This window comes from Oryza sativa, chromosome 12, assembly GCF_034140825.1.
Source record: "Oryza sativa Japonica Group chromosome 12, ASM3414082v1".
Taxonomy (NCBI): Eukaryota; Viridiplantae; Streptophyta; class Magnoliopsida; order Poales; family Poaceae; genus Oryza; species Oryza sativa.
The window spans coordinates 20,350,530-20,420,749 of NC_089046.1; the positions used below are offsets into that span (position 1 = coordinate 20,350,530).

The following is a 70,220-nucleotide window of genomic DNA, read 5'->3' on the forward strand; positions in this document are numbered from 1 at the left end:
CTCGGAGTCTGCACGACGTGACCAGGAGATCATGTAAATTGTGTATTTGTTTTGCAGTGAGTCTGAACATTTCCCGACATTGGCTTTGATTCACCAACGTTTCCACTGTCCAACTGATTCCGGTTTACACCAGTATTCTCCTTGGTGCTCTCTCATTAATATCAAAACTAGTAGCTACTATCTCAATGATGGCATCGTCCTCGTCGCTGCTTGTGTGACCTCCCGTCCAGCTCGATCCACCAGCACAACCCGAAAAGATGACAAGACATTGTCATTATCGAATGCATCAAAAAAAATTAATTGCAATGAAAAATGTAACCATACTACTATATGTCGGCAAACAACATAGCAATGTAATGAAATATAAATTTGCACAAATGGAGTAATAAAGCCTGCTATGCAATGATATATAAATTTGCACAAATGGAGTAATAAAGCCAAAGCCGCAACTGTTGCATAAACTCAGCACATCGTACCAAATGTTAGCACACATGAGGTTATAAACATCAAAATAGGTTTATTTGTAAAAACAACACACAACAGGACTCAAATTGAAGTGTAGTGTACAAACTACTGTGTGCCACCAGAAGAGGAATCAGCTCCATTTCCACGAGTGGTGATACTATATTCCAGGCGAGCGGCGGCGTCCTTGAGGTGAACGAAACAACGGTAGTGGAATGGGTCACGGAAAAGACGACACCGGGCCTCCAGTAGGGTGCCCATCATTTTCCACCAACTCCAAGCAAGCCTCAAGCCCTGTAGCCTTAGCTGCCTCTGCCTCCATTGCACGGCTCTGCATGGACAGCTCTCGGAGGTCCGCAAGCCTCTCCAGTGCCCGCCTAGCGGAGTCGCTTCAGGACTTCTTGGAAGAACTCCCTGAGACAACACTGTCTGTTTCTTTCTCCCCTCTTTCCCTTACCCTTATCTGCAGCCAGTGGTGGTGGAGATGGCATTGGTGGTCTATAAGGGCATTCACAGTGCACACACGTGGCGTGTGGCAATGTTTGACCAGCTAGACAAATCGCTTACGTGGAGGAGAGAGGGCAGTGGGGACCGTTCTTTCCATTGCTTCGCGTGACCAAGTTTGGCCACGAGAACCTCCTCGCACTCGGTCAGAAAAAGGTCAGAAAAGCTGGTCATCCATGCCAGAAGAGAGAGAGAGCGTTGAGATGAAAAGGTGAAAAGGTAAAGAGAGAGAGAAGAGAGAGTGGAGTAAAGGAGACATGGTAGGCCCCGTTGGATGCAACTTGAGCTGTGGCTTGCACTGTGAAGCATGTAGCTTATACAGTTCTTGGTCTATGTGGCATGCGAAGAACGCTAAAACTTGGTGGCGCACTGTGAATGGCCTAAGCTGCTGCGAGCTGCGTCACGTCAATGGTCTACCACTGAACTGCTCCTTGCGGTGTGGCTGGTGCAGCCGCCACGATGGCCGAGTGGTTTCCGACAACGGTGCGCCTGCTGAATACCACGTGGTGAAGGTCAATGTGCTTGAGAGGATCATTTTTGAAGCTGATCACACCTTTCTTGACCGGTGACAGAAGTGGACACCAAGAAGTTACATAATGCACAGATGATATGTACTGATGCAAGCAAAGCCTTGTTACAAACAAAATGAATTATTTTCTGGATGATGACAGCAAATATATAGTGCAGCTGTGAAATACAACACCTGCTGCTGCAATTTCAGACACAATACATATTTATCTCAACACAATATGCATAGTTTCAGAGTGAAGTTACCCAGATTTTGAGTAGCAAATTTCAGCAAGGAAGCAGTCACACAAATGCACTACTTGTACTAGTGAACATAGGCAGATTATGCATGACAAAACAGGGCCAATTTGCAGAGTACAGATTGGTCAGTGGAACAAAAAATGGCACTGGACAGGGCATAACGTTCTGTTTACAGGAAGGTATAAAGGAAGAACAGAGTATGCAATCAACTCTGTTTGTTCAGAAACAACACACCCATAATCCCATGCATGAATACTTCAACAGTGTGTTTTTACTGGGAACCAGAAGAGTCCAAGTGCATTACTACTTTCTGTTTTACAATGCTAGCAGTCCAGGTGCATTACTACCATATGGACTATTAAGGCAACTTGTACTGAAGGGGAAAAATCATGCAAACATGAGTGAACCAAAACCACTTATTGTACAAGTTCAAGTCAAATCAATTTTCAATTCCAACACTCTACACCCAAAACAAAAAGGTAAGTTGTTTAAAACAGATAAAGGGGATATGAAGTGACAAGCTATGCTGAAATAGTCATCTGGACATAAACCTTGTCAACATTATCAATTAATGGTGATCAGTGAAATCGTACCAACATAATTTATCTAGATTCTGAAGAAGAAAAAGGGATCAGGTAGTAAGTCACATTTGACAAAAATCTCCATGAATATCTTACAGCCATATGTTCTAAAAAAAAGTCATGGTCCCTTTTGAAATTAAACTGTCATGATTTATGTGATTTGATGCCATACATGAAACTGCACTTGTTTGTTGATTGAAAACATTTCACATGAACAGCATGAGATTGCTGGAGACAGGTCACAACATTAAGTTTCCGATCCATATAAACATAACTAGCGTGTGCAGGTGTATTAATCTAGGGCAAACATTCATCGATGAATGTTTAAACCATAGCAGCTATGAAGTCCAAGTGCATTACTACCAAAATGCTAGCAGTCCAAGTGTATATTGCTACAAATTTTTATAATAAAGAGTACATTTTACAATGGGCCACAGATTTTGACAAAGGTACGTTGTACAATGAACTAGGGTTAAGTCAATGTAGTAACTACAAACTATAAATCTTACATAAGTTTTTACTTTCTAAACATCTACTTGTTAGAAACAAAACTTCTACTTGTTTCTAAACTATACATCTCTTTAGAAACATAACATCTACTTGTTTCTAAATATATTGTTCTTATTACTATGGCAGTAGAATTGATGATGTCAACTATGTTATCTCTGACAACTTCATTTCATGTGATCAACCCTAGTCCAAAGTGCCAACTAGTGCAAACATCTATGTTGTAAGTTAAAAGATTGCTGTGGACCTTTTAAATTGAACATCTAATACATAATGCATGGTTCAAACTACTGCCAACTAGTGCAAACACATAATACATGGTGCAATGTGAAATGCACTCAATTATAAATTGAACATGTTCCTCAACTGTCACATGTACAATATCAATTACTGATAACTTTTTGCAATCAGTGCCCATCAACTGAATTCATAGTTATGCTCGACCATTGATGAATTAAACATTTTTTAACTTACCAACTGCTCTAAATAAAAGGGAATGGCACAACTGGCTACAACATGTATGCACAGTTCTAACTATAAAGCATATATGAGCACAATGCTTCCATTACTACAGCTGGTCATTTGTTTCGACAAACACAAGGAGAGAAACTGATTTTTGTCCTGACAAACTGAAAATATAACTATATGCATATAATAAATTGCAGTTCATACCATTTTTTTTAGATAATGGATTTTCATTAATCCGGCCTCTATATCCACAAGGGATATACACAGCCAAAAGGATACAAGAGTACTTAAACTCACACCTCAACAAAGAGGAGATAACAAACCAAAAAAACAAGAAAACCTACAACCTCGGTACATCCCTGCATCCTGACATCCTCAACTGAAACGGCCAAAAACAACAAGTGGAAATCATCTAGACGCCACCACCCCTAGTGTGTTGTCTCTGCGAATCTCCATAGATGTCATCTTCATCCGCTTCAAGTGAACCGATGCCACGGCCGCCAGGAAGCCCACCCTCATCCATCGTCCTCCGGTCAAAACTAGCCGACCAGACGCTAGTTGAAAGCAATTGTGTTTGCTTCGCCGGATTCCTAAGCCTCCGCCGCCCATAGGGCTGCCGTTGACTTCAGAATCCTCCTCCGTTCTTGGACTCCCAACCCGCTGCCACCTTTGCGCCGCTGTCGCCCACCAAGTCTGCCGCTGTCGCCCACCGAGTCTGCCAGTGACGAAGGAGGGGATAGAGGATTAGCTCCATCTCCATCCAGCACAGCTACCCACCAAGTCCGCGACGCCGTCGATGACAAAGGAAGGAACGGTGTGCTAGCCCCTATCACCGCCGCCCATTGAGACCACCGGTGATGGAGAACTTGCCGCCACACAGCAACCATGCCCATCACCGGAGCGCCCCACTAACCGGCAACCTCCACCGCTGCCACCACCCCCCGGCCAACCGACGCCATAGGCGCCTGCCTTGCCGACTGCCACCGGGCGCGACCGCTACCGCCGTCGGCATCACCTCCACTGCGTCGCTCGCCGGAGCCAGGCGAGACCCACCGTGCCGCCCCCTCTCTAGGAAGGGGACTGAGGAGGAAGCCTTGCCGCCAACCCAGCGGACCTGCACCCTCCGGCGACCTGCTCCAGCGGTCATGTAGTGTACATACCGCATTCTTGCTTTCCCACCATGAATCATTAGCGACAATGGCTGAAGTAAGGGGATCACGACCCAGCCCGGTAGCCTGCGATTCTAACCACACCCACATGTGGAACCGCTTCTTACACTGCCCCCAAATGTACTCCAATTGAGCCTTGTTCACCCTCTTCCTACACTTGCTGTACATTTTTTTCGCCAGATTCTCCCATGCCTAGGGCTTGGGGGAGTTGGAGGTGATGTTGTAAGCTGCCATCTCCTCCAAGCAACTCTCAAGAAACACACGAACCTCCATATCGGTCCAGCGGTGACGCCTATCGGACATCTACTACATGCAAGTCAACCCAAATTGAATCGGAAAGAAAAAATGTAGACAAGCCACAATACCTTCGATGAGTCGTTGTCGCGGACGAGGTCCCAATCAATTGAACGGCCGACGGTGGCAGGGCTCACTCTTCGAACAAACTCGTTGACGGCTTTAGGAGACTTGGCGCAAACCTTACAAAGGGCATGCGCGATATGAACCACGTCGTCAGCTGCAGCCTTAGCGCTGCCAGCGTCGGAGGTGACAGAGTCGGAGGAACCCTCGCCGGACTCCAGATCGGCGCCACGGACAGAGATCGGCACGGCTTGAGGGGATTCAACAATCGCCCCCTCCAATGCGATCCGCAAGAGCTCCCGCTCTCGCTTCCGCTTCTTCGCTCTCATCTCTATCCGACCATGCACACACTCGGCCTCAAATAGAGGTGGCTCCTCAACTCCGCCAGCTTGGACGCCTTGATGCGACTCTTCACGCCAGCGCTGTGTCACCCGAGAGGCCGAGAGTATGAGCACAAACATGGCCAGTCTGCCAAAGCTGGGCGGCCTGACGAGCGCCGATGCGTGATGCACACATCGAGCACGCCGGCCGGCTTTTACCGCCCTCGAGGATGACGTAGACAACTCGAGAGCAGTGTGGCTTCTCCACTTCCGCCCGTTTCCGGCACATTTACCTGACCGTTGCCGCAAGATGACACGCGAGCGAGAATCGATGGGGGAGCATGGGGGCTGCAGGCGAGGGGAATCGATTCTCCGCCACAGGCCTGGGTCGCATCGACGACCGCCGAAGCACTGGGAGAGCAGCAGCGAGAGGAGGAAGAAAGGGAAAGCGCATTGGATGCGCTGCCTCCAGACGGAAAAGGTGTCTCGCAACGGCCACTTCTCACGTCAGTTAACGCAATGAGGTCCGCCTCACACCACGTCGTTAGATTACTGTGTGTGGGACCATGCTTCCAGTGCACGGAACACTGCCCGGTTCCCAATTTTTTTCCCAAAAACATCACATCGAATCTTTGACACATGCATTAAGCATTAAATATAGATCAAAAGAAAAAACTAATTGCATAGTTTGCATGGAAATCTCGAGACAAATTTTTTGAGCCTAATTAGTCCATGATTAGCCATAAGTAATATAGTATCCCATATATGTTAATGACAGATTAATTAGCCTTAATTAGTTTTTTCATTCGTGTCCGAAAACTCCTTCCGACATCCGGTGAAACGTCACCCAAAAATTTTCTTTTCGCGAAATAAACAGGGCCTGAGTATGTGATGAGTCAGGTACGTAGTACCTTGATGGCGACATGTTCTTGGCCCAAGACTTGTGGCTATTTTAAATCACAGGAATGAAAAAAAAAGAATAGAAAAAATATGGGATTCCGATAGAAATACAAGTATAAAACAAATGATTAGAACACATAGAAAAAACATATGAATGATTGTTTGATCGGGCCGCAAGAAAAACACAGAAATTTGAAAAGAGATAAAGACTCAAAGGATTCTTTCCATGAGGTTCTACCTCTTGTTAAATTTTCTCCAAAACTTACGTGGAAAGAGGCATTCCATTGGAATTTCATAGGATTCCATGAGGTTCATTCCTTTCATTCAAAGGGCTATGTAGAAAAAAAATCATATAAAAGTGAAATCCTCTAAAATTACTATGAATTTTCTTTTGAATCAAAGGGGCATCAACCATGCTGGAGCGGATGTAGAACATAGAGTTGAACAAGAATATATGTCACATGTGTCGTTGATGAGCTTATTAGGTGCTATTTCTGATCTCTTCGGATGAAGGTGAGGTGCATGTTGTTTTACTGTTACAGTAATTGAGTGACATGGCTGTACTTGTCTCCATGGGTTACATTGGGTGTGTTCGGCTGTCCAATTGCAGTGGTTGTGCGGCGCTGCTGCTGCGACTATGGTAAAAATTATATGGTGCTACTGTAGCTGCTGGCTGTTATCTAGTCACACCTAACAGGCCCATTGTTATATTATTGGTCACAAGTACACATATATCCTTGTACTAGCCAGCAGTGCACTTTGTGGAAGTCTATGTGATTTTCCAACAAGTTCATATTTGTTTCAAAAAATCCAATAAATTTATATAGCAAATAAAGGACGGTAAAGTGCATGTCCAGATCCACTAGCCTCTCGCCTCTAGGCTTGTCAAGGTATATAAAGGAGAGCCAACGCGGGGAGAGAGCAACATCAAATGAGGGGGCGCGCGATACTGGGTCTGCACCATAGTACTTCTCCATTTTTCAATATGATGTTATTGATTTTTTAAGATACGTTTAACCATTTGTCTTATTTAAAAATATGTAATTATTATTTATTTTATTGTGACTTAATTTATTATCAAATGTTCTTTAAGCACAGCTTAAATTTTTTTATGTTTGAAAAAAAATTGAATAAGATAAATGGTTAAACTTTTTTTTATCGGGAGCCAAATGATTACACGTTTATAAAAAATCAATGGTATTATATATTAGAAAATAGAGGTAATATAAAATGCAGGACCGATTGATGACTTGGTCGACCACTCAGCTGCTGCGTAATTGGGCGCCCCCAATGGGCGGGTGATCGCTCCCTACGATCAACCCGCCCCTCTCCACTATACTCCAGTCCCTTCTCTCTTTTCATCATAAATTTAAAAAAAAAACAAAGTTAGTAAAAAAAATTTTAAAAAATCTAATACTCTCATTCATGTGCATAGACTTTATACTGTAAACTTTGCACGCATAAACTTTATGTATAGAAATATTTTATGTATAGAAATATTCTATATATAAAATATTTGAATCCGAATTTGAATTTGAATCGGGTATATAAACTTTTGACTTATAAACATTCGCTCTACAAACTTTACGTGGATAAACTTTATATGTGTAACTTTAGGTGTATAAACTTACTAAAAGAGGAAAATAATGCACGTATAAACTTTATGTATAGAAATATTCTATATATAAAATATTTGAATCCGAATTCGAATTTGAATCGGGTATATAAACTTTTGACCTATAATTTTTAGGTGTGTAAACTTTAGATATATAAACTTACTCGAAAAGAAAAAAACTATATGGCGAAAAAAAAATTGATCGTCTCAGGCTATCGATCGCTAATTAGCGATCTCGTGCGTAATTACATTAATATTTCTTAGTTCTGATTCAGGAATCTAGCCCCTCAACGTAGTCAAGAAAGAAATATACAAAGGAGAGAGAGGTTGCATCGAAGATTCATGTAACAGGTTTGTATAATCGTAGGTAGGATCGATAGTCGTCCAAACCCCTCTAATACGTCTGCTTGACCATTTGAATTGTTATGCCGATTCTCCCACGAGAGGCTTGAAAACAAGTGAAGAAAATGTTTCAGCAGTCGTCAAGGTTGTTTATGGTCTTAATGTAAAACAACTGGTCTTGGTGAGCATGCTGTAGTGGAGTATGAAGGAAATCGTTTTCTTGGAGTCAGCTGCAGGAAGATGCATGAATAGTTTTTTTTCACCAACCACCTTTTTTTCTATCATTCATGCGCAGCAGTGTGCCGAGCACGGCGTCTGCACAGCCCAAAAATATACTCCCTCCGTTCAAAACTACACCCTTTTTTATATACTATATACTTTTGTTCATTTGAATATGTGATGAATAAATTCACCCTGAAATTTTTCGTAAGTTCAGCCTAATGGTAAGAGCAAATTCGGCCTGTACGTAAGCAATGTACGACGCTTCAATCCGGTCCACAAGTCTGCTTTATTTCGGCCCAACAATTTGGGTAAATTGGGTCGAACGTGCGGCTCAATTGAGACCAACAGTTTGCGTAAAGTACTCCCTCCGTTCACTCGACGCGCACGTATTTTAATATTTAACTCTTTAAATATTTGATCCATAAACAGTTTATTATAAATTAATTTATTATTATATGATTATAATTTTGTTGCTACAAATATCATAGTATATGATATATTTAAATCTTAGCGAGTAGAACGGGACGAAGGGAGCGCTTAACTTGTTCAATAGATTGAAGAGAAGCAAATGTCTATCTTTATTTAATCAGAGGTTCAGCCGTTAAGTGGGCAATTTTGTTTTGGTTTCTGTTAAAGTGAGCCCTAAAATGTTTAATTAGGGAGCTAATAAGTGCCCTTGCAAAATAGTCTATGAGAGTGAAACAGAGAACTCTTACAAAAGCATAAGTTCACATAAAAACTTTTAATAGTTTATTTATGTTTTGTGTTTCAGAACAAAGTGTTCCGATGCATGATTTAACCGTGTTTCATTATTTTAATAGTCTGAAACATGTGTTAAGTTAGTGGTGAAATATTTTTCTACAAATACCGAAACAACGTACAATTTTTAAAATCGAGTGCCTGATTTGCAGTAGCCTCCCAATAGTGCTTGTTAACTTGGCTTAGGAGGCCACATCCATTCGGTCCCAAATAAGCCTATTTTGGTCTGAAAATGTAGATCGGATAGGGGAATACTTTAAAATTCAAAATAATTAAACAAGAAATAAAAAGATTTTGTTGGAATTGTTCATTGAGAAATGTTAAGTGAGCAATTTTGTTTTATTAGTTCTGGTAAAGTGAGTCGTAAAAAGTTTAATTAGCGCGAGCTAAGTGCCCTTGCAAAATACTACCATAGTTCACAAAAGCACAAATTCATACATATATAGTAACAACTTTTACAGAAGCAGTTCGTACATAACAATGCTTGCACATTCATGCGCGCATGACATGAAACTCAGAAATAAAAATATACTCGCAAACAAGGATTACAAATTAAAAACAGGAACATGACCAGGAAATATGTGAAATAAAACAAACTTTACATGCACATAGAGAATATGCTGAACCAAGTAGCAATATCTTGATCGGATTCTTTAATTTGTTCATGGATAGGATTACGGCAACTGATTTTTGAATGCTATTATTGTGGCCGGGTAACATTATCTAACAGTAATTACACTACACAATACGTACGCTAGCACTGGCACTCCCATGCATCTGATTCAGGAGGAATGAAATTAATGGTCTGAGGTGGTAATGCATATGCTAGCCACGTGTATAGTACTTGAGAATGGCGAAGACCATGGAGGTACAAGAAAAGCTCAAGAGTAGGAATGCAGCCAGTAACGAGAGGCAAGTCAACGGGTTTTTGCAATGCCTCATGCAGCAGATCGCGAAGTACTTGCAGCAAAACCCATTCCTCCAGTACCTGTTGACATCTTCGAACATGCTAGTGTACCGGTGATTGCTCACATCCACCAACGCACACCTGCCGAGCTCGTTGAAGAAGGAGGCCACCTCGTCCTCGTTCGACAGCAGGTTGTCCAGGATGCCCTTCCTCTGGAGAACCGCGACGTCTTCTCTGGTGTTGATGAGCGCGTTCATGAGCACCACGTAGCTTGTCACAGGTCCGACAGCAGCACCGTTGTCAGCTGGTTCTCCCTTGATTTGATCGTAAGCGAAGAGGTTTGCCAGTAGGATCTTGGAGCCGAAATTTATCTGAAAACGAGGGATCCTAATGATCTTACCCTGAAATGTCGCGTCAAACATTTTGACCTGCTCACTCAATCCCCTCACTCGGAATCTCACACCGTTGTCTTGTAGCTCGCTTGCCGCTGGGATTCCTCGTGGCACAATCGTATTGGGACAGATGTTGATGCACAGGCTAAATGGACAATTACGATTATTTGGTTCAATCCCCATGTTGTTGTTGATGACAAGCTTGTACTGAAGATCAAGCAAATGACGAATCTGCTGATTCGTCGCATCTGGCAGCCTCAACTGGTCCAAATTAGCCCAGGAAAACTGACCCTGCCTGTTGTTGAAGAATTCGGTTACTAGGTCAACCAACTGGGAGTCATTGTTGAAGACAGGATTTGCACCCATGTGCCTCCTGAATTCATTGAAAAGCCTGTCGAGAACGAAGAACGGTATTTGGTTATCGACCAGGAGGAGGTCGTAGTATATGCTGTTCGACATCAACTGCATGTGATTGTCGACATGGGCATGGTCTCCCTCTCTCCACTGGAGGAGGAGCTCGACGATGAAGCACCCGTCACGCGTGAGCATGTCCGCGGTGTACAAGCCAACATTGCCGCTGTAGCACCGGAAAGCTCCTTCGATACAGTGGTCAATTGCATCTTGATGGCTCACATTGCCCAGCCGCTGCAAGAAGCTACGGCAGAATCGGTTCTTGTGAACTTCCATATTGCTGGTGCTCTTGTTGCCATGGTGATAGGGGCCGATGGAGACCACTCTAGGCTCGAACAAACCCCTATTGGCCTCCCGCATGTATGTCGGGAGCTGCACCAAGTTGTTGATCTCCATAGCAATAGCGGCAGACAAGACAATCGTAGAACTTGTGTATTTCTTGTATTTTTTTATAAACGACTGTGTATTTCTTGTATAACTTGATGGATTAATACTAGTGCATGGTGCCTTATATATATAGTTATCACATATACATGGTGATACGTGATATATGGCTAGCGGCATGTTACTTACGTAGTCATACACATCACAGCAGAAATTAAAATTGATGGCGTGCAAGTGTTGCTAAATTTAGTTTAAGTTTAAATCAGTTAAGGAAATGTTTACCCAGCTGCAGGACCTGTAGTTTTTTGTATTTATTACTACTGTTGAGGAAATACTTGATCTTAAGGTCAACGGATTTCCCTCATAGAGCAACTCCTTGCCTCCCACTTGGTGCAGTCAACTTGCACAACTTTGTATTTTAGGATTTGAATGAGAATTTGCCAGTTTTGCTTTGATTAAAAATGCTTAATGTAACTTGTCTACAGTAAGCATAGAAAGTGATTGAATTGGGCTGTGTTTAGTTCCATTCAAACTTCCAACTTTTCCGTCACATCAAATGTTTAGACACATGCATGGAGCATTAAATGTGGAAAAAAAAAGCCAATTGCACAGTTTACATATAAATTGCGAGACGAATCTTTTGAGCCTAATTACGCCATGATTTGATAATGTGGTACTACAATAAACATTTGCTAATGATGGATTAATTAGGCTTAATAGATTCATCTCGCAGTTTACATGCGGAATCTATAATTTGTTTTGTTATTAGTCTACGTTTAATATTTCAAATGTGTGTCCGTATACGTCAATTTTTTTTTCCAAAACAACTAAACATGGCCTTGAAAATAACGACAGGGCGTCACATACGATGTTACTTTCAATTGAAAAGAAGCAAAACCAGGTGTGTGTGTTTTTTTGTGTGTAAAACAAACTGATTCAAAGAGTGAAAACAGAGTGCGGTCTTTTCCTTTAAAGAAAAAACAGAGTGTGGTCATTGATCCCCTAACATATATTATTTTTATATAGTTATTACAGCGCACTACATTCTAAAACTCAAAATACAAAAATATCACACCATCATATTAAACCTCATTCTTACATGCTATATTATGAATACTTTACTATGTTTCAGAGCTTTAAAATGTAAAAATGTTGAATCATTATCCCCCATAACTTACATAGTATTTTACTATATACATATCCATTATTTTTTTATTATATCATATATCATATATATATATATATGACACTCATATGGGGCACCATGGTATCAAATGCACAAAATCACTTAAATTTTTTAAAATTTTCAAATTGTGAGTATATACCTAGTTATAAGAATTCGATTCATACCTATACCTATCAACAAATAACTCAAATTTAACTTTATTTCACAATCCATGATTACATAACTAACTAATTATATATTTGGATGCTATATACCTAGAATCAAAATCTAACAAAAACAAGTTCAAATTCAGTTCAAACTTGCTTTGAACTAGTTAGTAAAGTAGTTAATGTTAATACCTAAATATTTGAAAAAGTTTCATACTCATTTGAATTGGGTATATACTCAATTTCAACCATGGTGCCCGGGCACCATGGAGCACCAAACAAATTTAATATATATATATATATATATATATATATATATATATATATATATATATATATATATATATATATATATATATATATATATATATATATATATATATATATCCAAATAGTTCTTCCTTACTTACTTAATGTTTCTTCTGTCATTAAACCACACCACATCAATTGTTATTATTAATCCATGGGCCAAATTGTCTTGTTCATTTTTCCTTCTCTCCTAAACTCATACCACCTTATTTTTATATTTGGATCATCAATTTACATATTATTTAAATTATCATAAACCTAATGATTTATAGCATTTGAAATAATTGATTAGATAAGCAAATTATATAAGCTCATATCGTCTAGCTATTTTACACATTATTTTTTCTACTATTATCATATGAAACTCTGACAACAACGCGCGTGATTTGACCTAGTTTACTAAACCTAGAGGCTCAAGAAACATCACCCGACAACCTCTTTCACTATTTTTACTCTCTCCAGTATTTTGTATTTGACGTTGGGTAGTTCACATCACATATTCGCATCGTCTCTTTAGGACTCCTTTGGGAGCTAAGGGGAAATAAAAAAACCGAGGGAAATAGCTCCCCCACAGGGATTTTCCCTGTGACATATGAAGCCCCTCCGCTTCCAGGGAAAATCCACTGCGTCATTTGGATTGCTCGCACGACCTAGCTTCCCAGGAAACCCACTGATTTCTCGCATGATAGAAATGCCTTGTAGTATAGTAAAACAAAAATTAGAATAACTAATTAGCAGGAAAAAATCAGGTGACAAAGAAATCTGAAAGTTCATAGAAAATTCAGAATATCAACATTTTTTTCGGGATATTTAAGTGTGCATATGGAAAATACATACAGAATTCAATAAAAGTTCAGAAAATTCACAAACAATTTGGAACAGAAGAGGACAGTAGTTGAAATCGCGAGGGGGTATCAAGAAGGGAGACTTGGCAGTGGCGTCTCAGGAGAGGGAGAAGCGCGGAGGTAGCATGCATCTCACCAGAGGGGAAGGCATGGCGGCAGTAGTGGCGTCTCGCCAGAGGAGAGGCGGTGATGGCCTTGCGACTTTATGAGAGGGCAGGAGGTGGAGGAACCAACCGAGGAAGCGACGGAGAAAATATTTCCGACCCTGTGAGGCCAGGATTGTTTCCCATGGAAACGACGTTGATTGGCCCAGGTTTTCCCCTCCTCGCGGGCTTCCAAAGGCACAGTTTATCCCGTGGAAGTTTCCCCAGCAGGCTTTCTCCCTAGGGTAGTTGGGCCAGGAACCCCAAGATCCCGAGCTGCCATGCCCCGCGCTTTAGTACGGGCTATATATTAGATATTGGAGAAATGATGAAATGATTTGGATTGAAATATTTGAAAATGATGATTTAGCATGTGTGTACACTACAAAAGATCTTATGATAGCGTTTCATTTATGTCACAAAAACTACAAAATATGTCACATTTCAAATTCTATGACGATCGCGTGATCAAAAGTCAATCGTCACCTATCATGTGTCTCTAATCATGTTCTGTGACAAAATCATATCTTTTCATCATTAAACTAGTGACGATCCTTCTTTCGTCATTGAGTTATGACGCTCATGTTCGTCATTATGAAGCCGGAAAACGTCACAAATCACAAAGCCTGGATGACTATGCAGTTTCCATGTAGGACAAGAAACATCATAAAATTGTAGTACAATGCCACATGGAGCTGACATGGCATGTTAATTGTGACAACCTGAATCATCATGAAATTTCTTATGGGCTGTTAAGGTCCATGTATGGAGCAATATGTTTATGGGCTAAGCATAATTGTAGGTCCGATAAGATAGAGGAATGACCATATAAGCCCATTACAAAAGCCCATATAAGCTCGAGATGTAAAGAACCCATATATCATAATATATATAAGCCCAATTATTATTCAATATAGCACAAGTCCATTTATCATCCCAGCCGCATACAGGTAAAGCCTAGTCTCATACAATCAAAGCTCATTCACATATACAGGTGATCTCTGTATAGACCATAGCAAAATAATAAGTTTAGTACATCTTCACTAAATCCTAGATATCAAAATAAGTTCCTAGGTTAACTTACCAAATACAACCACAAGCAGTGGTGAAGCCAGGATTTGATATTAGGGGGGTGTGGGGTGAGGATAAGCTATAAGAACGAACAACCACTCCATACCCCGCTAATCTCAAAAGATAGCAAAGGAGACCAAATAGTCACCATCAATAAAAATCAATGCGTAAACTAGTCCTTTACATTTTGGAACTAGGCTCTATTGCTAAATCCTTTCAATCTAAACTACTGAATAATCACACAAATAAGTATCTTCTATTTTACTTTGAAAAAAGATGAGAAATCATAAACTAAATTTGTAATCATGTTTCTTGCTAATGTTTTTTTAGAAGTAACATTGTAAGTACAGCCATACAACAACAGGAATGAGAGGAGGGGGTGTGGGGATGGTTCGGATAGGGGGTGTTGGCCCCCTCCGGCACCCCCCACAGCTGCGCCCCTGACCACAAGAGCAAACTAGATTCACTAAGTCCACACTAGTTCCACCCACATGTAACTCAGCAAAAAATCAATGTCCAACTCAGCCAACCATACTCTGCAACAACCTCAAATGTAGTCCTCTTAGGCATCTGTGAGACAACAAAATTTAGGAATTAAGCCCCAGTTTATAGAACATAAATTTAAATTTAAACCGACACCTGTTAATTGCGCAACACACAACTTTCCTGCGTCAACAGCTCTCTTATCCCCTGAGCTTTACTAGTTTTGTACTAACGTTGAACAAAAACCATCCATATACCAATTCTACTTTAATACTATGCATAACAGAGTCGATTTTAGCAAGTAACTGCTAAGTACTCTTCTTCAAACAAAACCACAAAACTGACTTTAAATCGCATGACAAAATGACTGCTAACTACTAGACTTAAATTTCCCCTTTAATGGATAAAAATGCTATATGTTCATGTGACCAGGATTAAGAAAAAACAACACAAGAAGTTTCGGATTATTGAAGAATGAATTGCATAGGTCTCACCTAGGCCAGCTTTACCTTCACCATTCTCATCTGCTCTTACCATCACCTATTGGAGTAGACAACCAACATGGTCGGATCAACACCTACAAAGCATAAGTTGAGAATTGAAGAGAAGAGAAAGAACGTGTAGAACTAAACGAAATCAAATGCAGCATGGATCTTAAACATACATAATATATGGATCTTATAGTAGGCAATACCATGTAAGCACGACTACATATATAATACATGGATCTTAAACATAAAGTAGTAAGATTTTGGAACAGTATCATGATTTCAACAACATTCCAAGTCTATACCTTTGCGCCTTGGATCTGACCACATCTCAATTAGTGCTTGCAATAGCATATTATTCATGAAATTAACTAAGGTATAGGCATAGCAAAATTCATGAGTTAGGCACAATAAAATCATAATGTAACCCATAGCAAAACAGTAAGACTTCTACATAGCAAGATTGTTGGATTAGGCATAGAAAGTTGAGTCAGGCACTCAGGCATAGCAAAATGGATGAGACTGTTGCTCCCCATCCCTCTACAAATCATGCAATTCCAAGATCTGCTCTCAACCCAGCCAAACCAAGTACTGCTGCTGTTCATTCCTCTATGCTCAAGAACTTAGGCTCGCGAAGGATGAGACCCGATCAAAGGGGAGCAGGCTGACCATTACCTCGGTGCTCAAGAACTCAGGCTCACGAATGACGCAGCTGACGCCTCCGCCGTCGTCGCTGCACCGCTGCCACCGAGCCGTACTAGGCCTGCCGCGGCGGAGAAGGCTGGCGCTGCGCAAGCCGTCGACGCTGTGGCACGCCGTCGCCAAGCCACCCCGGGGCCGCCGCTGCAAGCCGTCGACGCAGCCGCACGCCATCGCCGAGCCACCTGGGGACCGCCGCCACGTGATCTGGCCGCCCTAGGCCCGGGAGCGCCGTCGGCGGCATATCCGCTGCTCCCAAGCCTGGCCGCGGCGAGCAGCGATGGAGGAGGAGGCCAGCGGCGCCGCACGCTGTCATAATATATATCCACGCAGCAACATTTTCGGGTGAAATTTGCACATGTTTAGGCCGAATTTAGGAGTTCGTATGGGCCAAATTTCGCAACTGCTATAGCTGGCAGTGAAGTGGCGGTAGCGGAGCTAGTCCCAAGAGGCCGAGTGGATGGAAGGAGCATGTCAAACTGCTAGGTGTGTTCGGACCTCTTGCTTCCCAACCCAACTCCCTCGTTTTCTACACGTACATTTTTCAAACTACTAAACGGTGCGTTTTTTGCAAAAAGTTTCTATATGAAAGTTGCTTAAAAAATTTAAATTAATCTATTTTTTTAAAAAAAATAGCTAATACTTAATTATCACGCGCTAATGGATCGTTTCATTTTCCGTGTGAGATAGGTTCCCAACTTCCTCTTGCAAACACACCCTAACCCTAGAATAGCCTAATATCGTTGTCGGATTAAAGGCCCAAATTACCCTGTTAATGAGTGGTTGGATTTATTAACTATACTGTTGTATGTACTATATATACCACTTGTAAAAGTTACCGTAAAAGACAAAAAAAAAACAGATACATTATATTTCTGGTAATATTTTGTAATGTACTTTACCACGCCATCCACCACCTCACAAAAATTCAATGAAACATGACTTATATATACATGGAGAAAAAATAAGGAGAATGTTAACTGAGCTTGTTTGTATTTGTAACTAGATGAATACCCCACCGCGTTGCTGCGGAAAATTAATTTGCATAATATGTACAAATAAAATGTAATTTGATTATCAAAACTAAAATAATTTGATACAATTTTGGGCCCAAAAATAATTGGGATTACATGTTTTATAAGAGAAGAAAGAAGAGACAATTTAGACCATAAATTTATCATTCAAAGGCTAGAAATAATTGGGATGATGTGGCTTAATGAGATAAGAGAGAAATAACATTAACTACACTTAGTGGGGATGAACTATATAAGTATATAGGATTTGTGTAGTGCAGTGAACCCCTCAAAAAATATTTAGGGAGATAAGTGCTCTTGCAAAACAGTACACGACAGTAACACAGATTTTATTCATGATAAAGATGGGGAACAACTTTTACACAAGTAGAAGTACAAACATGACAGGAATTAAGGCAGGAAATAAAATCCACACACAAGGATTACAAACTAAAAGAAGTAACATGATCAGGGAATGTATGAAATGAAAAAAAAAATTACATGAGAGAACAGATTAACCAAGTAGTCATCTCGATTGGATTCTTCCTATATCCACTCATGTGTACGAGTGGTTGGCCACTGATTTTTTAGATCCTTCTGTCTCCTGATGGAACGATATTTTTTGGTGACATTATACAAAATATTATAGTAATAACATAAATAGATAGCACGGTCACATATTCATTTGGTGCGAGATCATAAAATAACGTGAGAACACTGAACACGTGAGGTGTAACGCTAGTGTCTAGCGATGTTTATACTTGAGGATGGTGAAGAGCATGGAGGTGAATGAAAAGCCTAGGAGCATAAGTGCACCCACCAGAGAGAAGAAAGTCCACGGGTTGCTGAAATGCTTCCTGCGTAAGATCACTAAGTGCCTTCCAAGACTGAATGGGTTCCTACAGTACCTGTTCACATTGTTGAACATGGTAGTGTAGTGATGCTTTGTCACATCCACCAAGGCACACCTGCCGAGATTGTTGAAGAAGGATGCTACCTCTTCCTCACTTGACAGCAGGTTGTCGAGGATGCCCTCACGCTGGAGAACCATGACGTCACGTTTGGTGTTGATGAGAGCGTTCATGAGCACCACATAGCTCGTCACGAGTCCAACTGTGTTGTCCGGTTGGTCCTCAGTTTGGTCCCCTTGATGAGGTCGTACGTTGTCCCTTGATTGGTCATAAGCGAAGAGGTTTGCCAATAGTATCTTGGAGCCAAAGTTGATTTCAAAGCGAGGGATCATCATGTTTGTACCCTCAAATTTCACGTCAAACATTTTGGTGTGTTCATCCTCATCCTGGTAGAATTTAACACCATAGTCTTCGAGCTCATTTGCCCCAGGGATTCCTCGCAGGTAACTATTGTCCGTCTGGTCAATACTAATCGTCGTGTCATTGGTGCTGATGATAAGCTTGTACTGAAGGTCAAGCAAATGACGAACCTCACTTGCATTAGAAAGATCTAACAGGCCTGGAGACTTAGCCCAAGAGAATTGACCCTCGTGGTTGAAGAATTTCTTAGCAAGTGTGAGCAACTCATTCTCAACATCGGCGTTGTCGAGCTCTTCATCCCCCTTCAACTTGTGAAAAAGCCTAGAGAGAATGAAGAAAGGTATCTGGTTATCGACCAGGAGGAGGTCGTAGTATATGCTGTTCCGCATCGACCGCACGTAACTGTCATGGTTGAGTCTTCCCATGTTCCACCGGATGAGGAGCTCAATGATGAAGCACCCGTCCAGGGTGAGCATCTCCGCGGTGTAGTCGCCAACATTGCCACTATAATTCTCGAGAGCTTCTGCAAGAGAATTACGAGCAATGTCTTGAATGCATTGTTCAAGATTCATATGACCTAGAGGCGGGGCAAAACACTGCCGGAGGAAGCGCTCCTTGTAAGCTTCCATGTCGTGGGTGCTCTCGTTGCTGCGGTGATAGGGGCCAATGGAGATCACCCTAGGCTCAAAGAGGCCTTTGTTCGCCTCCCGCATGTACGCGGGCAGCCGCACGATGGTGGTGTTGGTCATCATCTCCATTGCCATAGTCTAGTAACTAGAGCTAGCTAGACGTACAGGCAGACAATTGTGTCTTTTAGGGATAGATAGACAAGCTATAGCTATAACTTTTCGCACTGCTTTAATTTGATGGATTAGTACCACTGTGTTGTGCTTTATATATACAGTGCTGCTAAGTGTTGCTGCATGTTACTTACGCATCACAGTGGAAATTAAAATTGATGGCGTGCAAGTGCATGCTGCTAAAAAAGTAAGGAATGTTTGTTCAACTGCAGCATTGGTAGTTCACGGTGTTAATATTACTACTACCCATTGGGGAAGTACTTAATCTTAGCGTGCGTTTGGCAACTTTTAGTAAGAGGACATCAACCTCAATACCAAATTATTTGATCTCTGGTGGAAAATATCAAATCCAAAAGTACCCATATATAGAAAGCAGAACTTGGAATCCCCAACTCTGGAATTTTCGCCCTCTACTTCTACTAAGGGATATGTTCGCTCCCAATCCTACTGTGTTCCCCTATGGGAGGGGGGAAGAAAAACATGTGGCGTGCGCCCATGAGAGGGGAGATGGATTTTTGTTTTTGTTGGTAGAATGAGCTCACTTTTTGTTATTAAGAGTCAGTTTTGATATATTTGTCGGAGAGAAAAATCAATTTTATCGATCTTAAAATATGATTTGGAATCCCAATATCATAATTTTGGGATGAATTTTTAGACTTCTCTTCGGCATGCTCTTAGACGAGGGAGTTGGTGGAGTGATTGGTCATCGGAGTTTTAGTTTTACTCCCCGTCATCCCTTGTCTGGTAATACAAACGAGAATTATGAAAAATTCGGGTGGGAGTTGAATTATAAGTAATAATGTATGGCTTAGATTAATTCGTCATGGAAATTCCCTGCTAACTACCACCCCTACCTAATTGAAAAGGTAGAATCTGCTCTTAAACTTCACTTCTAAATAGCTCTCAAACTTTTATTCTCTCCTCCTACCTAATTATTAAAAAGTTATACATTTGCTCTTAAACTTCACTTCTAAATACCTTCTAAAACTCCTATGCCTACTAACCAATAGATAGTAAACTTAACAGTTCCCACCTCTCAAACTTTTATTCTCTCCTAACAATTCCCTCCAACCAAACATAGGCTTAACAGATTTTCCTTAGAGTAACTCCCAGTCTCTCACTTTATGTGGCCAACCTATACCTATTTCACATTTTAGGATTTAAATGTTTTCTTTGCTGATTTTACATTTGTAGTTGATCAAAATGTTTGTTGTTAGAGCAAGTATGTAAAAGCGGACTATAAGAATTGCATATCATATTTGTGATAAGTTGAAGAGAAGAGAAACGGGCAACAAATTTGTACCTGGCTACAACACAGGCCTCGGCTGTAACACACACTTTGTGAGACAACAATGAGGTGTGCCATGTACTAATGGCGTAAGTATATATATTTATAACTATTGTATAGATGAGCTACTACATTGGTTGTAGATGATTATATATGTGCATGTCAATTATTGTAGCTAGCATTTAGCTATACTATAATTAAACCATCTAATGTGCCATGCAACTTCAATAAGAACAGTTAACTAGCATTTGATTATTATTTTTTCAAAATAACAACGGCGAAATTCGGTAGGGTATCGAATATGTTTGTTGATTCTCAGAAAAGAAGTGTTGAATAGTCCCATATTAGTTGTGGAAGGGCACAGAGGACCTGGAGTAATACATAAGTGGGGAATCCCTCATCTCATTGTTTTTCTGTAGGGAAAACTACAAGGAAAATGGAATTTCTCCATGGTCATTTTTCTACAGGTTAATAATCTCTGACGGTAAAACGTATTTTCCTGTGGGTTTCGTGCCTACATGGTAGCTGCTAAGTCTGGTAGTTATTGGCTAGCTTTTAAGGTGGGAAATACCATATTCGATCCTATAAGAAGCACAGCTAAGTAGATGCTGACAGACATCTTAGGGCCTCGACAAATATTTGCCAATTGTTTGAACAGGTTTTGTTATTCTGAAATAAGCAACAACAGGGCCTAGTCTCCAATAAAAAGTTAACAAAAACACGTGTGTTTCCCACGGGATGAACTGGACATTACATATGATTTATGAGATGGCAGAATCAAGCAGCTATCATGTAACATCACATACGCTAGTACTTCCTTCGTTTCACAATGTAAGTCATTCTAGCATTTCCCACATTCATATTGATGTTAATGAATCTAGACATATATATATATGTCTAGATTCATTAACATCAATATGAATGTGGGAAATGCTAGAATGACTTACATTGTGAAACGGAAAGAATATAAAATAATCAAATTTGCGGGCATTAGATCGAGGACGGACGAACCAGATTGATGAATCAAATTCACCCACTCTCTCCCTACCTCGCGATCGGTCACATTCCAACCTCTTCATTTCATCGTCTTTTCCGACTCTATTAGTGCCCGTGCTAACGTGACGGGAAACTAGGTTGATAACAGTCAAGTTTGTTTTTGTTGCTTCCCCTTTCATCTTGTTAATTACTAGCTTCTTGTTGATATTAAGTTAGGATCTCAAGTCTCTAAAGCTGAGGTAGCTCTTTCGTCACCTAACCACCCTACCTACCTTATATATATCCATTGTTGTCTCTATCCTCCCTCTAATTAAATTAAAATGGGGGAGATTTGCTCTTGCAGTCAACAGTCAACACACATGCACACCCTAAATCCAACTACCTCTGTTTAATATGTTTATTTTTAGCTGCTTCCATTTGTTTCAAAATAAGTTTATTTTTAGAGTAATCATTACATCAGAGTCTATGAAAGTATAGGTAATTATATTAAAAATAGATAAAGTAAAAAGTAGTTTTATTAGGATTTGGTAAAGTAGGGATTTTTTTTTATTGGCATATGTGAGATAGGTGAAAAATAAATTTATTTTTTGAGACGGATGAAGTAACCTAATATGGAGTAGTTTACTAGAGTTGGAAAGGATACGTTATTTACTAGAGTTGGAAAGGATACGTTATTGTGACCAGTCAACGCATGAACCTTATAAACTACTATTACGTCTGTTTCGAAATATAAGAAACGTGTTAGGTGATGCCAAAATCTAGCTAATTGGGTCGCCAGTCAAACCGTTTGCACTTTGTTTATCACTCTGATGGTTCGATGGCCGGGCACTTCAACAGAAGTTTGATGTTGCATGCAGTATACGGACTAGAAGCTTTTAATTGGTTGAATTTTAGACTTTACTTAAAGTTCAGAGATATAATATGCACTTCTAATTTCCTACGTTACATACTTACATTAGATTTTGGCTATTGTCCTATGTGAAAGGACCTGATTTTGGCTTTTCGCCAACGACGAAAGGGCCAAAAGTTAATTATAAAACAATTATTTCTCGCAAAATATATAAATAACCAATATAAAAAGTGTAAATTAGCATCAAACTTTCAATATTGAGACCCCGTGTCGCCCACACGTATAGATGGTCATAACGCCCGATGGCCCGGCCAAAGGCATGACTATTTGGCCCGGCCCAAGCACGGCACAACCCGATAGTTGGGCCGTGCCTGGGCCGATGCCTTGGCACGGTGGGCTGGCCTGGCACGGCATGGTCGAAGAAAAATAGTAGAGGGATCAAAGATAGACTTAATCAACCATATAAGAAAGGCCATAGACAAGAGAAATACAAAATATGCTTATTTTCAGCCATATAAAACACATCCCAAAGAGTTGAGAGATGATAAATAGACTTAATCCATGGTGGAGTCCAATGGGCTGTCGTGCCTTCGAGGCGGCCCGGCACGGTTCGAGTTTTATTAGGCCGTGCCAGGGTCGTGCCGGGCCGGGCGGCCTGTTTGGCCATTTATATCCACGCATGGGCTAATATAATATGCAGCAATATTTTCAGTGTAGTGAACAAAATTCACATTGCCAAACCGCTGGAAGAAGCCCTGGAGAAAGCGCTCCTTGTAATCTTCGATGCCAAGGGTACCCTCATTACTGCGGTGATAGGGGCCGATGCAGATCACCCTAGACTCAGATCGAAGAGATCTAATTATTGCCTCCGCATGTATTTGGAGGAGAAATTTTATGATCATTGAGAAAGCATATTAAGATATCTTAATTTTATAAAAAAAATTGGCACCTAATACCTGGAGATACCAAATTTTATAATGAAAAAGGTGGTACATCCCAGTACATACTTTTTAAAATTAGCCTTTGAAGAACCTTGACGATGGTATTGATGTGCTCCTTCACTTGGACAGCAATCTCCTCCACAGGATGCGCTTGGATACACTACTACAAAAACAATTTTTTCATACGGTCAAAATCAATTTTCGCACGCGTGCGGGTGGCCTAGGTGTACCCAGGTGTCTGCGAAAATTGGATTTTCGCATGTGGGTGCTTAAGCCAGCCAACTAAAAATATTTTTGGCAAATAAAATCAAAAAACAAAATTCGGCCGAAACTCTAGCTTCCCATCCCCCTTGACTTCGTCGATGCAGTCATCTTCGCCCCTCCCGGGTCCAAGGGCGGTGGATCCGCCCCTCCCGAGGGCGGCGGTTTCGAATCCACCGACTTCGAGGATCACCATCATTGCTCGCCGCTGTCGTCACCTCTCCCAGGGCCGAGGGTGATGGATCCACCCCTCCCGATGGATGTGGTGCTCGATCCACCACCCTCGAGCTTCACTGTCACCGCTCCCCATCATCATCGCCCCTACCGAGGCCGAGGACAATAGATCCGCCCCTCCCGATGGTGGCGGTGTTGGATCCACCACTCTCGAGGCCTGCCATTGTCGTAGTCTTCGTCATTGCCGCCTCCACCTCGGTCACCGGAGAAGATAAGGGAAGGGTGCAGACATGAGGATAGGGAGTGGGAGAGATCGAAGGAGTTATGGCATGACCGCGTGAGAAGAGAGAGAGAAAAAGGGGGAGAGAAAGATGGAGAGAAGAAAAATGGTGCGAGAAAAAGCATGGGGCCCACGTGCCTTCCATGTGCCCGCTTTGTGAAAATATATTTTCACGTACAGCCCCGTTAATTGGTCCCTCTAGCTTGTGATGATGCACTTATTATCGCTTGCCTATTTCGTATGCGTCCTTGAGCCATCTCCCGTGGAACGATTTACATAATTATGGCCTGTCTACAATGTACAGGGGTCATCGCCCGGAAAAATTATTTCTGTTGTAGTGACAGCATCATTCAGATCTTGGTCTCGATTCATCGCAATGGTGGATAACTAAAAACTTACGTACCCAGGTAGCTAGCCAAACAGGCAACATGTGCTTGGTTGATGGATTAATGTTCACTGCATGGTGCTACACGGCTAGAGCTGCATGTTACTTACATAATCGTGTGTGTCATAGAGGAAAATAGAATTTATGGCGTGATAGTGCTACAAAAGTCAGTCAAATTAAATTTGTTAAGGAATATATATTTTCCCAGCTGTAGACCCTGAAGCTCGCCACTGGATGTGTTCGGGTATTGATTAATACTCCCTCCGTATTTTAATGTATGACGCTGTTGACTTTTCGATCAACGTTTGACCATTCTTTTTATTTAAAATTTTTGTGTAAATATAAAAGTACTTATATCATACTTAAAGAATATTTAATGATAAATCAAGTCACATTAAAATAAATAATAATTATATAAATTTTTTGAATAAGACGAATGATTAAACGTTGGATAAAAAATCAACAGCGTCATACATTAAAATATGGAGGTAGTATATACCATTGGAGAAAGTACATACTCAAGCGTATGGTCAACTGATCCTTCCTCTTATCGATAAGCGGCCAAGTTGCCCCAACCGTACATGATAGGACTTGAATTGAATGAGGTTTTTCATTTTGCTAATTGTAAATTTGTATATGATTAAAATGTTTGCTAGTGAAGCATATAAGTTGCATGCATGGGGTCTGCAATTAACCATATGTTATAACTTTACCTACTTTGATTTCAATTCTGATATCCAAAATATTACACACGTGTAGATGGGAAGTGACGATCCCAAAGAAGGAGCAAGGTGGGCTTGAGCCCCTCCTACTGTTGGATAAACCCACTGTATATTCTTTACACACTTCAGTTTTGTAAATAGAATGTTTGCAAGATGGAAGAAAAAGATAAAGAAGTAAAAAAAAACCATTATTTTTCTATTCTTTTTTTCTAAACAGATACTTTCATATATTTATCTTTTTTATATTTTTCTTATATATAGTTTGCCCACCACATATATATTATGTTTGCATTGGCACCTCCTAAAAATTAATCATATTGTGTTCACTACTGCATGTGGATATACTTTTAATAGTTATTTAGTGAGATCAAGGATTTGTTCCTTTGTTGTTGTCTTTTTTCAACGTGTGTTAGGGATCGCTCCATGGATGTGTGCACGCCTTAACAGGGTTTGTATACATGTATATGTCTTACACACTTACGTGTAATTGAAAGAAGAATAAGAAATGTTGTTGTGGTGTGTCCTGTGCAATAATCGAAACAACAAGCGTTGAGTAACAACGACAACACGGCGTCGAGTACATTGTTGCTTTTGATAAAATTAAGAGGCAAAACCAGGTGCTGCAATAGTCAAATTAATACATTCGACAATAATTTGCTGACCGTACGTTCGTACTTGATACGTATAGTAAATTTGTTTGCCAGGAATGGTGCTGCAGAGCACAACATGTCAGCATGTATATATATAACGTTTTTGAATACTAAGTTTTTGTTGTTTTGTCCGAAATAAGCAACCATAGTGAGAAAAATAAAAATAAATAAGAACATGTATCCTCTCACACATTGGTGAACGATTATTAGCTGACAGAATTAAGACGCTATATCTATGTGACGTCACATATTGGTCAATTATTTTGATAAACCAACGTAAGCAAAATTTGCAGGCATTGATCATGGAACATTTGTGCCATATATGTCGAATTTGATACTCCCTTTACAAAATTGGCATGCCGCGAGTAGCTTACTATATCCATCTCAAAATATAAAAATTTAAAATCAGATGGAACATTTCTATTATGAATCTGGACAGACAGTCTGTCTAAATTCATATTACTAGATATATCCCATTTGATCGTAGGTTCTTATATTTTGGACATAGGGAGTAATTAAAATAAGCCTACTGTAATAATTAAGTCACCATTCTTACTTTTCTGATTATTTTCTATTATGAATCTAGCTAGATAGTTTGTCTGATTCATATTACTAGGATATGTCTTATTCGAACAGAAATTTTTTTATTTTTTAGACTTTTCATTTTTTAATTTTATTAACATACATTTTCAAAAATTATTTTCAAAAACTTAACCTTTTGGCCACCCCAGCCGACATGCTAGCTGCGCGTGGCGTGACAAAGCTATTTGACCACGCCAGATAGGCTGGTATGGCCAAAAAGTTCATATTTAAAAATACTTTTGGAAAATGTCTATTAATAAAATTAAAAAATAAAAAAGTCTAAAAACTAAAAAAACTATTCGAACGCAGGTTCCTATATTTTGGACAGAGGGAATAATTAAAATCAGCCTAGCATAATAATTAAGTCACTGTTCTTACTTTTTTATTTATTTATCAGATTATATACCCCCAGACTTTTAAAAATATGATTTTAGATCACTTATTTTTCATAGGGCAGATAGTATTTAATTCTTCCTTACAGTCAATAAATAAATAGATAATCCACCAATTCTCATTAATTCGAGAATGATCTTAAAAGATCGCAGCCGACCAGGCATATATATGCAGATGGGGGTGCCAAATTTTCAGGCGCTTGAAAATTTAAAGAGTTTCATTATTTTTTTCCCTGGATGATAATTTAATTTTTCTCATAACTCCCCTATTATTTATTACTTATCTCTCCCCAATGGCTTAACAATAAATACTTTAACACATAAAAAATTACAACATTACATGAAATAAACTTATAACTCATGAAAATTTACAAAATAGCATGAACAAAAATCAAACTTAGATTAAAAAATAAAGTAAAAACATATATGTATATCAATAAAATTGCACATTGCTGCAACTTAGATTTCGCAATGTGCAATTCTAGGTGACTAATAATTTACAAAATTTTAGGCATGGAAAGTAGAAAATCTCTTTTATTAATGATCCATAACTGAGCAACTTTTATACAAGCAGATAGAACATGTATACATGGCTGTAAAAACAGGAATTAAAAATACATTCTCACACATGGATTACAAATTAAAATAGGAACATGCGATGAACCAAGTAGCAATCTCGATCAAATTAATCAGCTGATTCTTCCTCCATGGCTACTGAATTTTGAGAGTTCTCCTCTGTACGTGTCGTCTCTTGATCAAACTAGCTAGACATTTAATTAACGGCAATAAATAACACAACAGGTAGGGATCGCATTGGCGTTTGGGAATGAAAATTTGAGAGAGTGACATTTGAGCACTGGTATTTTGATAGAGTGGCAAATAGTAAATTCTCCCACCATGGATGCATTGCTGCGATCATAGACACACGAAGTGCCAATCCTACTGCCGACGGTTGTAGTATTGGAGGATGGTGTAGATCATGGAGATCAATGAGATAAACAAGAGCAAAATAGCACCCATCAGCGAGAGGCAAGTCCACGGGTTCCTGCAATGCTTCATGCGAAAGGTGACAAAATGCTTGCAGCAACATCCGTACCTCCAGTACCTGTTGACATCTTCGAACATGCCAGTGTAACGGTGGTTGCTGACATCCACCAAGGCGCATCTGCCGAGCCTGTTGAAGAAGGAGGCCACCTCTTCCTCGTTCGACAGCAGGTTGTCCAGGATGCCCTCCCGCTGTAGAACCATCACGTCTTTCTTCGTGTTGATCAGCGCGTTCATGAGCGCGACGTAGCTCGTTACGGGACCTACGACGACGCCGTTATTATTTCTCCCTTGTTGGCCAGCGATTTGGTCGTAGGCGAAGAGATTTGCCAGTAGGATCTTGGAGCCGAAGTTGATCTTGAACTGAGGGATGCTCATCGTTTTATGCGAGAATGTCACGTCGAATATGTCGGTGATCCGGTGATTCTCTTTCTGATGGAATTTAACGCCGTAGTCTTGCAGCTCGTTTGCCCCAGGGATTCCTAGCGGCATAGGTGATTTATGGCAAATGTTTCTGCTGCACAAACCACACAGGCAACTATAATAATGCATCTGCTCATCATTGTTATTTCTATTATTGTTTCTGCGGATGACAAGGTTGTATTGAATCTCAAGCAAATGGCGATGGTTTGCATTAGGGAGATCCTCATTCAGCAGGTTTGAATGAACCCAGGAAAACTGGCCATCATAGTTGAAGAAATTGCTGATGAGGTTAACCAACGGGGTATTTACTAGGACGATAGGATGTTCACCGTTGTACCTCCTGAATTCTTCAAACAGCCTAGCGAGAACGAAGAAAGGTACCTGGTTATCGACTATGAGGAGGTCGTAGTATATGCTGTTGGACATCAATCGCATGTGATCATCGACATGGGCATGCTCTCCCTCTTCCCACTGGATGAGGAGCTCAAGAATGAAGCACCCGTCGTGCATGAGCTTCTCCAGGGTGTAGAGCCTGAAGTCAACATTGCCGTTGTAGCACTGCATTGCACCTTCAGTGCACTGAGCGATCAAGTCTTGATGGTTGACATGGTTGCCTAACCGCTGGAAGAAAGCATGGTGAAATCGGTCCTTGTGAGTTTCCATGTCGAGGGTGCTCCCCTGACCGTAGTGGTATGGCCCGATAGAGACCACCCTTGGCTTGAACAGGCCCTTGTTCGCCTCCTGCATGTACATGGGGAGCCGCACAATGGTGGTGTTGATCGCCTCCGGCATTTCGACGGCGATGATGATCTCCGGCGCCACTTCGACTGCGATCTCCGGCACTTCCATCGCAATGGTGGACTACAGTAAAAAGCTATACAGGCAGAGAATGCAACTAAGCAGGATTACAAACTTATAATTTTACACTAGCTAGCTAGCTGCTTTGATGGATATTAGTATCGTTTGCATGGTTCCTTTATATTTATACTATGCATGTTACTTAATACTTACGTAGTGATCATAAGCATCATAGTGGAAATTAAAATTGATGGCGTGCAAATGCTGCTAAAGTTGATTAAGTTTAAAATAGAATTCCATTATTTTAAAAAAAGAGAGAGTTGAGGAATATTTGCCCAGCTACAGCACCGGTGGTTTGCAGTGTTCATTACTACCATTGGTGGATTACTTAAGTGTAAGCTCAGCTGGTTTTCCTTGTAGTTGCATCAACGGCACATTTTAGGATTCGAATGACGATTTTTTTGCCGATTGTAAATGTTTGGAAATGCTCAGAGAAGCGTTGAAGTTTTGAAATAAAAACAAAAGGGTGTGTTGAGTATACGTTGTTGCCGTTCAAAAAAGAAGCACAAACTGGACATTGTTTTAGGGCCAGCTCGATAATTATTTGCGGATTGTACATTCGTACTTGACACAGATCATGAGCTTGCCATAGATGGCCAGCAGAGCACAGCTTGAACAGGTCTTGTTGTTTACCGGAATAAGCAACAGCATGGCATCCTGTAACAAAAATGCTGCAATGATCAAGCTGACATAATTTATCAAACCAGCTATCTCACGTGGCGCCACATATGCTATTAGTGATGAAAAACAAGAAGCTTGACTCGATCACATTGTTATAATGAACCAAGAGAAGTTGAACTTTTAACTTAACGAAAACTACCAAGTAAGCTAAGATAATCATTGAGCTCACTAGTATAGTAGGTACTACAACTCTACAAGAAAACGTACAGATTTTCTTAGCAGCCAGCTGATTTCAATGGCGGTCAAACAATAACCGCCAACTTTACCCTTTGTCTTAACTCTTAACGGCTAAAACTAGCCACCAAGTAGATACATATTTTGTTGGCGGCTATATAGAACCACCAAGGTTCGGAAGATTTCCTTGTGAGTTGTCCTAACCGACAAACAAATCTATATTTTTCTTGGTAGTTCGAACGCAAACCGCCAAGGAAAGCATCTCAGCATTCACTTCGTATTTTGAATTCTTCGCATTCACTTCCACCTCCTGCAGAATGCCATTGTTCAGACTAAAGGTTTGAATTCTCAGCATTTACTTCGTATTTTGAATTCTCCTTCAAATTTCCCCGTTGATTATGTGGGTGTTTCTTGGAATATAATGGTTCCTCTCCCCCCATCGGGACTATCTATATATTTGTCGACAAATATTGTCCTAAAAATTTATCATATAAATATAGTACAATTATAGACCGTCAAGGCCATATTTCTTGGCGCTTTGGAAAGTTCGCAATCTCTGTAGTTTTTTTTTGGTGATTTGACCACTGAGAAAACTTTTCCTCATGATTAGTAGCTAAGAAATCTGGATATCCCTGCCTCTCTAGCCTTGGTGTTTATTGCTTGGTCGGTGGCTGACAAAAATTATTACCTTGGCGGTTTTTGGCTGCCAAGAAAATTTTCTTGTAATAGGATCTTTTTTTTTTGTATTTAGTACTTCCTATTATTCGAATTTAGTGTTTTTACTAGTTAGTGTTTATTGTTATGTTAACATAAAATAAATTGATAAATTGAAAATTATAAAAGATAATATAAATGAAGTAGGAAAAAATTTACGAAAGTACCTCTTGATATCTAAATTTTACGCTAAAATTTTTAGTAGCTCAAGACACTTGTATGAGAGCGACCTCCTTAAGCTCCTCCTCGAGCTAGCCATGTCTGTCGGGGGAAAGCTACCAAAGACCAATTTACAAAGAACAGCAGCAGGTGAACTCGTGCAGTAAGACAATTTTCTTTAAAGATAGCCGCTCTTCACTAATCACCTGATTATTCGATTAATTAATAATTACTGCGGTTGCAATATTAAAAACCGGAGCTAAAACTAAATTTTAGTCGTGATTGAATTTGGCTCGCAGCTGTCATCCGGCAGGGACAAGCACACACGAGTTCGATCGACTTCGAGTTTTCCTGGGCAACGTCACCGGCGAACCGTACCTGCAGGTGCAGACCAACCTCTACGTACATTATATTGACGGCATCGGCAACCGGGAGCAAGACCGGTTCGACCCCACCGCCCACCGGCGACTTCTGCACCTCTGGTACGGTCGTCTTCCTCATCGGCGTCTACGAGAACAAGAACGACACTGCGCCTCGATCTTGATCTTATCGTGCGCGCGTCGATCGAGTTCCTACCCGTCCACGTCGTCTCCCGCGCCGTTCTTCTTGGGCGGCGCCGACGCCTTGTAACTCCGTCTTCCCGTGCGAGATCGAACTCGACGCAAACCGAGTGGCACGGTGACGAAGAGAGGCTGCCGTGTGGCGAGCCCCCACGCCACCAGGAAGCTCGCCATGGTGGCATGGTGCTACCCCTATATCCACGCGGCGCGCGCCCTGGCATCCCCGGTTGGTGAGGACAGGGAAGAGAGGCGAGCGAGGTGAGAGGAAGTCCCACGCTGATTTAGCACGGGTTGAACGAAACTGGCAACCATATTATCTTGGGATGAAAGTAGATATGGTTTTACAAGTCCAGGGACGGTCATATATTCGGAAATGCTACTGGGCGGGCGAGCGATCGATTCTCCACCCCCCCCCCCCTCTGGTTTTCGTTTTTAGCACCGCATTACTTTCCTATTTTAATAAATTTATGTATCTAAAGTTTATACACCTCAAGTTTACACATCTAAAGTTTGAGACCAAAAGTTTATAAGTCAAAAGTTTATATATCCGATTCAAATTTGAATTTGAATTCAAATATTTTTCATATATAGTATTTCTATACATCTAAAGTTTATACACCTAAAGTTTATATATCCAAAGTTTATAAGTCAAAAGTTTACATAGCCGATTTCAAATTTGAATTTGAATTCAAATTTGTTTATACATAAATTTTTCTATCTTTTTGTTTTTTAAAAAAATTTTTGTGGTGTACTATAATAGGAAAAGAAGGGGAGGAAGAAAAGGAAGAAGGCAGTGGGGGGCGGCGGGACCGATCGCTGGGCGATCGCCCTGGCGACCGATCGCCCATTAGCCCCCCCCCCCCCCCTATATTGCGGTGGAGGGATAAATTTTTAACTCGGTGACAAATTAAGAGACATAAAGTGAACTTATTGAGCCAAATTCGGCCTTCGGACGACGTTGTTCACATTTCACAATGGGCTGAAATTTGGCCTGCTTACTAATTTGAGCAGGCCGAATCCTTCAGTGTCTATTTATGGGCCTTTTAATGAGGCTTACCATATTAGGGGAAAAAGTACACCGAAGGTCCCTCAACTTGTCAGCGAGATAAAAAAACATACTCAAACCACAAAACTAGATATGCGATGTCCCTTAACTATACAAAACCGGTCATCCGAGGTCCCTTCATCCCGGTTTTTGTCCTACGTGGCGCTTTGACCACGGCCATCGATGGCTGAGTCAGCGTGAGACCCACGTGGGCCCCATGTGTCAGTCTCTTCTTCTCATCTCCTCTTCACCTCTCCCCTCTCTCTCTCTCTTCTCCACGGGCGGCGCCCGGCGCGCGCAGGCGGCGGGCGGCAGAGCGGCGCGTGGGTGGGCGCAGGCGGAGGGGCCGCAGCTGCACGGGCGGCTAGCGGGTGACGTAGCCACCATCGAAGCGGCACTTGCTGGAGGATGCGGCGGCACTCGATCTCTCCGTGGCGGACAGCGGGGACGGGAGGATGAGGCCGGCGGAGGCGGCGTGTGAGCGATGCGGAGTGGAGTGGAAGCGGAGGCGTGGCGGTGGCGGCAGGCTACGCCCCACGCGGCCGCGGCGCACCTCGGCGCCGAGCCGCTGCAGCTCGAGGTGCCCGGCTTCGTGCTGGAGCACGGCGCGGACGATGTTGCTCACCGTGAACACGATCTCGGCGACCTCCCGCCGGAGCAGCTTCCCGGTGCTCCCCGTCGTCTCCGCGAGCATCTTGATCACTTGCAGCGACCGCTTCACGGCCTTGGCGCACGACGGCGTGATCACGGCTGATCCGGCGCCGCTGGCGCCGCCGCCGATGGCGGAGAAGTCAATGATCTTGTCGAGGAGGCGTCTGTTGAGTATATATATTTCAGATTCAAGATAGATAGCCGCTTGAAACCTTCAAACGTCTGAGGCAACGCAACCATACATCTTTTCATAACAAGTGCTTCTATTCCAGTTAGTCTAACGAAGCTTGCATCATATAGTTTTTACTCCTATCTGCAACTTTTGTTTTGTCAAGTGTAACATACACATTGGACAGGTTAGGTGCATGCAGATGAAAGTCTTCAAAGGACCCTTTAACCTCTTAAACCTGTAGTGCTTGAGCTTGAATTCGGAGACGATTGATACCCTTAAAATGTTTCAAACGCAATGTGTTCAGCCGAGGGCATGAGGAGATCAGATTATTTATGTCACTGCCTGTTGAGGAGAAATATTTCAGATTCAGAACAATTAGCTGCTTAAAACCTTCAAACTCTCGAGACAAGCTGATGATGCATCTTTTCTATCTGTAGATATTCCAAATCACTGATAGAGAAGAGGCATGATGGAGTCTTTTAATAATTCCCACGGGAGAACTCAATTGTGATGGAACTTGGTTTTTTCCTTGACAGCATGTGCATCCACCTATCAAATACATCGCGTAGCCAATCTTGCTGCAGTTGTCGTGGTCGCGCGCCAGCTTCTTGATGATGAGTAGGCCTAGGAGGTTGCACTCCTCGTCGGCGATGTAGAGCAGCAACAACACCGACTCGATGGAGCCGGGGAAGCCGGCGACGCGGAGCGTGTTCCGCTTCTTGCTGGCGAGCTTGGACACGACGAGCGCGGCGGACGCCCTGGCGGCGGCCTCGGCGGCGCCGTTCCAGCTGAGCATCTCCACCAGCTGGTCCACCACCGCAGCCGACGTGCCGACCCGCCGGAGCGCGGCCTCGCCGAGCCGCGGGTTCGCCGCGACATTGACGAAGATGACGAAGGGAGGGGGAGAGAGAGATGAGGAAGGGTGAGAAGAGGGGAAAGAGGGAGAGGAGGCTGACGTGGACACATGACATGTGGGGCCCACGTAGACCAAAACTGGAATCAAAACCACCGAAGGACCTTGGGTGACCGGTTTTGTATAGTCAAGGGACCTCGCATATCTGGTTTTGCGGTTCGAGGATGTTTTTTATCCCGATGACAAGTTGAGGGACCTTCGGTGTACTTTTTCCCATATTAGGCCTGCTTCTGATATTTAACGTGCTAAATGAAATTTGGCCCACTTGAGAGGATTAACGAGCCAAAATTAGGCCTTTGTCGTATCTAGCTTCAATGGTCTAGTATACTTGTTTTAGGCTGAATGTAGGTGGATAAACAGGCTATATGGACCAAAGCCGAAATTTAGCAGAGCAAATAGCAAATCATGCCCAAATTAGGCCTCCCATTAACCTCCCATTAAAATAGTCCTTCTGTACCCACTAGACTAGTAGTAGAGATTGGAACTTGGAACTTGAGATATGGCTCGCCTGATAAATAGCAAAACCAACCGATAAAGGCTCGTCAAGAAAATTTACAGGATTTTTACAAAATTAAACACACATGTTTTAGTTTTCTTTCTATAATACAAAATCCCTCCGTTCTAAACTTTTCTCTTTTCCCCATATTCAGCCAGTATGTATCCACTGTCCCACCGATCTTTACATGTCAATTTCAACAGTAATAATAAATTTATAGTATACCAATTAATCAGCCAAATGAACATGAAAAACCTTTGATAATCTTACCAAGAAAGAATCAAACTTTCCATTCAAAATGTTGCAACAACCCAAATGCATATATATGTGAATTGATTCATTGATGGAAGATGAGATCATCACTTGGTGTGGAAGAGCTCCTCCATGTCCTCGAGGCTCCGCCCCCTGGTCTCCGGCAGGCAGGCGTAGATGAACACGAAGGAGGCGGCGGCGATGGCGGCGTAGAGGTAGAACGCCCCCGCCATGGTGATGGCGCCGTAGAGCGAGATGAACGTCATGGTGACCACGCCGCTGACGACGCGGTTCATGGCGGTGCCGACGCCGGCGCCCTGCCCGCGCAGCCGCAGCGGCAGGATCTCCGAGCTGTACACCCACGCCAGCGGCCCGATCCCGACGGAGAACGCGCACACGAACGCCACCACCACGGCGACGGCGGCGCCCGCCGCCACCGCCGCGTCGTCCCTCGCGCCGCCGAACGCGGCGAACACCGAGCCGAGAGCGAGGAGGGACGCCGTCATGCCGCCCGTGCTGGCGAGCAGCAGCGGGCGCCGCCCCACGCGGTCGGTGAGCGCCATGGCGACGAGGATGGAGCTCGCCTTGGCGACGCCGAACACCACGTTGAGCCCCAGGAGGAGGGTGTTCGACGCCACACCCGCCGCGGCGAGCACGCGCGGGCCGTACAGCACCACGGAGTCGATGCCCGACGCTTGCTGGAAGAACTGCAGCGTCAGCACGATGGCGAGCACCCGCCGCACGCCGGGCTTGGTCGCCACCTCCTTCCACGCGCCGCCGCCGCCGTTGCCGTTGCCGGCAACGGAGCCGGCGGCGGCGACGACGTCCTCGATCTCCTGCAGCCGCTGCTCGGCCTCGGCCGGCGTGTCGGACGTGCGGTCGAGCACCACCCTCGCCTCGCCGCGCCGCCCCTTCATCGCCAGCCACCGCGGCGACTCCGGCATGGTGAGCACGCCCGCCGCCAGGAACACCGTCGGCACCACGCCGGCGGCGAACATCAGCCGCCACGACAGGTGCACCGGCAACCCCGAGAAGGCGAAGTTCGACACGTAGCTCAGCATCACTCCCCCATTGATAAATATCTTCAAAAAACAAAAACAACACAAAACAATCATAAAATTCAAAACTAATTTGCCCAAATTCGATCGAAATTTAGTAACTAAATCACTCCCCCATTGATAAATATCTTCAAAAATCAAAAAAAAACAACACAAAATCATCATAAAATTCAAAACTAATTTGCCCAAATTCGATCGAAATTTAGTAATTAAATCACTCTCCCATTGATAAATATGTTCAACAAACAAAAAAACACAAAAACCATCACAAAATTCAAAGCTATTTTGCCCAAATTCGATCGAAATTTAGTAAATTAAAAGAAGTTTGGGATATGAATGGGGGTGACCTCGGGGAGGGAGGAGAGGAGGCCGCGGGAGGAGGCGGGGGAGATCTCGGCGGCGTAGACGGGGGCGATGACGAGGGCATAGCCGACGCCGATGCCGGCGACGAACCTCCCGGCCATGAGCGCGGCGTACCCGCCGGCGAGCGACATGACGAGCGGGCCGGCGAGGAAGAAGCCGTTGGTGAGCACGATGGTGAGCCGCCGCCCCAGGCGGTCGGAGGTCCACCCGGCGAGCAGCGCGCCGACGAGCGAGTAGATGTTGATGGCCCCCGAAAGCACCTCGATCTGCGCGTCGCTCACGCCCAGGTCCTCCGCCATGAAGATCTGCGCCCCGCTCGTCACCGCCACGTCTGCAAGAACCAAACAACGAACGTCAATGGCGGCGTCGGCGGCGCGCGCGCGGCGAGGCTAGCCGACGGTGTGATCGATGGTGTGCGTGCGTACTGTAGCCCATGAGGACGGACGTCATGGAGGCGAGGACGGCGCAGAAGAAGGGGTACTTGTTGCGGCGCGGCAGCGAGGCGGCGGCGGCGGTGGCCGGCTTGGAGGAGGCGGCGAGCAGCCGCGCCTCGACGTCCGGCGCCATGGCTGCGGATTACCAAGCTATAGCTTAATTAGCTACAACAGTATGCAGTATGGCTATATATATCTGGATGTTTTTTTCTTCTTCTTTTTTTCTCTTTTTTTTCTTTTGTTTTGGAGGGTTTTTTTCTTCTTCTTCTTCTTTTTTTTTCTTTTTGTTTTGGAGGTTTTTGAAAGGAGTGTAATGAGAGAGATGGAGTAGGATGTTTACGTGAAGAAATGAATTCAAAAAAAATTAAAGATGAATATTTTTGATGTGTTGATGACTAGGCAAGTGGTGTGGCGTTGATTTATACTAGACAAAATTGCTAGCAACCACATGGTCCATGAGAGGAAAAGATGTGGATTGCAATAACAAAAGGAATAGGTGATGATATCTTGTGAGAGTTTTTTTGGCTAGCGATACACCTTCAAATGTCATGGTAGTGTCACATCAGATTTTACTCCTAGTGTTCCCTCAAAAAAAAAAAATTTACTCCTAGAGGGTGTTTTAAGTTTGTCCTAACTCCTAACTTAAACTTGTTATATTTGATCAAATTAATAGGAAAACATAACATCTACAATACCAAGTTTGCTTCGTTAAATCGAACATCGAATGTATCTTAATTTTATGTTAGAAATATGACCGGTTTTTATAAGCTTGATCAAACTTAAAACAAGTTGACTCAAAGCTAAAACACCTTACAACACGGAATAGAGGAAGTATTTGTTTGGCAATATCAGTTAGATGGCATATTGCACGCACTCGCAGGTTCATAGTTTTTTCATTCTTGGACCGTAGGAGAAATGTCGTAGCAATTGTGATTGATTTTTGTTTTGGGCTTAATTTCGGGGTATAGTTGTTATTAGTCATTAATGATTGAATAACATTTTCGAAAAGAAAATTTGAAGTCCTTGTATTAGGAAAACTATAGTTTTTATTTGTTGTGATAGAGTATGGTTTATAATGTAAGTGTTGATCGGACACATATCACAAGCCATGTTCTTGTGTTGTTGTATTACAGTTGGAGTACTGTTTTGTTTGTCATTAAAACATAAAACTACTACCTCCGTCCAAAAGGAATGTATTTGTGCGTACCTGGACAATCCAGGTGCATCCGTGCATGCAGCCAGAAATGTATTCTTTTTGGACGGAGGTTGTATAACTTTTTATTTGGCATTAAGAGATAGTACTTTTGAGTGTCGCTCAAACAAAATGTCACACACCTTCACAAAATCATTTCTATGTAGATTATTAAATTGGAAAATGACGAGTTTTACTTGTCGTAGGGATATAGGAGTTTCCTATGTGCTAGGGTGGTACTTGGATTGCTTGCCACATGCTCATGATGTGTATAGTTTTGGCCTTTGAACTCAAAGCACATGGGAGAACAGGAATGGTCAGTGAATGTATTTGTTTTGTTGTTTTGTTGTATGGGAGAAATGGAATAACCACATGCTTGTTGAAGGTTCCTCTTTTCTTTAGATGCATGTTGAATTATTTGTACAACTCTGTTTGTTGATGATGATGGAAATGATTTTCGTTTGTTAATTTGTTGGATTTGGCCATTTTGGGTAGTTGTGGTTAAGTGCTAATTTGGGGGCAAGATGACTTTAATTTATATACCTTAAGCAATTGGATTATTTTGATGAATAGTCTAAGCTGCCTAACATCACCATGGATTTAATGAGTATCCATGTCTAGTGGAATAGGTAATAACTGCTAATATCTGTACTAGAATCCATCTAGCAATAGATCAAAACGAACTACTCGTTCCGTCCTAAAATAATTACAGTTTTGCACTGTTTATGTTCAACATTTGACCATTCATCTTATTTGAAAATTTTATATAATTAGTTTTTTTAGATGATAAAGCATGAATAGTAATTTATATGTGACTATTTTTAAAAAATATATTTATAATTTTTTTAAATAAGACGGACGGTCAAACGTTGGACACAGATATCGACGGCTGCACTTATTTTGAGACGCAGGTAGTACTATGTATTTTGGTTGTAGGGCTTAGTTCTCTATTTGATTGTCCATTTGACCTGATTAATGATTCCTTTTGAACTATAACGGGTGCTTTTCTGTATTTATCTGAATGTCGTTCCTGTTGCTTTTCTGTATTTTTGAATGTTTTTACTGATTATTGTGGAGCATTTTTACTTATGGTTGTCCACTTGAAGTTGAAGAGTAGCCAGGGCAAGAAACCCCATCTATTTGGAGACATAAAAGAGCCATGATTGGTCTTGTCCATTTCTTGCTGAGATCTCACCATCCATAAAATATCTTTGAAAAATTTAAGGGTGTGCTCTTGATTAAACAAAATGGTTGTGTGGAGTGTGGACCATTCACTGATGCTGATGTGTTATTATTATTGTCCTTGAAAGATTTGTAGTACTCAAACAGTGCAAACTAAGATATGTTCTTGCATGTAAGCGAGAAAAGGACTTTGTGTACAAAATGAACTCTCTATGACAAGTCAATATGGCTGCGTTCAATAGAATGGGTTGGGAATCCATCCTCTACGTACGGAAAACGGAGTAGTCCATTAGTACATGATTAATTAAGTATTAGCTAATTTTTTAAAAAAATAGATTAATTTGATTTTTTTAAGCAACTTTCGTATAAAAACTTTTAAAAAAAGCATCATTTAGCAGTTTGAAAAGCGTGCGCACGGAAAACGAGATAGAGAAGTTGGGGAGCTTCAGGTACGAACGCAGGAGCTCAATCAAATCTGGAGTATAATGTCCTGAGAACAAAACTCATTTTCCAACCTACTCCTCTGAAACGTGATTTAGCAATCTAGTCAACATAAGGATTTAATTGGTTCATAGGGTCCGTGTTAAAATACCAAGCAAGCAATTAGGCTCGTTCGGTAATGAGTTTAGGGGTGATGATGTTTTCTATACTTCTAAACAATGTGTTTTTTAAAATACATTTTATATAGAGGTTTCTTTAAAAACTTAAATAAAACCATCTTTTTAAGTTTGTAATAATTACTCCCTCCATCCAAAAGAGTTGGACATATTTTATATTTTAGTTTTTCCAAATAAGTTATTTATATTTGAAGTCTATATACATCTAAGACTTAAATGGAGAGGTAAATTAAATGTTTGATCAGAATCCGAGGAGTCATCTTAATACTCATTGGTTGAAACGTGCATACACTTTTTTGTTACCTGCAACATGAGTTAATTTCTCCTTAATCTTGGTAACAAAAGTAATAGGTAGAGTATAACTTTTGTGGAAGGAGGGAGCAATAATCAATTAAACGGATTGGGATGTTCTGACGTGAAGTTAGAGGAACGTGGTGACTGACATATGGGCCCCGCCGCTCGCAGACCCACCTATCATTGACCGTGTCAGGGGGAATTTCACATCAGAGGATCCGCTTCCCAATTAAACATATGCTAATGGCTTGCCTTATTTCGTGTGCCGTGAAAAATCGCACTCCAAGCCCACTACCGAACTTCATCAAACATTTCCGCATGTGTAGTTGTGTACCTGGCAGTAGTTATTTAGTTATGGGGGTGTTTAGATCTAGGGGTGTAAAGTTTTAGCGTGTCGCATCGGGTATTATACAAGGTGTCGCATGGGGTGTTCAAGCATTAATAAAAAAAGTAATGATAGAATCCGTCGATAAACCGCGAGACGAATTTATTAAGCCTAATTAATCCATCATTAGCAAATATTTACTGTAGCACCACATTATCGAATCATAGAGTAATTAGGCTTAAAAGATTCGTCTCGCAAATTAGTCGCAATCTATACAATTAGTTGTTTTTTAGCCTATATTTAATACTTCATACAGGTGTTCAAACGTTCGATCTGACAGGGAAAAAAAAATTTGAGGTGGGATCTAGACATGGCGTAAGCTAACTTGCATTCACAAGAATAGAATTCCTATTCTGATTTCAATGCAAGGCAATAATATCTCTAACTTCACAAGGACTGCATGGACCATTAGTTTTTGGGTGAACCTGATGAGATTGTTCACAAGAACTACGCAGAAGCATCACAGATCAGAAAGAGATTCGAGATCCATTGGAAAATTCCAGAGATTTTTGCGCCCCTGTGAAGATGATTGTGATAGAGCCATGCCCAGGAATTACAGCCTTGGAGTATCATGACATATGCTTAGAATACAAACCAGCTTATCTTTCATGCCCAAAAGACAGACACATTCACATTTCCAGATTTTAACAGCCTATGGGCATGTACGATGGTCTTTATTACTGGTCTCTCTATTATCGTGCAAGTAAATTTGATGATATGTAAGAAAGAGAAAGGAGGAATGAGAAATATGGTTATTATGCATAACAAAGAAAGGAAAGATGAGTAAGAAAATTGTTTTTGATACATTAATAGTAGAGACCATATTGTCTTCAACTGTTGTATGACATTAGACTCTAAATAGCGTAGAGCTCATACCCGTCTCTACCTTTGTACATGCCCTAACAGTTTATCTGGATCATATATAAATATTCTGGATAATTTTGTTAACAACACGTTTGCATACCAATTTTTGTTAACTATTAACTTATCAAAACTTGAGCCAACACATTTGCATACCCTATCAAACAGAGAAGGTTTGATGGCATAAACCATCATGATGTTTTGTCTAATAGCTAGTTTTTCGTATTACATATGCATTTGCTCAAGGTGCATATTGAAATGCAGAAGAGGAACTCGTAGTGATCAACTGAAAATCACTGCATAGGCTTGCGTAACTGCAGGAAAACAGAATACTACAGAAAATAACAAAGAACAATGCTAATTATTAGTCTCCAGATCAAAGTTCAATTATATCCATTTAAGTTTAAAGTCTGTAAGATTCAGGTACCAACATCTAGTTTAGATTTAGTAAAATGCAAACGGACACAACATGGACCCTCTACACGATATCATCCAGGAACAAACTTCACTACAAAGTACAGGTACAGCCTCTCTCTCAGACACAGCATAAATAACTGAATTTAGCTCCAATTTAAGCCATCCCGCCACTAGTTGCCGTCCTGATTATCTGGAACAAGGCTGCAAGACAACCAAATGTTAGAGACTGTCATTTCCATCCGTTTTTTGACAACTTTGTAAGGAACACAGAGTTGATAAATGAAGTTTGTGTTGCATATTGTACACGGATAGACAGAACAGGCACGTGTATGAAGCAAAAGTATGACAGAATTCTACTGAAACACAGAATAGGGAAACATGTAAGTGAAAAGTCACAAGAGAGAAGCAGCTTTACATTTCCTAATTTCAACTGTTATAGCATGTAGGCCAGAAAAGGACTTTGTACAAAATGAACTGTTATCAACAATCAATACATATGTTCTTTGGATATACTGTATTGGGAAATATGGGAAGTGAAAGCTGAGAATAATTGATGTATCTTAGGAGGAACTTAAGCAAAAAGCTCAATTTTCCATTATATTTTAGATGGTGGCTTGAAAAATTGCAGAGGGTATTAACAATTTAACATTTGGACCATGGCAGGAAAGGAAATAGGCATTACTCAGGAAATTAATTTGTTGAATTGACAGTTCTAACACATTGTAAATGTGATAGTAGTCACAGTTTACATTTCCTTAAGCACAGGCCACATATTTAACATATAAAAACAAACAACATCCCTGAATGAATGTACTTTCTATTCATCATGGATAATACTCCAGATTTTATGGTGGTTAACACTACAAGAAAGTTCAGAAATATGTCACTATATATGGTTCAACAACCAACATGTTTACAATGCACTATCAAATGAAAAATATCCAGCCATCTAGCGGCGAAAAGACACCTTGGCCAACCATGTTTGGAAAACCTCAACCACAAACTTATGAGTGATAAGAAATATCTTGTTCAACAAGTCAGACAGCTAACATGGACAGTGGAAAAGAGAACCTTTCCTAAGGAGGTACAAAGTCAACCTAGTGGTAAGTAAATGTTACAGGAGGCCTTCAGTGCAAAATGCTAACTCAGCAGTCATAAAGCTAGTCAGATTGATTTCATAAAGCTGAAGATGCATATATACTATTTTGTGCATGTGCATTCCTGCGAACCACACCACAAGGGATACTGAAATATCAAACAGACAGGAATAGGAAAGTGAAGGGCCAAAGCTTACATGATCCAATGACGACAAAAATGAAGAACCCAAGCACCATGGGTCCAACAGGGTAGTCATTCCCCTTCTTCACAGTAGTCTCAGGCACTGAACCCCTCTTCGTGATATTCTTCTGGAACTTTGCGCTCTTCCTGTCAGCAAGACGCCTTGAGGTAGTCTGAATGCAATGAAATAGTTTAGGATACAGTAAAAAGAAATTGCTTGAAGTGGACAAATATAACATAAGGACAGAACGTATTTGCATTCTGCTAACCATAAGGAAATAACATAAAAAGGTAGTGACATTATCCCGTAGGAGGAAACGACAACAGCTGAATGATGTCAGATCAAACTTAGTATCACTTCTATCATTACTAATGAAGTAATGATAAAACTTCAGAGTATCTGGTAAGCTACCCCTGAAAATGCTTACTAATAAAACAAAATAAATTTTATCATTTCCCTCTAACATAACTACTCAATGACCCAAAGGAGCTGTTGAAGACCACAATTGTCTTAATTAGAAACAAATATATATAAATAAGTAGTTCAACAACTACAATTCTCACCATAGAAAAAATAACTAAACCCAAGGAGAACACTGATTATTATATTATATATATCATTGTAGCACTCATCAGAAATACAGAATTCAGTAATAAGTACGAGCCCACAACTCAAGACAAGTGACCGGTGGCAACAAAGGACCCAATTATATCCAGAATTATCCCTATTTTCTTAAAACAGACTGCTCCGCATTTCTCATTTCTAACACCAAACAACATTTCCTGCTAAGATTTCAACTTTTCAAGGCTTATATGAATTTCTCATCTAAAATTGCAGGAATAAGCATGTCATGGCCGATATATGGTACTGAAATATTGCATCCGTTTCTTATAATTCATTTTTTTGGAGATGAGCACATCATAGCTTAATTGTATAAATGCCACAGCAATTCCTATTTCTTTTCAATTCATTATAATCGGTTCAGCAGTGCAATTTTTATTTCTTTTCAAAAGCTTAATCGAAATAATTTCCTACCAGATCGTATTCATTGGCTGCACAACTGCATGAGTTCAACCCACACAACTGAACTCCGCAAAAATAAAATCTACCACACTAAGCTCAGAAACATATCGACGAAACCACAGATCCACCCCCTGAATCGTGCCTATCCAGCAAAATCTACAACAGCAATCAACCAAAAGCAGGAAAAAAAATCGAAGGACAGACATCACCGCTCCTGTCTTCCCCCCTAAATCATCTCTATTCCATAATTCCATAATGTGGATGATACGAAACCCCAACGAAGCGGGAGAAATCAACAAAACCCTGGCTAAAATTCGAGGTCAGATGTCGCAGACACGCACGCAGATCCATATCCAAACCGCGGCCCAAATCCCCTCATTTCAAAACGCAACCCCCACCGATCAATTCCCCACGGATCGACCAAAATCGCTCCACCCCGGAACCACACATACGCATCCACACATCTCAGCCTCTCAGATCACACGAAATAATAAAACTAAAACTAAAAAAAAAATAGCGCGAATTGAATCGCGAAATCCTAAACAATCCGAGGGTAAAAACATTTCAGGCCTGAGAAGGGGCTCTGCCCCCCTAACCAAACTCACCATCCTCGTGAACGCCGGTGATGAACTCGCCGGAGTCGAGAGGCGTTCGCGGCGGCGGAGAAGCCGGAGGGGAGAGAGAGAGAGGCAGCAGGAGCAGTGTGGGGCGATGCGGGAGTTTTGTGGGGGAGAAAAAAAATTGCGAGGGGTTTTATACAAAATCGAACCGTTCTTTGTGGGAGTCTGGACTGTTTCCCCGGGGGAGGGTGGGATATGGCTGGACCTGGTCCATAGTCCGGAGCGATGTGAACCACCCGTTATGCCTCGAGATTCGTGGGGTGGGTGGTGGTGCGGTGGGCGGGGTCCATAGGATAGGTAGGCGTGCACGCGACCGACCGGGGATGGGGGTGGCGGGGGCGTGACGTAGAAGGCAAACGTTCTAGAAGTTTCCTTGGATGGGCCTTGATGTACTGGGCCGTGACGCAACCTCTTGAGCCGGCCCAAATTTGGCATGCCGCCTCCCGCCTGCGACGGTACTACCTCCTTTGCTGGAAAAAGTACAAGGTCGCTCAACTTCTCATCGAGTTACAAAATCATCCCCGAACCACAAAACCAAGTATCTAAGTATCTGACGTCCCTCAACTCACAAAACCGTTCATTTTAAGTCTCTTAGTGGTTTTTTTTTTTACCCCGGTTATATCCTACGCGGCGGCTGAGTCAATGCGGGACCCACGTGGGCCCCACATGTTAGGACGCCATGTAAACACACTCTCTCTTCCCCCTCCTCTCCCTTCCTCACTTTCTCTCTCTCTCTCTCACTTCTCCTCTGCAGGATCACGGCCGGTAGGGGAGGAGTGCCGGCGGCTGGCGGAGGAGGAGGTACGGTGCGGCGGGTGCGGCGGGTGCGTCCGGCGGCCAACAGGGGAGGAGGGCCAGCGCGACGGGCACGGCCGGCGGCCGGCATGGGAGGAGGCCCTGGCCCAGCGCATGCGGCGGGGGCGTCTGGCGGCCGGCGGGGGGGAGCGCAGCGGAGAGGAGGGCCGGTGCGACGGGCGGCGGGGAAGGAGTGGGGCTGGGCTAACAATTGGAGGGGAGAGGAACAAAGGTGGAGACGGACGCGGCGGCGGCGCCACCAGCGACGGCCTCTTCCTCGCCCTCGCCTTGCGTCATCTCGCTTTCCGCTCTGCTCGACGGGAGGCGACTCCAGCGGTCGCCCGCACGTCCTCCTAAACCTGGCGGCATTGTCCCTCGTTGGCGGCGGCGACGCTAGCTGGCGAAGACGAGTGGGGAGAGAAGCAGCGGCCGACGGAGAGGAGCTTGGCGTTGGCAGTGGCGGCCGTCGGCTAGACCCAGCGGGCGTCGTCCTTTGCCAGGAACGTGTAGCGGTGAGACCGGACGTCGAGCCCGGCGGGCTTGTCGGAGAGGTCGAGATCGACTCCCATGGCATGGGCGAGCTCCCCGTTGCTGTCAGAGATGAGGAGCACCTCATCACGGCGGCATCATCCGCGACTTTGCAGAATCGCCAGCCTCCCCGCTTCGCCCCGTCGGCCTCCTCCCCACCTGCCGGTTGCGGTGGCAGTGGCGGTGGCGGTGGGGCGGCGTGGAGGGAGGCCCTCCTGGTCTGGTGCTCCCGCGCCGTCGCTTCCTCTCATCTTCTTCTCCATGGCCACTATAAATACACAATACACCTTGCCATGCACACTCCCAGGCCCAGCACACAGCAAGCAGCAGTAGCAGCGGCAAGCTCGAGCTAGCTACAAGTACAAGCTAGCAGCCTAGCAAAGCTCGATCGATAGCAATGGCGGCGAAGGCGGTGCTTGTTCTGGTGGTGCTTGTTCTGGCGGTGAGCCTCCTCACCGTGGCCGTGGTGGCGAGCGCCTGTGGCTCCAACTGCCCGCTGAGGCCGACGCCGACACCCAGCACCGGGTCGTCGTCGAGCCCACGCGACGCGCTAAAGCTGCGCGTGTGCGCCAATGTGCTCGGCCTCTGCTGCTCCCTGCTCGACGGCCTTCTCCCACGTCGCAGCCGCCAACCGCCGCCTCCTGCCTCGCCCCGGCGGCCTCCTCCCAGCTGCCATCCAGCTCGCCCAGAGAAAAGAAGAGTGAGAGAGAGAGAGGAGGAGGAAGGGAGAGCCGGAGAGAAGGGGGAGAGAGAGAGGATGATGACGTGGTATACTGACACATGGGGCCCACGTGGGTCCCACGCTGACTCAACCGCCACGTCGGACAAAACCGGGGTCAAAACCATCGAAGGGCCTAATGTTACCGGTTTTGATTAGTTGAGAGATGCCGGATATCTGGTTTTGTGTTTCGGGGACGATTTTGTAACTCGATGACAAGTTGAGGGACCTTCGATGTACTTTTTTCCCTCATTTGCTTGAGAAATTGTTATAGCTTAAGACAACTTTGTAGTTTAAAATTGTTATATTTTGTGACGAATAGAGTAACAGTTTTTACATGGCCAGTAACGGTCCATCGCTCTTAAATTTACGAGTGTTTTAGCTTTCAAGTTTGCTAAAAATGCAGGAGGACAAGTTGGCATTGGGATGAAGTTATAGGGTGGGTTTGGTTCGTTAACATACTAAATATTTGATAGTATCAAATTCTTGATAAGTATTGGTATGTACTATCATTTCATTTCTTTTAAGTAGGATAGAGTTGTAGTACGAATGTTTGGATTGGCAGAGGATTACTACCAATGTGAAGTCAAATTGATTTTAGGCATTACTAATTATTTGGCTTCAAATCGAATAGCCAATATTACTATTCAAGCTATCAATAGTAGGACATATTTTGTCATCAATTCAAAATAGCCCATGGTAAGATTAAGCCATTTTTTTTAAAAAAAATAATGTTAGAGCTTCTGTAGTGAGGCCAGTATAGCTATCCATGTAGGGGCGGTTTGATCAACAACCTAAAAATCCGACCAGGTCACAAATGGGCGGTCTACAATCTGATCGGCATTGGCCACATGGTCTAACCGACAGACTTAAGTTCAAGTGCAATTATAGTACATCTCGTCTTTTAAAAACTAATTGATCTCTAAACCTACTAAACATGTAGAGACCATGGTATTACATGAAAATATCTTACTACGATCCAACATATAATTAATTAGCTACTCGAATGGTCCTTTTTCTCTACCTTTGCCGTAGTTTAGTGCTTCGTCCATCTACATTGGTTTGCTCTATAAGCAGCGTGGAGCCACCATCCACCATCCGGGCTCACTGTCAAATACACTGTTAAAATTTTATTTTATTTGAAAGAATTAAAGTTAAAAATATTATAGCAAATATTAGGTATATTTGAGTTTTCCTGTGCTTGGAAAGTTTTCTAGGTCCACCACTATCTACAAGGGCATCCTCAATGTTTGTGGTGTAGTGTAACCTTAAGGTGGGCCTTATGAATAGTGAGCCATTGTTATAGCCATACCCATAATGCTATGGTTAGAATTTAGCCACAAGATGGCCCACATAGAATGGAAAAATAATTGTTTCATCTCTTGTTCATGAAGTGAATGAGAGAGAAAATATTTTCTTTTTGCTTATGGGAGAACTTAAGCATAAGCTGCATCCTAAGCTAATGCTACTTTCCACAATGTATATGGCTCACTTTACAAGTGCAATCATTGCCTTAAGGTCACCTTTTTCATACATTGTGGTTGCCCTAAGTGTCTTTCTTAATTTACCGTGATGGTGAGGATCTATAGGTTTTTCTTGAAATATAACTATTTGTTGTAGTATGCGAAAGTTACATACTCAAATATAAACATTTGTTAAATTTTGAGTATATTAGATTAGGAGCTACTCCTTGTGTCCAAAAAAAGTCAAAACGTTGGGTTTACGTGCCAACGTTTAACTGTCTGTGTTATATAAAATTTTTTTATAATTAGTATTTTCATTGTTGTTAGATGATAAAACATGATTAATACTTTATGCGTGACTTATCTTTTTAATTTTTTTCATATTTTTTTAAAATAAGACAGATGGTCAAACGTTGGACACGGAAATCAAGGTTTGTCTTTTTTTTTTTGGACGGAGGAAGTATACGTGAAGTGGTACCAGATTTGAGACCCATTAACAGAAGGCGATTTGAGTGGACTCACGCATGCGGACGTGCCTGCCGCACTCACACGGTGTCCATCGATTGATTCACGCCGACACCAACCTTAATAGTCTTTTAAAAAAAAAGACACCAACCTTAATACGTCATTAACCAGTACTCCATATAAAAAATTTTGGTTAGATATGATACTTTTCAGTACAGTGAATCTGGACAGCTTTCATGTCTAGATTTATTGTAATAGGATATGTCACGTCCAACCAAAATTATTTATATTTAGGATGGAGGGAGGGAGTATTAAACAGGCGATTTGGTCGTCGGCAAATCTGACTTAATTATTATCATCCACAGCCATAAGCCCATAACAGTTATTACCAACGATTTAACGAACTTAATTACGTGTCAGTGAGCCAGTCTCGCTTAATTTAATTCTGAAACTACAAAGAAATTAAACTCCATCGAAGCAGCTAAACTAGCCTTGCCTACCACGTGTTCGCGCCATTGCCGGAGACGGCGCCGGCGCTGCTCTTGCGGCCGCCGCCGCCGCCGCCGTAGAGGCGGAACAGGTTGAACGCGGAGACGGCGGCGAGGAGCACGGCGGCGAGGCCCGCGGCGACGGCGGCGGCGAGGCCCTCCCCGACGCGGCGGCAGAACGCGCCGTAGAGGCCGCAGACAGGCATCCACTGCAGCTCCGGCTGCCCGCGCTTCCCCACCACCGACGACTGCAGCGCCGCCGCCGTCGCCGCCATCAGCGCGTACGCCACCGCCTGGTCGCACGAGAACACCGACCACGCCACCACCGCCGCGCCGCCATTGCTGCCGCCTTTCCACGCCGCGGCCGCGGCGCACCGCGCCAGCTGGAGCAGGCTGTACACGGCGGCGGCGCCGTGGGCGGCGACGAGGAGGACGAGTGCCTTCATGTCCGTGAACCTGGCCTTCTTCTCCAGCGAGAAGAAGGTCCTCGTCTGGCTTCCCGTGCCCACCAGCGCCGCCGCCAGCGCCGCCAGGGCGCACACCGCGCACCGCAGCGCCACCTCCGCCACCTTCGCCTTCCTCTCCAACCCCATCGCCGCCGCCATGGCTAACCTCAGCTTAGCTTTAGCTGCTCACCGGCGAGGTTGTTCAGTTGCGTTGTCGTCGACATGAGCGATAAGATGGCGCCATCGATGGGCCATTTTATAGTGGAAAAAATAGTACTCCCCCCCCCCTCCATTTTATCATTTTTAATTACAGCCATAAATTTTTGTGTTCAATGTTTAACCATTTATTTTATTTAAAAAATTATGATTAGTATTTTTATTAGATAATAAAATATAAATATTATTTTAGACGTGTCTTATTTTTAATTATTTTATAATTTTTTTAAATAAGACGGTTAAACGTTGTATATAAAAACTTAAAATGGAATGGAGAGAGTAATCAACTAAGCATGCAGTAGTGGGAATGTGGGATCTGTGGGCAGTGCCTGTAGCTTTCTTGCATCCTCTTTTTTTTTAATTCATCTAGTTATTATTGCCATCATCACTAGAAAGTGTTCTTTCCCAACAAGTGAGCAATAGTATATTTTACAGGTGCACGCCAAGACCAGCTTTAATTTGGTGGAAAATGGCTTCACACCATGGCCCTCCCAACAAACTACATCTGGCCCCATAGCTTGGTTTTTTCGTGGAATAAGTAAAACGATATATTTGCAAACGAAAAGTAATTTGTAAATAAAATTTTTATACTTTGATGAAAAAACCTAAAATCAGCTTCAAGCTTAAGGTTGAAAATTTAATTTTTAGCTGATAGGTATAAATATAAGCGAAAGGATGAGGCCACATATGTTTGTATATTATGCTTTATCTCTAGAAGGAATAGCTTTTTTTAGATGTCTGGATTTGCTATTCAAGTTGCATGAATTTTAACTACAAGCAGCATGCTTATTATTAGTGCCTAGTACTCGAAACATAAAACCTTATTTTCAAAAAAATAAAATAATAAAAGGTACTTCCTTCGTTCTAAAAATGAAATTATTTTGGAACGAATGTAGTATAAGAGTAGGGTTTTTATCAATCGCATCGACATATAAGAAATGCTGCCTTTGTTTGATTTAGATTTTTGATTGTATTGTTGCATAAATTATCTGCTTGATTATAGGAATGTTATATAATTTATAAGAAATAAACTAAATAAATAGCTCAAGTCAAGTGATCTAATAGCAATAAAGTAGAAGAAAGTTTTTTAAGAGAACGTAGTTTTCGAAGCATAGAAAATAATCCGGTGAATAATTTATTATAGAAAAAAAATAGTGCCTCATCAAGGACAAATTAACAAGAACATAAACCTCAAAAGGCAAAAACAAGTTAAAAATTGCATCCAATGTCGATTTACCGAAGCCCTATTCGGCCGAAATTTATCTTCTAAAGTAAGCAACTGAAACAGGTGCACAGGAAATCCCCTGCACGAGAACCTTCGTGCGATCATGTCGCCTTCAGATTTCGCGCTGATCCTGCGATTATGATTAGAATTTAATGGCTGATCCAACGTGTCATCACATTGAATTTCGCAAAAAAAAAGAGTAAATTTACTCACGAGTAAGAGGTGTCGCGTGCTCGCATGCTTTGCCAAGACGTGCCCTGCACTGCATGATGCTAGCTTTGAGCTACTAACTCTCCTAGGTTTGTGTTAAATGCAGCTAGCGAATGCGTGCGTTTGCAGAAGAGAGATTGAAAGGGCAATAGGAGTAGGAGCACTAGGGCACGCTCAAAACAAGGCGATAATGTGATTAATGTCACATTGATGCGTGGGCGACGTGTCATTGCCATATGCCCTACATCTTTGGACTGGCTGTGTTTAGTCACCTTTAAACTTCTAAAAATTCCGTCACATCAAATATTTGGATACATGTATAAAATATTAAATATGGACGAAAAAAATCAATTGCATAATTTACATGTAAATTGCGAGATGAATCTTTTGAGCCTAATTACGTCATGATTTGATAATATAATGCTACAGTAAATATTTGCTAATGATAGATTAATTAGTCTTAATAAATTCACTTCGCAGTTTACCAGTGGATTATGTAATTTGTTTTGTTATTATACTACATTTAATATTTCAAATGTATGTCCGTATACATCAGAAAAATTTTGGGCATGCCAAAGTGGAAATGACGCATAGATCTAGTAGTGCTTGCTTGACATGTGCCACAAAATGATTCATCCAGAAACAGCTGATTAATTTGTAGAATGGCAAATCTATATTTGATCTGTTGATATGGTTCCATTTGTTTTGTTAACTCTTGAAAAAAAAATCAATTTCAGTCCCTGAATTTGTTTGTTTTCAATTTGTCCCCTAAAAAAGATCAATTTCAGTCCCTGAATTTCAAAACAATATAGAACTTGTCAATATACTATCAATCATCAGCAGAAAACTGGTGAGTGTTGTCAAAAAGGGAGTAATGAGAGGCAGAGGAGCATGGCTGAGATAGTGGAATATTAGGTGTCACAAGGGTAGGAATATGGGGGCAGAACACAATTCTAGGTTTCACATTTGCACAAAAGCCATGTGGGTCATCATCACATGATCACATTCATGCCCACCAAGAAGAAGAGACAAATCTCACAAGTTTAGCTTCATTCACATTTCCAGGATTGTATGTATGGTGGATGCTACTCTCCTTGTACCAGCCATTTAAGAGAGTGTTTGGGAGAGAGAGGCTAAACTTTAGTCCCTGACTTATGCTTTTGTGAGAGGGACTAAAGTTTAGTCCCTAGTTCCCAAACACCCCCTAAGGACCATGCCCTGTTTAGTTCCAAAGTTTTTTTTTAAACTTCCAACTTTCCATCGCATCAAATCTTTCATACACACATAACTTTTCTATCACATCGTACCAATTTCAACCAAACTTTAGTGTGAACTAAACACAGCCCAGCCATGGAAGTTGCCAGTGCAGTGTGGTACAGACTGACACTTCTCTTGGATCACGCAGGCTTTTCCAGAAGTATGTCTCCTCATGAAGATTCACAATTTCACATTTAACCAAATAGTAAATGACAGGGTTACGTACAGAAGTTACAACACAAATTATACAAATTATTCGATCTAACAATGTCAGAAATGGTCATACATGATAGAAGTTCTTTTTTTGGCTATTACAGAGTACAGGGTGCTTCAGCTATTTCTCATCCATGCTCAACTGCAAACACCGAAGCTAAGTATATATTGGATCCTACGATAGCACACCGTTAGCTCCAATAATATTGTTACAACGACTTTTGCTAACAATTTACACCGAAGGAAATCAGCGTAGGAGTACATCAGCACAAGGACACCTAAGATTCACCAACCTGAATCGTATGCAGCTCTGCTGCTCTTTGTTTTCATTGATGCCCCTCCGTCTTCGGCGGTATGCTGCGGACGTTCTTGAGGAGGTCGTGAATCTTGGAGAGCATGGGCGTCTGCGATGAATCGCCGGCGCCGCTGCCGCTCGCCTGCATGGGCCTCTGGGTCTCCTGGTACTTTATTTTCTCGAAGAGGAACTGCTTCTCTGCTTCAGCTTCCTCCAGGCGGCGCTTCAGGTATAGGCTGGCGTAGTCCTGCTCGGCCCTCTCAGATTTGGCAAGCGCGATGCTCTGGAGCCTGTCAGCCTCCTGACGGGCCTCGTTTGCCTTCAGCTGGAACATCTCGGCCTCGGCCTGCTTCAACCGGACAATGCTCTCTAGCTCATCCACCTGCTGCTTCTTGCGCAGCCTCTCGGCCTTCAGCTCCTGAAGCTCTCTGGCCTTCTCGTCAAGCTCCCGGTCACAGGCCTCCACAGCAATGCGAGCCTTTTTGTAGAGTCGCATTTTCTCTTCAGCAACAAGCTCCATCTTTTTAACGGCTTCATGGACAACCTCTGCAATACGATTACAGGCCTCCTGAGGAGTGATCAAGCGCCCTATTTCTTCATTTTCTGTGCTCTTGGGGGAATCCAACTCGAGCTCTGTCAAAACGTAAGCATAGTTCAGTGTTAATGAATCAAATCTAAGAAACCAAAATCAGTGATGCACATAAAAATTTAGAATACCAAGTAACAAGAACTGTGCAATATAGGATTCTAGGTGTGGAGCAAGAGCAAAAGGCATGTATTGATCCATAAAGTGCTTGGCCAAAACACGCATTTCACATAGGAGTTCAACAAGCAACTAATACCCACAGTTTCCCAACATCCCATGGCAATGAACTTGAAGAATTCTAAATGCAACAACTAGTTCTTTCTGTCATCATTCAACCACAAGATAAATGTGCTCCAAATTCCAGCCCCACATCAATGGCATAATAAATAGCTTTACAATCAACTTGGAGTGCAGGTTGACTTAGTACAGACACAAATCTGAAGCATACGTGCATTCTAAACAATACAGAACATAGTTCAGGATTTTACAGTGGGCTGTTTGCCTGGATATTTGCAGTAAACAATTTCGTGAGTCATGGCCATAACAGGCTCGAGGGGAAAATAATATTAAATAGAACTAGGCCAGCCTACATGGTGTCAACACTCATTCTGAGTGCTAGCATACATATGAATACGTTGTTCTGAATCGTTTACAAAGGGATTAATCACACAAAAGACACAAATAAGATTATAAGAAATTAGCCCCAGCAAGGTAGCAACAATAACCAGACCAAGGTAGTTTATTTTGATAAACAAGCACATGTAAGTGTGAAAACAAAATCAGGAAGCAAATAACAATCAGACCCTCAGAATACATGCTCTTGTAATGTAGAGCAATAGATCTGCAAACAAGGGTGGACACATATTGCTGTATAATTTGAATAGCTAAATACATTTTGCTGACCACCTATATCACAGGAATGTATAAGCTTTCAACTGAATTAAGAGGGTGGTAATAGAAGCCTACAATAATACATGTGTACAGTACCACTAATCAATATACAGAATTAAGAAGGCTTATATGGAGAATTTAGTAAATGAAGAAGCAGATACATGCTAATAGGATACCAGCAAATCAAGTGCTAATGCAAGTCTCAGTTAAGGATAATATTCATACCTTGGAGCACCTGCAGTATCATCCGAGGATTGATAGCATCCGCGGGGCTATTCCGTAACCTTTCAATCAGATCTGCACATTTCCTGAACAACTTCCTCCCTTTTGAGTCTTCACTTAAACGGAATATCTTGCAGACAAACTCAAGCTCACGTAACAAAGCATCCCTGTCCCAACCAGGAGCACATTGTTGGAAGACATCCTTAACCCAACCTAACAGCTCCGATGTTTTCTGGCAAGCCTGGCACCTAAAAAGCATTTCAGCATGACCAGTACCACTCTTAATGGATTGACCCATCCCAATCTGGCCATCACGAATCGCGCAGTCCGTGTGAGTCCAGTGAGAGCAGAAATCACACCCAATCCAGCGGCATGTGTTGACCTCGAAATCAAACTTGTTGCAGATCACACACATGCAGAGGTTACAGAACCCATTCCTGTTAGAACAAACATTGCATCTACACTCCTCCGCAGGGAGGGCACTCTGGCAAGCGATGTTCCGGCACCTCTTGTACAAGAAGACCTCCACCAGGCGGTTCTGAGGAATGGTAACGCTGGGGTGCAAGAACGCCTGGATTCCAGTCTTGATCGCGACGAGGATCTCGAGCTGCACATGATGCGCCATCGAGAGCATGGTCTGGGTGAGATCGCCCCTACTCTGCACAAACTTCTGGAGATACAGGAACTCCTCGATATGGTGAGAACCACCCGTGCCCTCCAGAATCGACCTGAGCTCGTTCTTCATGTCCTCCAAGTGCTCCTCCGGCATCACCTTCATTTTCTCAGCAACTAGATCGACCCTCTCCCGGGCAACCTCCCGCAGCGACATCCGATCAAGGCGGGATGACCCGCGGATCACCTGCAGCTTGGGGATACCATTCCCCACCTCCTTCTCCTTGTCCACGATCCTCACACCAACACCAATTCCACCAACAACACCACCGCCGCCGCTAGCGGCGGTGGAGGCGGCCACGACGGCGGCCGCACTACCGTGGTTGGGCTCGGCGGGCCACGTCTCCCTGGAGCTAGCGCTCTCGGTGGCGGAGTCGTGCCCCTGGTCGGAATTCGAACCCGGCTCCTGCATCTCCGGCGAGCCGACCTGCTCCGAGGAGGCTAGCGACAGCGAGGTCTGCAGCCCCGTGGGCCTCCGCGGCGGCAGCATCCCCTGCGCCACCGCCGCTGCTCCTGCCGCGGCCGCGGCGGAGGACGTCGGCGGGGGCGGTTGCTGCTGGTGGAAGTTGGCTCCCGATGAGGTCCCCATCCTCCTCGCGTCGGGCAAACACAAAGCAAACCCTAATCCTGCAAAAGTAGGCGGCATCAATCGCTCATCGAATCACGAATCTCGCTCGCTCGCTCGCCGACGAGCCGGATCCATTCCAACCCCATCCGTCGGGCGGAGACCTCGTCGGAGAGAGCTTTGGCAGAAGAAGCTCACCTCGATGTGGGGCGGGGCGGCGACCTAGCTCCTCCTCCTCCTGCCGACGGCGGCGGCGGCGGCGGCGGCGGGGAGTAGCCGGAGTTGGTCCGTCCTCCTCGGCGCAGTTGGGTTGGATTTTGATTTGATTGGATTTGACTTTTCTGCGAGTAATGGAGTCCAGGTCGAGCTCCAAAACGAAATTATTTAATTACGGAGTAATTATTATTATCAAGTGGGGGAGAGTGGGGTGACCGGCTGTAGTGGGGAGGGTGACCGGTTTGACCGGTGGGCGGGGAAAACGCGGAATGGATGGATGGCTGGGCCCACGGGTGGGGCATTGGTGGTTGCGGACTTGTTGCAGTGGGCGGCTTTCGCTTTTGCAGATTTGACCGTCACGACTCCGTCTCCGAGGATGTACTACTGTTCGTTGGATTGGATGGGTTTTTCTTTTTCTTTTTTTTCTGCAAAGGGTTTTTTTTTTTTGAGAATTCTGCAAAGGGCTTGAAATTTTTTTTTCATTGCTCGTACGATAATCCGATGTTCGAATGGTCCGTTTGAAAATAATGTGGATTAACCGCGTGTTTGAATCAAATCTCGAGCGTGGCAATATAGAACCCAAACATCAAACACATTTTAACCTTAGTTTGTTGATACTTTTAACCTTACCAAGTTTTAGTCAGACAACAAACTAAACACACTTTAATCATTGCTACCTTATTAAATTTTTCTATTTCTAAAAGTTCAATCTTAAAACTCTATCAAAAATTGATAAAAGCATAAGTCCAAACAAAACCAACACTATCAAATTTCGGTAATACGATAGGCCGGCGGGAAGAACGGGCGATGGCTGTGGTGGCTAGCACGGTTGGTGGCAGGGGTCTACATAGGTGATGGCAGCAGCCGGCCAGCACAACTAGCGGCAAGAGGCCGGTGTGGGCGACGGCAGTAGTCGGCCAGAGGGAGGAGTCGTGGCGAGCGACAGCAGGCGTGGGTGATCTCGACGGCGGGAGGCAGGTGAGCACGGCGTGGAAACGGTATGCCGGCGAGCCTGCCATGGTGGGAGGGCACAGCGGTGAGGAGGCTGTCGCGGTGGAAGGACGAAGGCGACGGCGACACGGCCAGGCAGCCCGTTCGAACACGGACAGCCTGGTTGAGGCGGCAACGACGGTAGCGCCATGATGTAGGCTTTGAAGGCTGCGACAAGCTTATTTTCAGGAGTCAGTCCTTTTGCGGCGGCAGCTTGCCGCAACAAGATGGACACGTTGGACGAGTGAATGCGGGGGAGAGGGGATCCATTCTTCTCTCTAGGGGTTCACGAGAAGCTCGTGGCTCGTTAGCTCGCTCGGCTCGTGACAAGCTCGGCTCGTTTGATTTTCCTAACGAGCCGAGCTGGAAGTTTAGCTCGTTAGAGATAACGAGCCAGCTCGAGCTGGCTCGCGAGCTGCTCGTGAGCCTTAACGAGCCAGGCTGCTAGGCCACAAAGCCCATAGGCCCATTTATTTAGAAGGCCCAATAGACCAAAAACCAAAACCCTAGCTTCCCTTCCCCCTTCCCTGGTGGTGGCGGCTGAGCTCCTCGTCTCCCCCACCCCAGCACCACCGCTCTGCGCCTCCACCCCAGTGACCGATGCCGCTACCCAACCCCAGCGCCCGACGCCGTCGGCCCGCCGCTCTTCGCCTCTCCTTGCCCCCACGCCTGACTCCATCGGCGAGCTCGAGCTCGAGCTCGTCCCACGCGCCGCCGCCGCTCTCCGTCCCTCCCCCTGTGCCTAACGCCGCCGGCAAGCTCGAGCTCGTCTCCTCCATCGCCCTCCTCCCCGTGGTCGCCGGCGAGCTCGAGCTCGTCCCTCCACCGCCAAGTTCCTCCCCGTGGTCGCCGGCGAGCTCGAGCTCATCCCCTCTGCCACCAAGTTCCTCCCTGTGGTCGCCGGCGAGCTCAAGCTCGTTTCCTCCGCTGTCAAGCTCCTCCACGTGGTCGTCGGCGAGCTCAAGCTCGTTTCCTCTGCCGTCAAGCTCCTCCCCGTGGTCGCCGGCAAGCTATCAAGGTGCCGGCGAGGTTGAGTTGCTTCCGTGCCTCCATGGTCGTCGGCTGCCCCCAAAGCTCACGAGCCTAACGAGCTGGCTCGAGCTTTCAAACGAGCTGAGCCGAGCTGGGTTTCTAGCTCGTTAGGATAACGAGCCAAGCCGAGCTAGCTCGTTATCCTAACGAGCCAGACCAAGCCGAGCCGAGCCGAGCCAGCTCGACATCCAGCCCTACTTCTCTCACACCCTATCCCTCTCCAACCCAACTATGTGGATCGAATTGGAGTGCGCCGGAGGTTGAGATCCTACCCTGAAGGCTGGCCAGCAATGAGGCGTCGACGCGGTAGCTGTGCATTAAAGGGGATTAGCTAGTGGTTTCTGCTGAAACGGATATGTAACCATTGGCGCGGGAGTTGGCGGCTACGTTCACGCCGGTACAATTTCAAGTTTAGAGAAAGATTGAGCCACTAGCATGGGTTCGGTCATCTGTAACGGGCGACAAGCCTCATCTCTATCGGGTAGGGCCCACGTCACAGAGCAAAGGTCACTAATATGGTAAAATATCTCAATCGGGCATCCGGCCGTCACAGATGACACACATCTCAATCGGGCCAACACTATAGCTCGTCACGGATGACTCTCATCTCTAACGGGCCTAAACTATAGGCCGTCACGGATGACTTTCACCTCAATCGGACCTAAATTATAGCCCGTCACGGATGACTCTCATCTCAATCGGGCCTAAACTATAGGCCGTCACAGATGAGGCGCCACTTTCCCCTTGGGGCATTGCCACATTTTCTCTTATCTCTCATTGGTTTCTTTAGGTGAAAACCACATCCTGATTCTCCCCTTGGCGGCGCGCTAGCGTCATTTCCTCCTTGGAGGCATCGCTTAGAAGACCATTTTTTAGGGATGTTTTGTGCTTGTTCTGTTTTAATAGCAGGACCAGTCGTAGACACTTGGGGCGACTGTCTTTTTCTTTTTCTGACTATTGTCTTCTAAGACTATAGACTTGTATTTATATCAAGAGAAACATCGCACTAAAATTATTTTGATACGGTTGATTTGGGCAACAAATTGAGCAAGCCTATCAAACCAGGCCAACTCAGGTGAGTTTGGCTTCTTAAATAAAGATGTTTTTTAATACATGATGAATGTAGATGATCACTCAATTTAATGAATGTTTTGCTGGTTATATGACAATAAACATCTGTAGAACATCTATAGGTCCTATGCAGATACTCCCTCCGTTTCATTTTAAGCTCGGCCATAAGTTTTCATATCCAATTTTAATTTCCCGTCTTATTTAAATTTTTTTAGAATTAAAGAAAAATATAAGTCACGCTTAAAGTACTATTTATATTTATATTTTATTATTTAATTTTAATAAAAATACTAATATTTGAAATTTTTTTAAAAAATAAAAATAAGTCACGCTAAAGTGCTATTCATGTTTTATCATTTAATTTTAATAAAAATACTAATCATAAACAAATTTCAAATAAGACAAATGATCAAAGTTAGAAAAAAAAAACAAAACGATCAAAAGTCTAATGACTACGTTTAAAATGGACAGTACATACTGGATTGGAATATCTTTACTACAGTCTACAAGTGTCTTTCTTTGATGACCAATGTCAATGCTAGAAGAGCAATATGACAATACACTAAGAGACAAAGTAGAGAAAAAACAAATCTGACCATAAATCATTTTAAGAGGCGATTCCTTGCATTACTTAATAGAAATTCAAGCAATATATACCAATAAGAAATTTAGAGCAGGACGAATATTGCTTGAATTTTATACTAATACTTGATCATGTTTTACTTGCGCAGGAGATAAGTGAGCAATGGAAAAATTGGAGAGCAAAGGATTGTTTCAAAGTAATTGTTCCTAGCAAAGAAACCATTATTCCTAACATAACACAATCCTATTGGTTTAACACACAGCTCATTGCACTGGCCGCTCAACCAAACTGAAAAAAAAAAATCTCAGCGTTTCGGCAACAAAATTAAGCTACAATATTCTGGGAGGACGGCATAATCGTATGAAATGGATCCGAAAAAGAACCTAAGGTTTATAGAACTTGAGGGAAAACTCGACGATTCCCTTATTTCTTCTGGCTATCGTCCACCAACTCCGGCTCAATCACCTCGGCTTCAATCGGCTCAGAGCTGACAGGTGAGTCTCGCTGCAGGTTCATCTCAGCGGGTTGAGCGTGCGAGGCCCACTTGCTGGCCATAGCTGTGCTCATCATCTCATATATCTTCCCACTTAGCTCGGCAGGGTTGTCAGGCTGCAATATGATACCACAAATGAGATGACACAAATTGATGAAATTTAAACAGATTACGACATTCAGTATAGAAAACATGCACAACGGTAAGGCGGAATATCCTATCATATCAAATGGACCAGGGTTATTTGATGGAAAAGAAGGCAATCAGGTGTACTTACTGTAAAGCCACTAGAGATCATAGAAGTTTCAAACAGGATATCTACAGCCTTTAGAGCTTCTGGGTCATCAGGGTTGGCTCTGCAGGCAGCCTGCATTGAGGAGGAAAAAGGAACCCATAAGGACTATCAGGAAATTACAAGCGCGAAGTGCAAACAGCAGACCGAACACTTACATTCAAGCCCTTGATGATCTCATGCTCTGGGTTGATTTCAAAAACTTTCCTAGAACGCATGAAATCCAGAGATGACATGTCACCCATAGATTGCGCTCTCATCAACCTGTTAACACAACAATACTATTAAGAACTTTAAGTTACAAGAATTATGTGCTAGAAAGGTCAACATGATAGAGACTAACCTTTCCATGTTCGCAGACCAACCAAACTTAGCTGCAACTAGAACACATGGTGATGAGCTGAGACGGTTTGATATATCAACTCGAGCAACCTTTTCACCCAAGCGTTTCTTGATCCAGTCACATGTTTGGCTGTATTCCTGCTTGATCTCCTTCTCTTTTTCCTCATTCTTATCACCTAAGTTACATTATAGATGAAAATCAGAAATCAGGAAAAAAGATTTACACGACTGAAATGAGGTAATTGTCCCAATTCTGCAAGGTTAAGACATTGCCTACATTTATTATATAAACAAGACATACAGGGCTCTATTCATTATATTAAAAGGGTGAAATATAAACAAGTCTTGCCATAATGAAGGACAATAATAATTCTCATGTGGCAAAACAACTATTTTCAAACTCATCTCATTCAGCAGTAGAAGGAGGTTTCAAAGATTGTGTATGCATACCTAAGTCCAAGTCTTCCTTGCTAATATCAACGAAACGCTTATCCTTGTAGGAGTTCAGATTTGTGACAGACACTTCATCCATTGGGTCAACTAAAAATAGAACCTACAAAATATACACAAGTTAGAACCGTCACAAAAAGGAAACAAGTGATGAAGTGAATCAACTCATTTCTGGGTAAAAGCATTAATCAGTAAGACATGTAAACAAATACAGAAACTTTGTTTTTGCCATTCAGCAGTACTGCAACACTGTTTTTGCCATTGGGTTCTCCGGCTTAAGCCTTCTAGATGGCTAGATGTCAGTGAGATAGTAGCAAAAACAAGCATGTTTGTTCCAATATTTGGGAAAATATAAGGCATCTCAACTATGAAATTCAACAGGCCCTGAAGGCCAGTAAACTATATTTGCCTTTCAGGGCAAAGTTTGCATGGGCAATGAATGCATTCAATAAAGCCCAGAATCCAATAGCAAAATATAATTAAGAAATATGATCATGTGTCTGCAAACATGGTAAGCTATTCACAGTACATACCTCGTACTCTTTTTCATTGAGCTTCTCCAGGAAAGGAGCATGTTTTGCACTACTCAAACTGTCCGCAGCAATGTAGTAAATGTCCTTTTGCTCAGGTTTCATATTTTCCACGTATTCATCCAAGCTAATTAATTCTTCATTGCTTTGAGAAGAAAAGAATCGGAGCAAAGGAGCAATTCTCTTGTGATTTTCCTTGTCTTCCATGCAACCCAGCTTTAAGAACTTGCCATAGTTTTCCCAGAACCTTTCATAGTCCTACAGTAAATTTCAGGTGAGAACTGAACTACTGAAGGATAAGGGAGAGAACAGAGGCATCATGCACAAAAGGAAAGTAAACAACTTACATCTCTGTTTTCGCTACAAGAGATGCCAAGTATCATATCAAAGGCCTTTCGCACCAACCTCTTTCTCATTATACGCACCTGTAACAAACAAGAAGGAAAAAAAAAGGAAAGATAAATCAATGTTAGAAGATCATGATAGAAATGTACAAGACATAGACAGAAAACCATTCATTAACACTTACAATTCGGCTTTCTTGCAGGATCTCACGAGAAACATTTAATGGAAGGTCATTTGAGTCAACAACACCCCTCACAAAGCTCAGGTATCTTGGGAACTGATCAATAACATTTTTTTATTGTCAGATTTCCATGGTTATCTAAAACTTGACAAAGAATCATGAAGAGCTGCTGTGTATTAAGCATACCAGTTCCCCATCAAAGTCGTCTGATATAAACACGCGCTTAACATAAAGCCTGATATTTTTGGTCTTCCTATCAGTTATATCCTCCTTCTTTGTAGCAGGCACATAGAGAATAGATCTGAATTCTACTTCCCCCTGCATGAATAAAATCAAACACAGCCAAGTGAGCCTGTGAAGTGCAATCAGGCACAGTTTTACCGTGAGATAGACAGATGTGCTATATTGGTGCCAATCCATGAAGATAAATGAACTATCACATGGAGATCGGTGCAATTCTAACCAAAAAGATGAACCAGTTTGGCATCTTTGCCGCACTGATCACAATATCATTTTCACTGAATAATGCAATACAATGTTACAAAACCAAACATTCGCATGCTTGTGGATATCCAAAAAAATATTTGAATAGAACCACCATAATTGAAATGAAGAGTCGCATATGCAGCAATAGACATGTATTACATAACTTTACCAGCTGAGTTAGTGTTAACGAAGGATGAACTATTATCTGTTCCTGTATATAAATATGTTTGCCTGATGAATAGCACTCGTGTGTCTTTGACTCTTTGTGAAAGAATAGTATGAAGATATTAATTTGGTCACAGCAGTTACAGAATACTGTGATATCGCAAGTTTGGTTAAATTTGTCAAATGTATAAGCATGAAAAAAAACTTGTCTTCATAGAATAGTCATGCACAATGAACATATCATCAAAATAACTGCACTGCTACCTATATCAACCTTGATTCTGGTTCAATTGACAAAAAGAAAGAATCAACTGATAACTAATCAAATGCAATCAGACATACCTCTGTAGTAAAGTGTGAGGATGCTAAGGGATCCATGTACTCATTGAATGTCTTCTTGTAAAACTCATTGTACTCCTCAGTTGATACCTCTCTAGGGTTCCGAAGCTACCATAAACAGAGAATGAAAAAAAAAGCTTCAGTTTTTTTTTGGAACCTTCATATTTTCAATAAGTGATGGGTGCATTCATTAATAAAAACATATTAGCACACTGAACAGATCAAATCTCACCCATATAGGTTGTGTTTCATTTGTAAGCTCCCAATCCCAGTACTTCTCAACAACTGTTTTTGTCTTTTTCTTAACCTGTTAATATCATGGTAATACAATTATGCACAAGTATTAAGTATAACAGATTTATCTTGGCAGAAAAGCATATCACAGTTACCTCTGTTTTAGTCTCATCGTCGCCTTCTTTAGCTTCAACAGGTTCATCGACCTCAACCTAAAAGAGCAAAATATGCCACAATTAAATTGATGCATTGGTCCAATAAAAAATAATTAACAAAGGAAGAGCATTCACCTCTTTTGTGTAACCTTTCTCTTGCCAAGTATAAATAGGGAAGGAAACAAACTGTGAGTAATTCTTCACAAGTTTCTGAATCTTCTCAGGGTGTGCGAAACCCTTGTCCTCACGCTGAAACAATACCAAGAATTGTAGTTAGAAACAGGTCATGTATAAAATGAGTTGGATGATATCAAAATAAGCAAATAGACCTTAAGGTACAGAGTAAGGCGAGTTCCCCTAGGAAGGAGCTTCTCTGGGTCTGTCTCCTCTCTAATGGTGTAAGAACTAGATTCTGCCTCGCCTTCCCAAACATATTGCTTGTCAGATTTTGGGCTCTTAGTTGACACTGCAACCTATTAGACAAAATAAATAATATTCATGAAATATTAACATGTCAGCCAAGGACAATGGGAAATAAACACTAGGTCATTAACAGCCAGCTATTAACCTTCTAATTAAAGACAATCACGATAGCATCTTACCTTATCAGAAACAAGAAACGCAGAATAGAATCCAACACCAAATTGACCAATCAAGTTGCTGTCAACACCAGCCTCTTGGCTCTCCTATTATATAATAATACTTAAGATTAGTAATATGACAGGATAAGAAACAAAGAAAAATAAGGACATGAAGGTAACATCAGCAAAGTGCAAATGGAACACACCTTTAGTGCCTTAAGGAATTTGGCAGTTCCACTGCTCGCTATAGTTCCAAGAGAATCAACAAGTTCTTGCCTCGTCATACCAATCCCAGTATCACTAAAGATAAAAAGGAGCAAATGCAGGCATGAGTTTGCAAGAAAGGAGCCACATAATTGATCAAGTAACTAATACTTACGTGATTGTTATTATTCCATTCTCCTTATCTGTTTGGATGCGAATGTCAAGACCAGCACCATCCTTTATAAGATCAGGATCAGTGACACTAAGATACCGCAACTTATCAAGTGCATCACTTGCATTGCTGCAAACAGATACACGATGAAGAAATTAAAAAAAATTAAACCATAGAGATCAAACTAAACGCACAAGAGTAAACCAAGATGATGATTAGTACAAACTTCAATTAGTGAACAACTTATGTTCTTGAATGACACCCACCTGACAAGCTCTCGAAGAAACACCTCCTTGTTGCTATACAAGCTGTGAACAATCAAGTCCATGAGCCTATTGACCTGCCATGCACATTGGACAATATCATGACACCGTTGGTAACACGAGATTGATTAAGAAAAATAAAACATTAGCCATTGCTCCAGTAGTTACCTCTGCCTGGTACTCATGCTTCTCCACAGGTGGCGTATCAGAAGAATCAACTGCTGCAGCACTCGATTCATATCGCCTGCCAACAAGGGAACCCTCCCTCAGCTTGAGGGAGGCAGCATTGTCGGTCCCGGTAAGCTTGGGCGCAGCAAGCACAGAGAGCAACCTCTTCTGAAGCTGAGGGACACCAGGCTCCCCATTAATCACCTGAGAATCGGACGATACATGTGGGTTGTGAGTATCACATACAGAAGCTCAAAGGCTCGACTCAATTCAAACAATCAATCAGACAGTAAAAATCTAATGATTCCCCCAATCGACTATTAAATATCACAATCAACAAGATGAACTTAAACCAACGAATTAGCTTGAATTAACACACACCGCAAAATTAACTCAAATTGATACCACGTAATGGGCGAACAAGAGTACTATACAGATTAAGCACCACTCAATTTCCGCTAATTTGCGATCACGACCAGCCCCCACATTTTCCCTCTGAACCCGCAACCAGCCCGAAACAGCCGCAGCCGTAGAGAAAGTCAAGGCCGGAGATGGCACGTACCGAGCGTGGGGGCGCCGAGGAAGACGAGACGGAGGAATCCCCGGAAACGGCGGAGGCGACGCCGGCGGCGGCGCGGCGGCGTGACCCGGCCGCCGCCGCCGCCGCGGCGGTGCAGACGGAACGCCTCGAGGCCCCGAGCATCTCCTCCGCTACTCCTACCACCGAGGAGGGGGAGCGGGAGAGCTACCGTGGATTCGCCGAGGGGAGACAGCAACGGCGGCGGCGGCGGCGACGGCGAGGCGAGGGTTTTGGGGGCGGCGGTAGGGTTTTTGTGGGGGCGGCGCGACGGAGGACGGAGGCGTATAAATGGCGTGCGCCTTGCGGAGCAAGAAGATGGGGGGTTACTACGGGTCACTGACCTTGTGGCCCCACCGCGTGGGCCCCACTGTCAGTGAGAGGGCGGACGAGTGGCCGAGGGTTTTTGGGGGGAGAAGGTTCTGGATTGGCTCGTCGCGGAGATGCTAGGTGCACCTGCGGTAAAGTCCAGCGTAACTGTTTTGAGACGATGACATGTGGGGTCCACCCCGTGGGAGAAGGTTCCAGAATCCAGAAGGCTAGCAAGAGGAGGATTACGGCTGACAAGTGGGCCTGCTTTTAATGCGGCCCACCTGTCAGTCACTGCACACCTCTTGCTTGGATACGGCAGAAGGTTCTGGATACACGTGTACTCCTGCTACATTGTACAGATACAATGTACACGCCCAAGGGCCAGGTCTAGATACATATAACCACCAGGGATATCTTTTTCATAACAAAGACATCAGTAAAATTTATACAAATGATAAATTTTACAGAAGTATTCCTAATGGAAGTTTTAGTGATGCGGTTCTCCCTTGTTCATGTAAATTGAAAAGTATCAATGATGCAAAGTTTTTGAGTGATTGACCAGACAGATTCTAATTCTACAATGTCATCAAATAAAAGAAATGTTGGAAGTAGTAGTGTTTTTTTTTTTACCAACACCAAATAAAACATCTGCATTTTCTGCAGATTGATCAAGATCTCTAGGGGGATCAATCTTTCACAAGATAAAAATACCTACTAGAACAAGCTCAGACTGACTTGCAAGCAGCAGAAACTTTTAAGGGGAACCATCTGCACAATATATGTATCTTGTTTGTCTACACCAAGGTTACTATTCCAAACCCTATATATCATGATTAAAACAGATCAAGAAAAAAAAGGATAAGAGGACCGGTTGAACATAGTAGAGCAGCATACTTCTGCTCTTCACAGCAAAAGACCTTTCATATCACTGGGAACTAGCACACCAACGGTGTGCGGTTGCAGTGCCGCCTCCACCAAGAGGAGCTGGAAGGCGGGGTAGAACGGCGAATGCGCAAAGATTTGAGGCGGTGGATGGGTACTAGGGCTCCAGCTTCAGGGAGACGACTCGGGACTGCCGGTTCCGCTTGGCCGCCCTCACGAACACCACCGATAGGCATGACGGCGCCCACCATGGCCTGCGGACTTCTTGCTCCCCTTTCAGGCAGGCCACTGGAGATTAGATTTTGCAGGCGTCAGGTAAATAAACATTCAGTGCCAAAACACCAACCAATTGAGCAGTTAGAAGTACATATCAATATCTGTGTGCAATCATGGCATCTTAAACTGTCTACAAGAACCAAAAGAGAAAGAAAGAACTCTTCAAAGAATGCCGAAAGTTTGCAGACTTGTATGGCAAGTTCATTAATCCATCAGACAAGTTCAATGGTGTAACAAGGGTGTATTTCTAGATTCAGTCTTACATATTGGTCTACAATACCCATCAGTGCCATGCTAGAATCCAAAAGTAGATCGAAGTGATGGTAAGGATGGGACCAGATCCAATCACAATCACCTTTTGCTAATTTGCCAGTATCCCAATTATCCCCAAGTGCTTGTGCAACGATGTTGTTCGACATAATCAACCAACATTCCAAAGATATCCATTCATAATTAGCAAAACATGCAGCATAATTCAAAGTACTATTGACGCGGACCAGATCCAATCACAATCACCTTTTGCTAGTATCCTCATCCCCATTATTCCTAAAGTGCTTGCACAATAATACTATTCGGCATAATCATCCATTCAGCCAACATTCCGAAGATATGTATTCATAATTAACCAGGCACACAGCATGTTTTGAGGTAATATTGATGCTTAGTCAAAGTTGACTTTTGAATAATGCAATATATGTTGATAATTGGATCATGGTTTTTTATCTATTTGTGCTTCATATTTACATCAAAACAAAATAAAAGGAATCAATTTGCATAGCACCATCAAAAACTTTTGAGGGGTAAAAGTTAAAACAGTGACCTTCAACCACTTCAATCAACTAGTATTTTGATTGGTTTCGAATTTGACATAAAGCATGGCATTAGTGAAAGGAAAAGAGAATTTGATTATGACGACTGCTTGGCACATCATAAAATCAAATGAGAAACAAAAGGTAAAATATGTAGCAGCAAAATGCTTTTAGAGTAGTAGAAATGTGTTATGGTTATTCCTTCGTACTAAAGGCTAAGGCACAGAAATATACAAACCTTTGATGCGCCTCAACTCTTTGCACAATGTAATGAAATCTCCCCATTTCATATGGCACCTCCTGATAAACCGCAGAATCTGTTCTGTAGTAAACATCGACAGGCTTTCAAGATACTCTCCATTGACACCGTTTTCCTCAAAAACTTGCCTGTAGCTGCCAAGGTTTATCTCTTCAAGCCATAATCCAACATCCTGAAAGAGAATTGATAATCTTAGGTAAATATTAAGCACCTTGAGGTAACATGCCCTTTCGATCATGCACATGACACTAACTGCTATATGTTCAAAACTGCGAATAGGTAAATATCAAGTTAGTCAGTTAGAACAAAAACAGATTGCCAAAACATAAGGATCAAATGAAAACACTATTTCAGAGTAAATATCACCGCGTGATGAGATCCTTAAAATGATTAAATGAAACTAAGATGCCCTTTTCAATTTTACAGGAACCAAAACCCACATAGATATGAATGACAAAAAGAACAAAGAGCGAAAAGAGAAAGCATAGGCACATGAAAATTAAAAGGCATGGTAGATATGGTTTAAACATTATGCTAAACCTGCTTGTGTTAGATAACACATGCAACCCTTATGAAAAGTTGTACTACCTCCGTTTCAGGTTATAAGACTTTCTAGCATTGCCCACATTCATATAGATGTTAATGAATCTAGGCACACATATATGTCTAGATTCATTAACATATATATGAATGTAGGCAATGCTAGAAAGTCTTATAATATGAAACGGAGGAAGTATTCCATTGTAATGAAAGGAACATTTCAATTGATGCACATGAAAATTCAAGTATTATTCACCACCGTCAATGTGCCTCGAAACAGATCCATTTCAATTCAAACCAATCAGCCCGTCTTTTATTTATTATAATGCATTTGGATGAATCTTGGAAAACTTTGGATAGGCTGTACAGTGCATGTACCTACATATGCATGTGAAGATACATTGTTCATGATTGAGCACAGCTGTCCTCAACTTTAAATGATAAATAATACTCCCTCCGTTCCCAAATATAAGCATCTCTAAGTTTCAATTATTGTACACGATATAAGCATTTCTAGGATACTGATTCCAATGCATGGGAATCTAGCCATTTTTCAACCAATCAGGTGCTTAGAAAGGTAATCCAAGCAATTCAAATCTGACACTGATGTGACTGAAAGGGAATCTTTTACCTCAACCTTAGTATTTGCTAAACAAACTTGAAATGCTAATATTTAGGAACAGAGGGATTAATACTTTAGATGGTTAGTGACAAAGATATTTATGGAGAACCAGCTCACCACATGAGTTAGCTGCTTGTAAATCTCTCTCTTGTTTAAAGTTGAGCGCAATTTCAGCCAACAGAGCAATACTCAACCAAGTAATACTAAACATATCTTGAGTTCGACAAGAGTTAAAATCTGGTCTGGGCTGCTCCTCATCATGAATTAAACTTGGGCTAGCCTTCTAGGTTAGTCCTTAATCAAACTTTGTCTTAGCAGGGGCTATGTTGGAGGTTCAGGTTGCTACAAATTTAGCAGGGCTTGAACTGAATTGCACATAGGCCCAATTTCTAACAAGATAAAATCCGAACTATTGCACTGCAATATTTACAATCAAACTAGTTATCCTTTGTTTAGGCGTTCTAGCTCAAGATAAGAGGTAATATA

The 70,220-nt window shown here is 42.6% G+C and overlaps 9 protein-coding genes and 1 pseudogene across 9 annotated transcripts in view; all 10 read right to left on the reverse strand.

Annotated features, from left to right (window-relative positions):
• Positions 1 to 432: 432 nt before the first annotated feature.
• Positions 433 to 4,762, reverse strand: LOC107278520 (uncharacterized; annotated as a pseudogene).
• A 5,037-nt stretch (positions 4,763 to 9,799) lies between these two features.
• LOC107275544 (UPF0481 protein At3g47200) lies at positions 9,800 to 11,080 on the reverse strand. The gene has a single exon (XM_015763781.1). The coding sequence runs from the start codon at positions 11,078 to 11,080 to the stop codon at positions 9,800 to 9,802; it is 1,281 nt and encodes a 426-aa protein (XP_015619267.1).
• A 7,116-nt stretch (positions 11,081 to 18,196) lies between these two features.
• On the reverse strand, positions 18,197 to 19,480 carry LOC112937326 (UPF0481 protein At3g47200). The gene has a single exon (XM_026021805.2). The coding sequence runs from the start codon at positions 19,478 to 19,480 to the stop codon at positions 18,197 to 18,199; it is 1,284 nt and encodes a 427-aa protein (XP_025877590.2).
• Positions 19,481 to 27,982: 8,502 nt separating this feature from the next.
• On the reverse strand, positions 27,983 to 31,830 carry LOC112937327 (UPF0481 protein At3g47200). The gene is made up of 3 exons (XM_026021806.1): positions 31,764 to 31,830; positions 29,934 to 30,025; positions 27,983 to 29,371 (listed from the first exon to the last, which is right to left on the reverse strand). Exons 1-3 carry the CDS (start codon positions 31,828 to 31,830, stop codon positions 27,983 to 27,985), a joined length of 1,548 nt encoding a protein of 515 aa, XP_025877591.1.
• A 3,344-nt stretch (positions 31,831 to 35,174) lies between these two features.
• LOC4352335 (polyol transporter 5) lies at positions 35,175 to 37,203 on the reverse strand. The gene is made up of 3 exons (XM_015762829.3): positions 37,032 to 37,203; positions 36,591 to 36,937; positions 35,175 to 36,267 (listed from the first exon to the last, which is right to left on the reverse strand). The coding sequence occupies exons 1-3, from the start codon at positions 37,171 to 37,173 to the stop codon at positions 35,293 to 35,295; spliced, it is 1,464 nt and encodes a 487-aa protein (XP_015618315.1). The 5' UTR covers positions 37,174 to 37,203; the 3' UTR covers positions 35,175 to 35,292.
• Positions 37,204 to 41,932: 4,729 nt separating this feature from the next.
• LOC4352336 (uncharacterized) lies at positions 41,933 to 45,016 on the reverse strand. The gene is made up of 3 exons (XM_015762877.3): positions 44,896 to 45,016; positions 43,283 to 43,439; positions 41,933 to 42,189 (listed from the first exon to the last, which is right to left on the reverse strand). Exons 1-3 carry the CDS (start codon positions 44,896 to 44,898, stop codon positions 42,143 to 42,145), a joined length of 207 nt encoding a protein of 68 aa, XP_015618363.1. The 5' UTR covers positions 44,899 to 45,016; the 3' UTR covers positions 41,933 to 42,142.
• Positions 45,017 to 49,149: 4,133 nt separating this feature from the next.
• On the reverse strand, positions 49,150 to 50,037 carry LOC4352337 (CASP-like protein 2B1). Its single transcript, NM_001423516.1, has one exon. It carries the CDS (start codon positions 49,970 to 49,972, stop codon positions 49,376 to 49,378), a length of 597 nt encoding a protein of 198 aa, NP_001410445.1. The 5' UTR covers positions 49,973 to 50,037; the 3' UTR covers positions 49,150 to 49,375.
• A 2,907-nt stretch (positions 50,038 to 52,944) lies between these two features.
• On the reverse strand, positions 52,945 to 56,541 carry LOC4352338 (OBERON-like protein). Its single transcript, XM_015764792.3, has 3 exons — positions 56,364 to 56,541; positions 54,932 to 56,227; positions 52,945 to 53,862 (listed from the first exon to the last, which is right to left on the reverse strand). Exons 2-3 carry the CDS (start codon positions 56,187 to 56,189, stop codon positions 53,261 to 53,263), a joined length of 1,860 nt encoding a protein of 619 aa, XP_015620278.1. The 5' UTR covers positions 56,190 to 56,227; positions 56,364 to 56,541; the 3' UTR covers positions 52,945 to 53,260.
• A 3,687-nt stretch (positions 56,542 to 60,228) lies between these two features.
• On the reverse strand, positions 60,229 to 66,334 carry LOC4352339 (heat shock protein 90-6, mitochondrial). Its single transcript, XM_015764520.3, has 20 exons — positions 66,020 to 66,334; positions 65,458 to 65,661; positions 65,293 to 65,366; positions 65,030 to 65,155; positions 64,857 to 64,950; positions 64,672 to 64,755; positions 64,399 to 64,542; positions 64,205 to 64,318; positions 64,070 to 64,126; positions 63,913 to 63,987; positions 63,684 to 63,788; positions 62,877 to 63,008; positions 62,694 to 62,786; positions 62,512 to 62,589; positions 62,168 to 62,422; positions 61,635 to 61,737; positions 61,186 to 61,360; positions 61,001 to 61,106; positions 60,828 to 60,917; positions 60,229 to 60,666 (listed from the first exon to the last, which is right to left on the reverse strand). The coding sequence occupies exons 1-20, from the start codon at positions 66,158 to 66,160 to the stop codon at positions 60,481 to 60,483; spliced, it is 2,436 nt and encodes an 811-aa protein (XP_015620006.1). The 5' UTR covers positions 66,161 to 66,334; the 3' UTR covers positions 60,229 to 60,480.
• Positions 66,335 to 67,077: 743 nt separating this feature from the next.
• LOC4352340 (uncharacterized) overlaps positions 67,078 to 70,220 on the reverse strand; it is a 4,337-nt gene continuing 1,194 nt past the window's right edge. Inside the window, exons 3-4 of the mRNA XM_015764522.3 lie at positions 68,552 to 68,744; positions 67,078 to 67,516 (exon numbers count right to left, since the gene is read on the reverse strand). Coding sequence (XP_015620008.1) covers positions 67,386 to 67,516; positions 68,552 to 68,744 — 324 coding nt within the window. The 3' untranslated portion in view covers positions 67,078 to 67,385. The remainder of the gene's footprint in view (positions 67,517 to 68,551; positions 68,745 to 70,220) is intronic.

Bases quoted from the DNA above. Each gene is read 5' to 3' on its own strand.
- LOC4352335 (XM_015762829.3), bottom strand. From the start codon at position 37,173: ATGGCGCCGGACGTCGAGGCGCGGCTGCTCGCCGCCTCCTCCAAGCCG. The intron at 36,938-37,031 runs GTACGCACGCAC...TGGTTCTTGCAG, and splicing joins GTCCGTCCTCATGGGCTACA to ACGTGGCGGTGACGAGCGGG. The intron at 36,268-36,590 runs GTCACCCCCATT...TGTTTTTTGAAG, and splicing joins TCCTCTCCTCCCTCCCCGAG to ATATTTATCAATGGGGGAGT.
- LOC112937327 (XM_026021806.1), bottom strand. From the start codon at position 31,830: ATGGCGAGCTTCCTGGTGGCGTGGGGGCTCGCCACACGGCAGCCTCTC. The intron at 30,026-31,763 runs GTTTGCGTCGAG...TTTTTGTTACAG, and splicing joins CTTCGTCACCGTGCCACTCG to GATGCCATGCTGTTGCTTAT. The intron at 29,372-29,933 runs GTACGAATGTAC...TTTTTACTGTAG, and splicing joins AAGCTCATGATCTGTGTCAA to TCCACCATTGCGATGGAAGT.
- LOC4352336 (XM_015762877.3), bottom strand. The intron at 42,190-43,282 runs GTAAGCTTTGGC...GTTGTCTTGCAG, and splicing joins TTTTGTCGTCATTGGATCAT to CCTTGTTCCAGATAATCAGG.
- LOC112937326 (XM_026021805.2), bottom strand. From the start codon at position 19,480: ATGGAGATGATGACCAACACCACCATCGTGCGGCTGCCCGCGTACATG.
- LOC107275544 (XM_015763781.1), bottom strand. From the start codon at position 11,080: ATGGAGATCAACAACTTGGTGCAGCTCCCGACATACATGCGGGAGGCC.
- LOC4352339 (XM_015764520.3), bottom strand. From the start codon at position 66,160: ATGCTCGGGGCCTCGAGGCGTTCCGTCTGCACCGCCGCGGCGGCGGCG. The intron at 63,988-64,069 runs GTAACTGTGATA...TGATATTAACAG, and splicing joins ACGATGAGACTAAAACAGAG to GTTAAGAAAAAGACAAAAAC. The intron at 60,667-60,827 runs GTAAGTACACCT...ATCATATTGCAG, and splicing joins TGATCTCTAGTGGCTTTACA to CCTGACAACCCTGCCGAGCT.
- LOC4352337 (NM_001423516.1), bottom strand. From the start codon at position 49,972: ATGGCGGCGGCGATGGGGTTGGAGAGGAAGGCGAAGGTGGCGGAGGTG.
- LOC4352338 (XM_015764792.3), bottom strand. From the start codon at position 56,189: ATGGGGACCTCATCGGGAGCCAACTTCCACCAGCAGCAACCGCCCCCG. The intron at 53,863-54,931 runs GTATGAATATTA...ACGTTTTGACAG, and splicing joins GATACTGCAGGTGCTCCAAG to AGCTCGAGTTGGATTCCCCC.